The following is a 72089-nucleotide window of genomic DNA, read 5'->3' as shown; positions in this document are numbered from 1 at the left end:
TTCTCTAAAATGGATTGCTGAGGTGGCACATGGTTTTTTACTGTTTAGAAATTGTGGTGCCTAAAATACCCTTCTGCGAAGGTACTACTTTTTCTTCGAAGGTACTACTTTTTTGAACTGAAGGTACTACTTTTTGGTATCCAGGTACCATGTTTTTTAAACACCCGCGAAGGTACTACTTTTTCTTCGAAGGTACTACTTTTTTGTTAGGGAAGGGCATTTTAGGTACCACAATTTTCTAAACAGTAAAAAACCATGTGCCACCTCAGCAATCCATTTTAGAGAAATATGGAACTTTGACTCAGTCTCTAAGTAAATATGAAACTTTAACTCTATTTATATGTAATTTTCCCTATTTTTAAACTTACACAATTAAATGCAAACATATAGGACGATGTGGTGTTTTTTTAACCTCTCACATTTAGCCTCGAAGATAAAAAAAAATATATTGGATGCGATCCAAATCCACTTTAAATGTGCACACTGCTGGCCCAGTACAAAACAAATGACAAATGCTGTAGTTAGTGTAGATACAACTCGATAAATTTGATAATTTAGTGATGGTTTCAAATCTCTCCCTACAACCATTATCTTGTAATCGAATTTAGGAAATCCTCGTAAATTTGATTCAAATTCACAAAGTCTCGGATTTATATCTGAACTTTTAGGCAGAATTAAAGAACAAAAGGTTATAAAATAAACATAGCAGAATTAAAAGTTGACAATTGGAATCTACTTTTAAGCAGAATTGAGTTGGCCCAAGAAAGGTCTACTCAATTTGTTTTAAGCATAGCGAAATTGCCTTTAATCAGGAATTATTTAGCATCAAAGTGATTCAAAATTCAATGGTACAAAAGAACCAAAGAAGTAATGCATATGTGGCGCACACATCACACACAAAATATATATTAATTTACACACTTGAGATCCAATTTACACATTTAGACATGTCATTTTCAATACATAAAAACGGGACTACTGCAGCCACATATTGTGAAGTTTCAAGATGTGCACAAGCACATATCATGACTAGGCCATATATATTTGACTGGACTGAAGAAGACTCTCAATACTTTTCCTTATCTTATCTGGATTGGCACCCACTAACTTGTCAATTCGAGCACCATCCTTCATCAGCAAAAATGTTGGCATGGCCTTTACTTCAAATTTGGCTGCTACCTCCTAACAAAACCAAACAAGAAAAACATCAACTCAGGTATATATATACTTCATGTAAACTTCATATTTATATATGTGTCCATGTATGGCATGTCATCTAATCAGGTTTACTTTCTCAAAAATGAATCTCATCATAAAGAAACCTTCCTACATCATCTAGCAAAGACTCTTGGAGAACTCCACGTTAGCTAAAACAAATTCTTTAGTATCTTCGCTTCATGAGTTCAATGCAGAGATTATCCTAATTGGAACCTTGACAGGGAGGTCTCTTATCGTTGTAGAGATATATGTGTTCATATCCATCTTTGACGATGCATGTTTCTAAGTAATAAGCCAGAAAAAAATTTAAGCTAAGTTATCCAACATAAAAGTTTAACCATATAGATTGATTGTTAAATTTGGCTTACAGCTCAGACATGACGAATACATGCAACAATGGCAAAACTTTGCACTCTTGTTCAGAAAACTTGGCCTACAATTAGTTGACAACTCATACCTCAGAAATTTTACAATATATGAAAAACAAAAGGAAAATGTAATGGAACAATGGCGTACATGCATTGTATAAGATATCTATCACAATAACTTTGCACTCTTGTTCACTGCTGTTTTTTATCTATTCCTTTGTCCTGTTCCACTGTTTTTTTTTAATTTGAAATGACGTCCTGTTATAATTCCTTTGACCCATATTTAAATTCTTTAAAACATTTTAGACTTGTACTGAATTCCCATTCCTCTTCTTGTTTTTCATAAATTCAATTTTTTAAAACTTCAAGACAAACGTGAACCTCAGGACAACTACAATTTCTGCACAAACATGTGTCAATTTATTCTCATAAAAATAATAATAAATAAATAACATTGGAATGAGCTTAACATCAATCATTTCCCACCAGGGATAGCATCAGAAGTTTTGGAGCAGAACAAGATGGAACACACCAGAATGGTGATGACTAGCTGTTTCGAGAGACAAAGGTTTTGGAGCAGAACAAGAAAGAACTCACCAGAATGGAAACGCATAATTGTTATGATGCATGCGACAATGCTACACTCCATAATACAACAGGCTTTGTTTTTTTTCCCTAACCTAGTGCATGAGACTCCCACCATTGGTGGGGGGGGGGGGGGGGGGGGGGGGAGGAATCTGGGGAGCATCAAGTCAACGCATCCTTATTCTGCACAGAGGCTATTTTCCACTTCGAACCGTGACCACTAGGTCACAGTGCAGCAATGTTACCATTGTGCCAAGGCCCCCCTCTCTATAACACTGCAGACTACTTGTCAAACTACACTACTTTGTGGAAATAATATTCAACATTTTAGTAACCTGGGCTTTGCAACCTTGAAACATAACAGTAGATATTTAGATCTAATATAGGACAACAACCAAAGAAATCTTTATTACATTTACATTGAAGCATACCAAGCAATTCGATTAAACTCTCTTTCATTGTCTCTCTGTTATGAACTCTTCTTTAAGGCACTCTAGAATTCTATCCGCCTTCATACAAATACATCAAAACTTTCAAAAGAGTTGATAGAAGTATGAGTCAATTGTTGGCAATTTCCTACTAAAAACATGGATCGTAATGTGTGTCAATGTTGTGAGCCGTTTTCTAACACCTCAAGAGATGATAGAGATGGGGCTAAGTGACAAATCTCTCAACTCGATCAATAAATAGGTTAATGAAGTTGAGACCATAGTGAACAGTTATGACCTAGGTTTGATTTTTAGAAGACACTAAATATTGTTCAGTCCTATTTATCAAATCTGAGGTTTTTGATGAAATGATTTTCAAAAAACAGGGACTTTTACATAAAAGTAAACCTCAACCCAATGGTTGATCCATCAAGATTTTTGCAGAAATCTTTTTTTGAAATTCAGGATACCTTGACCGATTTGTCATTTGATCGAATCTTGCTTGGTAATGATCGATCGAAAGCTCGAATGATCAAACCTTGCAGACACACTAATATGAAAACACTTTCAAATCAGAATTCTAGAAGGATTTTGCTTACCATACCATATAAGTCTCCTAGATTGGCTATAAATATGGCGTATAGTAAGTCTAAGGTATCTGTCACAGGAAGCTTTTAACTCTTTATCTGAGAATTTATATTTTTAGAGAGAGAGAGGGAGTTTTGATAATCAGTCTACGTTTTTTCATAAATTACCCTACTATTTTTGATTGAAAGAATTAAAGCAATGAGCAAAATTGTTTTATCAATCAAAGCATCAACCGAGTGGTTAGCAAAGAACAAGTTGATTGGACGCCACCATTTGTGGAGATCAGAAGTCCATGGAGAAACAAATTGCAGCAGGAGAGAGTCTGTCAATGGATGAGCAGTTGGAGGACCTAGGAAGGTTTTGGGTAAGTCTGAGTCAATAGGGACTAGGTGATTCATGGGTTAGAGTCTATAACTTAGTTTATAACATTTTTATCGTATAGTGAACCTTGAGCTGCCTGAACTAGGTCCCATGGTTTTTCCTGTTTAAGGTTTTCCACATAAAAAGTCTTGTATCTCTACTTTATTCATTTATTACTTTACATATTTATATAATTGAGAGATGAAATCAAACTAATTGATCAAATTTTAAAGAAGAATTAACAATAACTCAAAAGTTAGATTGCTGCAAGTTAATATCCATAAGACCTATTCACCCCTAGGTCTAATTGAATGTGTCAGAGCCGTTCTAATAGTCTCTCATTTACGAATCCTATTACAATGATTACGACCACCAACGAAGAGAGGACACTTCTAAAAGGAGCCATATCCATGTCAGACATCTTTCTGACACTGACACTTCTTTGACATTTTTAGGCATGCAGGTCTGACACGTTTTAGACATGTCTATAATATTTAAAATTTTATAAGTGTAGGAGATGTTGGCGGGCACATTATAAACACTCACCACTATGAACCTTGTATACTGGATTAGACTTTCTTTTAACATGAAAAAATAAATAAATAAATAAATAAAAATAAAAAAAAACCCCAATAATAATGGTAAGAAAAAAATAATAATTATTATAATAATTATAATTGAAGGTATGAAATTAAATCCCAATTTTTTATCCCAAATAAACCCAATCCATTGATGCATGCGTAGCATACCAATCAACAAGAGAAATAATCTCATTATGCACATTCTTGCACCATATTGTACATAAAAGATTATATCATTCTTACACTGGAATGAGATGAATTACCTTGACATCATCCACATCAACTGTGAGAAACAGTACATCTTGGTAAGTTGAGGCCAATTCCTCCAAAAATGGGTTCATTGCCACTGATGGCATGCACCATGAAGCTGTAAAGTGTGCCACAATCTACAATTCCACCAACAACATTTTCAAAAGGTATGTATGTGGCAAACAATCCAAATAATCATATATATATATATATGAATATTACTACACCCTCAAAATTATTACCAGAATTAGATAATTGCTGTTTGTGATTAAATTACACTGGGCTTTATCTAAATAGCTGTATTTATAAGTTGACTTAATATATACACACATACAGAGATATAAACAAGGGGGAAGACTTCAAGGAGAATGGTAGTTACACAAATTAAGGAGAATGAGTAAAACTTAAAATTGAGCAAGGAATAATATTCAGTGAATCATTTTGAAGGAATTTTTCTGTTTGACGACAAGAATCCCAGGTTAAGATATCTGAAATTAGGATACAATTGAAAAGATTGAAAAATAGAATATGAAGATCTGAAGTGGAGGCGTGGAATATAACTTACAGGGCGACCTTGGTTGGTGGCTTGGGTTACATAGAAATCCCATGTCTCCTCAGAGTTCACCTTCAAAACCCTTGATTTGTTTTGCTGTTCATGGCCTTCCATTCCTTCTTTTTACTGCTTCTTTCTTCTTAGGGCGGAACAGGATAGAGATATACTCTTAACAGGATATATGGATTACTACGGATATATGTAGGAGTGTCGGACCAAGGATGTCGACTATAATTTTGTTTTTTATTAGTATACAGCAAAGTGGCCAATTATAAGTCAGACCCCACTTTTATTTATTTTGGGCTACATGTTGAATATGGTGTCGAAATTTTGTAGATTTGGATAACTAGCTACCCGTTTGATAATTACTTATATTTACAATTTATTATTTAGAGTTAATTTTATTGACAACTAAATATTATTTTTAAACATCTTTTGAAAATAAGTATTACTTAAATTCATTTCGAAAATATCCGCCAATACAGAATCAGACGAAAAGTTAACATAATTTTTCTATACTTATATTACATTCTTAAAGGAAATGACACTTCTAATCCTAATTGTATAAATAAATATTTTTTTTAGAATACCACAATTACCCTTTCAGTTACTATATATATATATATATATATATATATATATATATATATATATATATAGTAACTGAAAGGGTAATTGTGGTATTCTAAAAAAAATATTTAATATATATATATATATAACATAAGAAACAATAAAGATATATAATATGATTTGTAAATTTATAAAATATTTAGGGATATTTTAATCTTTTATCTAATTATTTAAGTTAAAGAGTTATTTTGACAAAATCAAAAGATATTTAAGTCCTTTTACATTGTGTCATAAAAAAATAAAAATAAAAATAAAAACCTATGCAAATAACGGTTGGATTGTAAGTGAAAAACGGAGCAAAAGTTTGTAATATGAGTAATAGTTATTTTCGAAAGATATTTGAATGTGATATTTGACCAAATTTAAGGGGTGTCAGTGAAATTAACCCTATTATTTATATAAATAGATTTTGAAGAAAAATATGTTTGTTAATATTGTTTATGTTTATCCATTATATAAATTATTTATATAATTAGTGTTCACATGGGACAACTTTATAAACGTCAAAACAACGTTTATGATTATGTGTTTATGTTTATAGCCTTTTCCTTCTTTTTTTCCTTTTTTTTTTTTTTTTTTTTTTTTTTTTTGTGTTAAATGAAGAAAGCAACAAGTTAAGAAGCAAAACAAACATCATTCTATGTGGCTTTAGATAACCAAGAGGGCCACAATCCACTTAAGATAAATAGTTTTTTTTATGAGTACCACATTTGCTAAGGTTGTGAGTAACTTTGTTAAATGATAATTGGACACTTCATAAATACTTTTATTATTTGTTTAAAACTAGTGTTAATTTAATAATAATAATAATAATAATAATAGAGTTTAAGATAACAAACATGTTTTTTTGTTTAATGTTTTTGAAATAAGACAAATATTTTTACATTATCAAATAATATATGATAAACAAAAGCTACACATAAACACTCCTTATGTTTAAACTTAAATGATAAACAATAAACAAAAACGGTTACCTAACAGGGCTTAAGTTTTATGATTAGAATTGAATAAATTATATTTTTTATATTTAATATAGATTTATATATTTCAAATTATAACTAGTCTTCTCTTTTAAGATTTTTATTTTTTTTAAATCTTAATTTATTGCGTATTAATATAATTAATTTAATTTCCTAAATAAAAAAAAATAAAATTAAAAAGTTGACTTGTGAAACCCACCCGACCCGTCCAAATATTTTTAGTTCGGATTATAGACATAATCTATTTTTGGGCAAACTTCGGACTAGCCAACCCAACCCAATTTCTGGTTGAGGTTGGGTTGGCCCTGCCCAACTTGCAACCATATTTGTACCTTTACTAAATTTAGTTTAATTTTTCTTAATTTTGTATGCTTAGGAGTAATTAATCGAAAACTAACTTGAGATTATGTCAATTTTAAAATAATAATAATAAATTTAGATTAATTTTTTTGAATTTTTTATACTTAAAGTAATTAATCTAAAACTAATTTGAGATTATGTCAATTTTTAAAAAATATACAATTGTCGACTCTATTTCGTCGAACGTGTGAGTGAAAATTAGTAATTGGGATAAGTATCTGAAAAAGAGGTCTTGTAATTTTTAATAGTAGACAAAAATTCTTATTAAACTCTATTTATTGTTGTAACTACAAAAACCAATCAAATTTTGTAGCATTATTCCAATTTTGAACTTGATTTTTCTAACTTACGCTTAATAGAATTTAAAAAAAAAAAAAAAAAAAAAAAAAGAGCTCAAATGAATTTAAGAATTTGAAGGTGGGTTGGGCGGTGCACAAGGGTTGTAGAATTTGGTTGAAGGGTTGGGCTGAATTGAAATTTCTCTAACCTGTGTTGGGCCTAAGTTGAACCCACAACCAACTGATCTCATACAAATTGAAAAATAAATAAACAGATTTGTATTTATCATTTTTTTTAAATGATTAATTTATTATTTATAGTATAGCTCATTATACTCTGTCTAAATTTTTAAATGATTAATTTATTATTTATAGTATAGCTCATTATACTCTGTCTAAATTTTTTATTTTAAAAAAAATACAATATTTTTCATATAATTTATGAAAAATTAATAAATTACTCAAATAAAAATACTTTCCTTTTCATTCAATATATTCATAAAAAATTAAAACGTATTTAAATTGTTTTAAATTTATCTACTTAAGATTTTTATTTAAATAATTAATTGTAAAAATTAAAGTTAAATTTATGCAAAAAGAAATGAAAAATATGTCATCAAATTACTATGAATTTTTTCATAATTTATTTCAATAAGAAAAAATTATGTATAATTCAATAAAAAAGGGCATTATGACATCTGTATCTGGATTTTTTTTTTCTGATAGGTTCTCTATATCTGGATTGTTATCTCATAGTTATATGCTAATTGATCTTTGCAACGTATATTAATTCTTTCGTCTCTAATGAGCTAATTGATGAGAGATTGAGAGAAGGTGATTAATTTCAATCTATTCATTGAGAATTTTTATTATCAACCTACCCAATTTATTATATCCAGTTAAATTTTCCTTTTCCGAGTTAATGCATCATTTACATACACTTTTGTTCTCGATGAATATTAATAATGGAGACAAGTGCAGAAAACAGTCATAGCACTTTTACCCTTGATTTTAAAAAGTGTGCAAAAAACACTACTAATCTTTTTATATTGTGCAAAAATACTCCTCAATCAGAAATTTGACATAAATTAGTGTTGAATATCCGTTTTGCCCTTTTATTCTTCCAAAAATGCCCAAAGGGTATCTATATTACTAATCTCATAATACATGGGTGTTATGTGCACATTACTTTATATATATATTTTTTGAAATTTTTTTCTCTATATATCTTTAAACTTCTTCTTCTTCTTTTTTTTTAACTTTGAAAATTTGTAGAACAAAGATTTAAATTTTTTGAGATTTTAGTTTACTGTTTTCTAATTTTTTTTTTCTTTATTTTATTTTATTTCGTGCCAACACTATTAAACGAAAAAAAGGGAAAAAAATTTCTCAATATTAGTGTGCACTAGTTTTCGAAATTTGGAGCAGATTTCCTTTAGTTTGCACTTTATTTTTGTTTTTAATTTTCTATTTTTATCTTTACTTTTCTTTTTCTTTTTATTTTCTATTTTTATCTTTACTTGTCCATTGTCAGCTTCCTCCAATAATGTCATTTTCAGTTATTTAATAAAATTATTTATTTTTATATATTTTATAAAATGGTTCAGTAAGGATAATTTAGTTAACTTATGATTTAAATTTGTTAGAGGAGCTTATTTGCACCAAATTGAAACTTTATAGGTGTTTTTTGCATGTGAAGAGTGTCCTTACTTTTCGGTTATTTTACAAAAATATTTATTTTATATGGGTAAAGTAAATAAAAAAACCCCTCAATTTGTATTCTTTTATAATAAACCCCTTATCTAAATTTTTAATCAAATAACCCTCTTAACTATTCAAAGAGAGTAAAAAGGTGAATACTTATATCAAAATATCCTTTTATTTACATTCTAATTTTTTGGAATTCAAAATTCATATATCACAAACCAACCGTATACTTAAAAATTGGAGATAAGGTTGGTGTAGGACTCCAAATTCTTGTGAAAAAAATTGACCGTGCAAAGTGAAAGAGTATCTGAGGTGAGAGTTGTGAGTGGAGGAGCTTCATGACGCCAATGGCTACAGTGAGTCAGATTTCGTTTCAGAATGGCTTGTTGGAAGAGCGACCTGTGAAGTGAACAGGGCAAAGAGGGTGACGGTCTGAGGTATGATCTGTGATCTGAATAGTTTGGTGCGACCAGTGGCGGAGATGAGAGGTCTTGAACACGCTATTGATGAGCTTTTGTGTTCTGAATATTCATTGTGTGATTGTGTGTGTGAGATTGTGAGTGAATAGAGACAGTAAGAAGACTAATTATATTCTATAAAGGTAAGAGTGAATGAGTGGAGGTAATTTATATCGGGATGTGATATCACATGGAGCATTTCTATCGGTTGCTAAGGGGCAGAGGAAAATACTTGATCCAGATATTACGGTATGCCCATTGTGTTAGCAGATTTATTCAATAGTCACCAAACTAATTCTTAGTAAGTTATAATTCATAATTATTATTAGTATTTTATTACTTACATGAGACATACTTTTTGATGATATTTGGCTCACTTTAATATTCCAATAAATAAGGTATGGTCTAGTCAGGAAAATAAAATAAATAACAAATTATGGTAATAGTAGAATAGAATAAAAAGAAGTGATTCAGATAATGTTTGCCGTATCAGTCGATACACGACCCTTTTTTAAATCCGATACATGATTCATATTGATCAATTTATACTAATGTGAATTATGGTTCACACTATGTTGTGTTAAAAATTCACATTTTAAATTCTTCTTTTATTTCAGTCTAAGTAATTATATCCCCAAGTAACAAGGAGTGATTATTTTCTTCTTCTTTACAGCTCAATGCAGTGCAGGGGTTACGATGAAAGTGAGATGATAAATGACAAGTCAACATTGAAGAAAGAACTTGGACTTTCACCCAGTGGGAACATATAAACCGAATGCAAACCGTAGGGGTTTTCCTTTTTTGAGAAAGTAATTTTGATTGACATAGGGTACACAGACACATGAGTAAATATAAAATTCACGTGATAGGTGATTTTTGGTCCTCTACAATCAGGGACGGAGCCAGGATGGAAGGTAAGGGGGGCAAAAATGAATTATGGTTCAGATGTGAGTATGGTGTGTTAAAAATTAACATTTTAAATTCTTATTTTATCCTAGTCTAAGTAATTATATCCCCAAGTAATAAGGAGTGATTATTTTCTTCTTCTTTACAGCTCAATGCAGTGCAGCGGCTATAATGAAAGTGAAATAATAAATGACAAGTCAACATTGAAGAGAAAGCTTGGACTTTCACCTAGTGGGTACATCTGAACCAAATGCAAATTGTAGGGGTTTTCCTTTTTTGAGAAAGTAATTTGATTGACATGGGGTACACAGACACATGAGTAAATATGAAATTCACATGATAGGTGATTTTTGGTCCTCTACAATCAGGGACGGAGCCAGGATGGAAGGTAAGGGAGACAAAAATGAATTATGGTTCAGATGTGAGTATGGTATGTTAAAAATTCACATTTTAAATTCTTCTTTTATCCTCGTCTAAGTAATTATATCCCCAAGTAACAAGGAGTGATTCTTTTCTTCTTTTTTAAAATTCAATGCAGTGCAGGGGTTATGATGAAAGTGAAATGATAAATGACAAGTCAATATTGAAGAGAGAACTTAGATTTTCACTTAGTGAAGACATCTGAACCTAATGCAAACTGTTGGGGTTTTCCTTTTTTGAGAAAGTAAATTTGATTGACATGGGGAACACAGACACATGAGTAGATATGAAATTCACGTGGTAGGTGATTTTTGGCCCTCTACAATCAAGGACGAAGCCAGGATGGAAGGTAAGGGAGCAAAAATGAATTATGGTTCAAATGTGAGTATGGTGTGTTAAAACTTCACATTTTAAATTCTTCTTTTATCCCAGTCTAAATAATTATATCCCTAAGTAACAAGGAGTGATTCTTTTATTCTTCTTTACAGCTCAATGCAGTGGTGAGGCTATGATGAAAGTGAAATGATAAATGACAACTCAACATTGAAGAGAGAGCTTGGAGTTTCACTTAGTGGGAACATCTGAACCAAATGTAAACTGTAGGGGTTTTTCATTTTTGAGAAAGTAAATTTGATTGACATGGGGTACATAGATACACGAGTAAATATGAAATTCACGTGGTAAGTGATTTTTGATCCTCTACAATCAGGGACAGAGCCAGAATGGAAGGTAAGGGGGGCAAAAATAAATTATGGTTCAGATGTGAGTATGGTGTGTTAGAAAATCACATTTTAAATTCTTCTTTTATCCCTGTCTAAGTAATTATAACCCCAAGTAACAAAGAGTGATTTTTTTCTTCTTTTTTACAGCTCAATGCAGTGCAGGGGCTATGATGAAAGTGAAATGATAAATGACAAGTCAACATTGAAGATAGAGTTTGAACTTTCACCTAGTGGGAATATCTGAACCAAATGCAAACTGTAAGGGTTTTCCTTTTTTGATAAAGTAAATTTGATTGACATTGGGTACACAGACACATGAGTAAATATGAAATTCATGTGGTAAGTGATTTTTGGACCTCTACAATCAGGTACGGAGCCAGGATGGAAGGTAAGGGAGGCAAAAATGAATTATGGTCCTGATGTGAGTATGGTGTGTTAAAATTTCATATTTTAAATTCTTCTTTTATCTCAGTCTAAGTAATTATATCCCAAGTAACAAGGAGTGATTCTTTTCTTCTTTACAGCTCAATGCAGTGCAGGGGCTACGATGAAAGTGAAATGATAAATGACAAGTCAACATTGAAGAGAGAACTTGGACTTTCACCTAATGAGAACATCTGAACCAAATGCAAACTATAAGGGTTTTTCTTTTTTGAGAAAATAAATTTGATTGACATGAGGTACACAAACACATGAGTAAATCTAAAATTTACGTGGTTGGTGATTTTTGGTCCTCTACAATTAGGGACGGAGCCAGGATGGAGGGTAAAGAGGGCAAAAATGAATTATGGTTCAGATGTAAGTATGATGTGTTAAAAATTCACATTTTAAATTCTTCATTTATCCCAGTCTAAGTAATTATATCCTAAAGAAACAAGGAATGATTCTTTTCTTCTTCTTTACAGCTTAATGTAGTGTAGGGGCTATGATGAAAGTAAAATGATAAATAACAAGTCAACATCGAAGAAAGAACTTGGACTTTCACCTAGTGGGAACATTTGAACCAAATGTAAATTATAGGGGTTTTCCTTTTTTGAGAAAGTAAATTTGATTGACATGGGGTACACAGACACATTAGTAAATATAAAATTTACGTGGTAGGTGATTTTTGGTCCTCTACAATTAGGGACAAAGCCAGGATGGAAGCTAAAGGGGGCAAAAATGAATTATGGTTCAGATGTGAGTATGATATGTTAAAAATTCACCTTTTTAATTCTTCTTTTATCCCAGTCTAAGTAATTATATCCCCAAGTAAGTAACAAGGAGTGATTATTTTCTTTTTCTTTATAGCAGTACTGGGGCTATGATGAAAATGAAATGATAAATGACAAGTTAACATTGAAGAGAAAGCTTGGACTTTCACCTAGTGGGAACATCTGAACCAAATGCAAACTATAGGGGTTTTCCTTTTTTGAGAAAGTAAATTTGATTAACATGGGGTACACAGACACATGAGTAAATATGAAATTCACGTGGTAAGTGATTTTTGGTCCTCTACAATCAGGGACAGAGCCAGGATGGAAGGTAAGGGGGGCAAAAATGAATTATGGTTCAAATGTGAGTATGGTGTGTTAAAAATTCACATTTTAAATTCTTCTTTTATTCCAGTCTAAGTAATTATATCCCCAAGTAACAAGGAGTGATTTTTTTCTTCTTCTTTACAGCTCAATGCAGTGTAGGGGCTATGATGAAAGATGATAAATGACAAGTCAACATTGAAGAGAAAGCTTGGACTTTCACCTAGTGGGAACATTTAAACCTAATGCAAACTGTAGGGGTTTTCCTTTTTTGAGAAAGTAAATTTGATTGACATGGGAGTACACAGACACATGAGTAAATATGAAATTCACGTGGTAGGTGATTTTTGGTCCTCTACAATCAGGTACGGAGCCAGGATGGAAGGTAAGAGGGGCAAAAATGAATTATGGTTCATATGTGAGTATGGTGGCTTAAAAATTCACATTTAAATTCTTCTTTTATCCCAATCTAAGTAATTCACATTTTATGGCATTTTAAATTCTTCTTTATAGCTCAATGTAGTGCAGGGGCTATGATGAAAGTGAAATGATAAATGATAAGTCAACATTGAAGAAAGAACTTGGACTTTCACCTAGTGGGAACATCTGAACCAAATGCAAACTGTAGGGGTTTTCCTTTTTTGAGAAAGTAAATTTGATTGACATTGGGTATACAGACACATTAGTAAATATGAAATTCACGTGGTAGGTGATTTTTGGTCCTCTACAATCAGGGACGGAGCCAGGATGGAAGTTAAGGGTGGCAAAAATGAAGAGTATGGTGTGCTAAAAATTTACATTTTAAATTCTTTTTTTATCCAGTCTAAGTAATGATATCCCTAAGTAACAAGGAGCGATTTTTTTGTTCTTCTTTATAGCTCAATGCAATACAGGGGCAATGATGAAAGTGAAATGATAAATGATAAGTCAACATTGAAGAGAGAGCTTGAACTTTCACCTAGTGGGAACATCTAAACCAAATGCAAACTGTAGGGGTTTTCCTTTATTGAGAAAGTAAATTTGATTGACATGGGATACACAGACACATGAGTAAATATGAAATTCACGTGGAAGGTGATTTTTTGTCCTCTACAATTAGGGATGGAGCCATGATGGACGGTAAGGGGGTAAAAATGAATTATGGTTCAGATGTGAGTATGGTGTGTTAAAAAATCACATTTTAAATTCTTCTTTTATTACAATCTAAGTAATTATATTCCCAAGTAACAAGGAGTGATTATTTTCTTCTTCTTTACAGCTCAATGCAGTGCAGGGGCTATGATGAATGTGAAATGATAAATGACAAGTCAACATTGAAGAGAGAGCTTGGACTTTCACCTAATGGGAACATCTGAACCAAATGCAAACTGTATGAGTTTTCCTTTTTTGAAAGAGTAAATTTGATTGACATGGGGTACATACGCACATGAGTAAATATGAAATTCACGTGGTAGGTGATTTTTGGTCCTCTACAATCAGGAACGGAGCCGGGATGGAAGGTAAGGGGGGCAAAAATGAATTATGGTTCAGATGTGAGTATGATGTGTTAAAATTCACATTTTAAATTCTTCTTTTATCCTAGTCTAAGTAATTATATCCTCAAGTAACAAGGAGTGATTCTTTTCTTCTTCTTTATAGTTCGATGCAGTGCAGGAGCTATGATAAAAGTGAAATGATAAATGACAAGTCAACATTAAAGAGAGGGCTTGGACTTTCACCTACTGGGAACATCTGAACCAAATACCAATTGTAGGGGTTTTATTTTTTTGTGAAAGTAAATTTGATTGGCATGAGGTACACAGACACATGAGTAAATATGAAATTTACGTGGTAGGTGATTTTTGGTCCTATACAATATGCGACTGCAGTAGTCCAGCTTTTAAGTACTATGATAGGGATAAGAGTATAAAATATCCTAAAGTATATTTTGCGTAGTTTTTTTATTTGAAAATGTATGTAAAAAATACCTATAATCTTTTGGACAATACTTAGATCCTCACTAGTGAGGATTTACACCATTCTGACCGGTGATGTGGACTAATAACACATGAGCACGTCCTCTTTTAATTACCAAATTAGATTTAGTAATTAACCACCATATCTGATTTGATAAGTGAATATATATCCCATTATTTTTTATTTACTAATTAAAGATGACGTGCTCAAATGTTAATAGTCCAAATCAATAGTGAGAATGGTATAAATCCTTACTAGTGAGGATCTAAGTATATCTCTAATATTTTTATATTATGCAAAAATACCCATCAATCAGACATTTGACATAAATTAATATTGTAATATCCATTTTACAATTTTTCAAAAATGTCAAAGGGATATATATTTTACTAATCTCATAGTTATTGGGGTGTTATGTATACATTATATATATATATATATATATATTGAAACTATTTTCTTTATATGTATCACTAATTTTTTTTTTTTTTGATACTTTAAGAATTTGTAAATACCAATAGGCCTGTGGCCCAGCTATACAAGGCTCCTACTTTTCGAAGGGAGGTCAGAGGTTTAAATCTCAATGGAGACAGTGTGTGTGATTCCCAACTAGGAAAAAAAAAAAAAAAACAAAAAAAAATTTGTAAATAAGATTTGAATTTTTTGAGATTTCAATTTACTTGTGTTCTACTAAATTTTTTTTCTTTATTTATTTTTTCATAGCACCACTTTTAAACAAAAAAGATAAAAAAATAAAAATTCCCAAATTGAAACTTTAGGGGTGTTTGTTGCACGTTGGATGTCCTCTAATGGTGTCATTTTCAATCATTTTACAAAATTATTTATTTTTATATATTTTATAAAATAGTTCAGGGAGGGTAATTTAGTTAATTTGGGATTTAAAGTTGTCAATGCGACCTATTTGCACCAAATTGAATGTGTTTTTTTTTTTTTTTTTTTTTTTTTTTTGCACGTGAAGAATATAATATGCACTGTACGCATACTTTAGGGTATTTTTTGCACTTGACCCTAGTATAATAATGACCTGGTAATGGCATGTCTAAATGTGTATGTTTGTGACTTTTGATCTCAAATTAAGCAAATTATTTTATTTGTTTGTGTAGAATCAGTTTACCCAGCGTTGTTTTTTTTGTTTTTTTAATCTGGTAATGACATCCACCATCGCCGTCGCCGCCACCACCCAATTCCATTCTTTCCGATGAAGCTCCAAGTATCGAAACCCAGTTCACGTCGGCGTGTTCCCAAGTGACGACAAAGCAATGGCGAGCTCCTAGTGTTGGCGACATCTGCCATCGCCGTTGCCGCCACCACCCACACAATCCCAATCCCAACCCAATACCCATAAGAGGATTGGTGCCTCAACTTGTCAAAGAAAGTGTATGTATATTATATATATATGTGGAGAGAGAGAGAGAGAGAGAGAGAGAGAGAGAGCAGGGTATGGATGGATTTATTTCGAAAGGATGAGAGGAAAAAGAAATTGGTATTTAGAGATTTCAGGGGATGGATGGGTTTAAAGGATGGCAGATTGTTTGGTCCAAATTGGGACTCACCATAATTGGTCATTGCTGGAGGAATTTGATGGAAAGCTCTTCATAGAACAGATTGTAAAATATATATATATATATATATATATATATATATATATATGTGGATTGAAAGAAAAAAATTCATTACGATAATTAGATAGATCGGAACAACTGATTTATATACATATAATGGGGTTCTTCTATTTTTTTACTAATTTATGTAAAGATTGAGATTTTACATGATTCAAAATTAAATGATTCAAACCCAGTTCAGCAGTGATGCAATTATTCAAGAACAGTTTGCAATTGCGAGTTTTAGGGCTAGAAACACACACACACACACATATAATACATATGTGATTCTCTCTGATTTTTGCTGCTTTGATTTCGAAATCCTACTTCAGTTCGATTCCATTTTTTATCTAATTTCAAGAAGTCAAACTATGGAAAGAATGGTGAAGTCCGCGAAGTTGCCGATGAAGATGAGGAAGTTGGCGAAGTGAATTAGTTTGAGAAGGAGGACAACGACGATGGGAAAAAGTCGGTCTAAATTTCAAACTGTCTCTCTCTCCTCTATTGGCACAACTCAACTAATGGGTTTCACAGATCTCTCTATGCAACTGCAATTCCCAATCTTCCTCTCAACATTCTCTCACTATATATATGCGTATGTATATGTTAGTGTGTGATACCACCGGGGAAATGATGACGGAGTCGAATTTGTAGTTTTGGGTTTATTAGTTGGGCATTTTTGGAAGAGTAAAGAGGTAAAATAGACATTATATTAATTGAGGGGTGTTTTCGCAGAAATTGAAAAGAATGGTAGTGTTTTTAGCACACCTTTTTGAATGGGGGCAAAACTGCTATGAAAAATATACTTCAGGAGTGTTTCATGCACCTACCCCTTTTTAATATATATATATAACAAATTTGTAAGTTTCATGAATTGTACCATATATTTAATGACTTGATTCACAAAATCCAGGTTGTGAATATGAAATAATCTTATGAGTTTTCAAATTCTCGAACAATAAATGTAGCTCAGCAAATGTGTGTGTTCTATTCTGCCTTTTGTTATTTAATAGCCACCAGCTCAATTTGTCCAACGCAAGACATAACTATTAAACTAAATCAATTTCTCCATTTTCAGATTAAATCATATAATCATAATCATAGTGAAACCCTTAACAACAAGGAGTCTATCTCAAACCTATAAATAAAAGCCCTAAAAACTTAAACTTGACATGGGATTATAAAGAGATGAATAATCAGAGAAAGACATTACAAGGAATTTATTAACACACGAAGCTAAAGCCACACACACACACACACACACACACACACACACACACAGAGAGAGCTTAACGAGGTCTTGGCTTAAGAGGGTGTGAGGGGGTCCTCTCATCTCTGTAACACCGTACCTTCTAGGCTTCTCAAGACGTTCTTCGTCCTCGTACATACTCTTCCATCCGTATGTGGACATCTTCTTCCTTCACACAGAAATTACAAAGAGACGGATAATATTGCTAAAGCAAAAATGAGAAGCAACTCATTACTGCCCTAGGGTCAATGAGAACTTGGAGAACACAGTAGGAATCTCCTTGATATGCAATCACTTTTAATTGAGAAGTCATTTTAAGAGTATAGTCTAACAATTTAGCAGCAATGACAAAGTTCCAAAATTTAGAACACAGCAGAATACTAAACAAAATGAAACAATTCAGATAACCAAAGAAAAGCATCCAATTTATATGAAGATTATATCAACTGACAAAATTTTGAAGAATGCCCCTTCGCTTTCTGATTAGAAAACAATATAAAAGCTTTGTACTTTGGGGCCTTAAAACTCGTTAGTATGTGCAATTGTTAGCACACACTGGATACCTTTACAAGAAGTGAAACAAGTTTGTGTAAAGATTCCTTCTTGTGGTAACCCAGACAACTATTGCAAAAAGAACAATTTCATTCGAGTTATATTAAGCTTCTTCATACATTTAAATTTTTACAATTTTTCCTATCTCAAGAGTCAGTCTAAAATCTATAGCAGATATCACAATGACCATTTTAAATGAACTCTACCAAATTCCTCCAAAGGATGATAAATGGTCCAATGAGAAACACAACTGCACTCTTATTGACCATCTATATTCCCAAATAACATATTTTTAGCTGCACTGTTCAGATGTTACACTTTTTATTGCTGGTTTCTTGTTTTACGTTCCACCACCTAGTTGTTTATAGCCTAATTTCTACATTTTCTGTTATCCAATTCTTAAATCTAGTAGCACTTTGATTATTTTCATTACCTATCTCACAAAAAATATGACAATATGTGGTCTGACTGAGATAATGAGCCTAGATAAAGCGGAATGGCGAAACAAGATTCATGCAGTTCACCCCAAATTCCTCAGAGTTGAATCCATATCAGCCGTAATATTTCACTGTTTGTCAGCAACAGCCATCAAAGAGACCTAAAATTCGACTTCACTGGCTAAATAGGTCAGTTCCTTGCAGCCTCTCTCTCTCTTGATCTCTCTCTCTATATATATATTCATAACAATAGTTTCTAATATGACAGGAGGAGAAGATTGTCCAAGGAAGTAAAAGATAAGGTAAGGGTAGGGGTGTTAAGGAGATAAATGGAAATCAAGAACTTGAAGTTGTACTTGGAGAACCAAAGCATCATTAAAGAGAACGAGAAGCTAAGAAAGAAAATGTTCTTCTTCACCAAGAGAACAGTCTTGCTATCTCAATTCGAAAAGCTATCTTTTCCTCATAACCACATGGCTCACAACAACAACAGACACTAACAGCAATATTGATTATTTAACTATGCAGAAGAAGAAGATATAGGCCTTAAATTCTTTGTTCTTCTTGACAGAAGTCTTAGCTTCTCTTTGTACCTTTTTTTACCTTTTGTTTGATCAATGTCGAAATACCTCAATTAAGGGGAAAAAAAAGACAAGAGGGTTTAATGCATTTTATGACTAATAATAGATTCTCGAAATAAATTTTAATGGTTATATATTGTGATATTGGGTCGTGTTTGTGTGCGCGTGAGAGAGAAAACACATGTTGGGGTCTTCATATATAGTAGAATTGGGTATTAGATTATAATAACCTGTTTCTAGCGTAACCTAAGTCGTATATCCCTTCCTTACAAATGCATGCAAGGTTTAGGTTCAAGTCCCCAATTAGATCATTACTGGACAATTATAGGCACTTATGTATGACTTATCTGCCATAATAACCAGCTTCTGAATTTCATGCTCTAGCAGAGGTAACTGGTAAATGCTAAGGACGTTCTACTCAACTACTTATATCATTAAAAGAGGTGATTCAATCTCGCACACAAAGCATTTTGCTTTGAAAGGACATCATGCATCATTAGAATGCCACATTAAACGAAATCTAAGAACATGAGAAACCGAATCCACCAGCAGAAATATCCCTTCCTATCATAGTTGGTCATTTTAGAACCAAGGTCACTGACTACACCAGTAAGGAGTATCTATACAATTCATTAAGATAAGATACAAGGACAACAACCAAGGAAAATATGAAATGGGCTACAGAGGTCACAAAATACCTGATTGGCTATGATCCAAATGAACATGGCTTACAAGAAGAATCAAAATTAAATTCATGCAGCTGACCCCAAGTACTACTACATGGTTTAATTATTGATTTTGTTGTTCTCACTGCTGTCACAGGCGCATGAGTGCCAGATGCAAATTATTTCATCCTCCAAAATGATAACAAAATGGAGACACAGCAGAACAAAGAAAGTTTTCCTTTTCCTACACCATAGAGTGAACTGGAGTATCTATATAACAAATTATTACCTAAAAAGAATGTTTGCCACACTTTGGAAAAATCCTTTGTGTAAAAGGTGTTAAGAAAGTCCAGTAGTGATTATTCAGTTAGGAAAATATATATATCTTTCTTTCTAGAGACACCTTTAGAGTTCAAAAAGAGATATGATTAGCACATACGATACTCAGCCCTACCATGTTGTATTCAACTCAATTGCTTCAAATAGTATGTAAAATCTATTCAATTACAAAGTACAACGTATTACTTTAGAAATAATCTTCAAAATTAGCAGATCAAAATGAATACCAGAAGATATCCCAATATTAGGCATTCTAATAGCTAAAGAAAAAATGCATCAAACACCAAATCTTGAAAATAAAACAGGGGCACAATAATATGATAGCATTTTTGAGAAAATGGTTGAGAAATCATATATATCCTTTGTGCACTACAAATTACATTTCTAGGTGAAACCAATCATCCCCACTGAACCAACCATTAGTGAAAATGGCAGGAAGCTCAAGAGTGGTGGTAAAATAACTGAATTGTAAAAGATCCTAACATACATCCATAGTTTCAGTTGTAAATACAGATCTCCAATTTTCTTCAATGATCAAAATATTTATGAACAATGTCACAGACAAATGCCACATGAAAACACAACTACAGAAACAATTAATTTAAAGCACCCACTATGAAAGAGTAAAGACGATGCAATTGAAATGCAAATTGAATACCCACAAGCTCATTTTGTTTCAAGTAAGACATAGTAATTACTAAACTAAATCAATTTCCCCAATTTCAAATTAAATCATAAATTGATAATCATCTGGCAACATCTTATGGTGGCAATCATTGCAAAACTGAGACCACCAACAACGAGGAATCCATCTCAAACCTATAAAGAAAATACCTAAAACTTAAAATTGACTAAAGAATTGAATAATCAAAGAAACGTATTTCAAGTATTTCAGCAACACGTGAAGAAGCTATACATACATAGAGAGAGACCTGAAGGAGGTTTTGGCTTAAGAGAGTGTAATGGGGCCTCTCATCTCGCTGACACCGAACCTTCTGGGATTTTCGGGGCGATCTTCGTCCTCGTAGAAGCTCTTCCATCTGTATGCCGACATCTTCTTTCTTCACACATAAATTAGCAAGAGACAGGCAATATTGCAAAGAAAGAACGATAAGGTTCTCATTCTAGTCATCCTTGTTAATATATATACATACACAGATACATATATAATGGCAGTGTATACGCAGCTCTGATAAATTAATCATGATCGTCTTCGATCATCTTTAGGACACTTCATTTGATGCAGCTGATTCCAAATTCGATTATTGTCTGCCTGTTTTTGGGTCTCTGGGCCTAAGTTTTTGTTTGTTGAACTTTTTTTTTTTTTTTTTTTCTTCCCTATTTGGTACTCACACACACTTGTCTCTTCTGAGACTTGAACCCCTGACCTTTCTTTGAGAAGTAAGAGGTTGATACTACTAGACTACTGGCCCGTTGGTGTTTGTTAAACTTTGTATAGTCCGTATGTTTACATTGGGCTGTGATACATTGGTTGTACAGTGAGATTTTCTGAACTGATGTCGATGATTTAGCTTCTGTAATGAAAAAAGAAAGGCTACTATACAATTTCTTAATTTTTTTTATTTTAATTAATAAAATTTATTTTTAACAAAGTAAATAGAAATTTTATAGACAACCAGCAAAATATACATGAATAACTGCATAAAAAGAATAAGATCACTTTGCTTACAATTGAAAGCCCATTTACCAAGTTCATAGGCAACACAGTTACAGAACCTAGGAGCCCATGAAAAGAAAACTTTATCTACTCCACGAAGCCCATGTCATTTTCAAACTGGACTTTTTAGTATTGTTCAACCAAAAGCAAGTTTGTCCTAAAAAGACTGCAATACCAGCCCAATTTATCCTAACAATCCTGCAATACGTGAAACTTTTTTTCAAGTTAGAAAAGCAAGAAAATGATTTTTTTTTTTTTTAATTTTAAATTTCAAGTGTTTGAATAGTAAGAAAAGGAAACTAAGAGGTGACATCCAAACACTTGAAATGTTTAAAACATTTGGCCCGCGTAAAGGAGATTTGAATTAATCATTGTATTCACCTGGTAGATAGAGGAGATCTAAATTCCACCAATAATTCTATGTTTTGGAGCACTAATTTTTCTTTCTTCAATTTCAAGTCCAACGCAACAAGGGCCTCGTGGTCCAATGGTATCTCCTCTACCTCTCAAAGTGGATGGTGAGAGTTCGAGTCTCCAAAGGAGCAAAGTGGGTGTGTGAGTGGTGTGTGAGTTTCTTGCCAATGACACATAAAAATAAAAATAATAAAAATTCAATTCCAAGGCACCAATTAGTACTCCCAAACTCAGAGAGTAATTAGCTTTGGAATTTTTCTAGAAATTTCAATTTGATCATATATCATCATTTGTAGTGACAGTTTTCATTTTCTGACTTAAATTCTTCAAGTATTTATTGCCTTAACTGAATATAGTCCTCCTAGAACTAGTGAAAAACATAAAATAACATTCTCAAAACCCTGATCCTGGAATATTGAAATGCATGTTTATCCCCGTCCCACATGCACCAGACAATTACCGGGCCTCTTATGTCGTAATTTTTTTTTTTTTGAAACCCACTCCAACTCAATCTATTACTTTTATGGGTTTGGTAAGGCCTAGACCATGTTTAATAATTATATGAGTTTTGGGTTAAGATCGATCATTCACTGGTTGAATCCAAAAACAGATTCAGTCTGTTTATGGTTAGACTGATGTTAAGTGTGAGGTTCTTGTCCCAAATCCGGAGAAAGTTAACGAATATATATGCAGCACTACATAATGGCTTAAAATTATATGGTATATAAGTTTTTCCCATGACAAAAGATATTAATAGACTTCAAGAAAAAAAAAAAAAAAAAGAATTATAAATATAAAATAAATAAAAAGAATGGAACCTTGCATTGGCAAACATGAATAGAATTGTTAACAGTTTTTCAAAAACGACAAATATATATATTATCTCCAGAAATTTTCTAACCTATCTGCTAATCTAATATGAATAACTTGAACAAGGTCATTAGAAAATACATCCAATAGTAAAGAAGGCCAAATATACACTACATATCAGTGGTTTTCTTACTCATAGTCCATTTAATAACCACATAAGGCACTCTATGACAGTCTCTAGCGGCCCATGTCAAACAGAAATGTGAAAAACGAGATATAAAATCACCATGGACAAGAGGAACATTGAAATGTTAAAGACAGGAGGACTAATTATCATCCCAATATCTTTGTGTAAATTGATCAAGGTTTACACCCTGCCAACTTTAAATGCATTGTAAATATTTAGGATAAAAAAAATGCCATGACACGGATCACTTGGAGTTCTTAAACACGGAGGACTAATTATCTCTTAGAGTTTCCGGGACAAGGACCTTCTACGTCCCATTATACACGTGTTTTGTCTAATGCAAGGCGCTGTAGAAGCTCAATAAGCAACAATTTATCAACCACTCTACAGTATTGAAAATTGCAATGTTAAAATGTACTGAATATGGTAATCACAAAAGTTAATCCCATCTTGACACACACAATTTTCATCTGTGAGATGCTAACTCTAAATGCAGCCACTGTTTGAGCTAGTACACATGGCATTTCAGAAACATGTTCTCTAAGTACCTAAATCACCTTTTTTACTCCACCTATGATTATAAAAACATTTTCAGCATACTTCTACTAACAATGTATACAAAATACGACAAGATCATCTGAACACATGTACCTAATCCATGACCTAAAATAAGGATTAGGCAGCATCTCAGCATGTTATCAATCCAGTCACAAATTTTTTTGTTTCATACTTCCCCACACTCTGGAAATTAAATTTTATCTGGAAACAAATAAAAAAATATATAAAAATCTAATGAAATGTTTGACTTCATGTCTTAGCAACAGAAAATCGAAGACTTTGAATACAATAATTAAGAGAAATTGGTTTCATACCAGAAGATCGAGGTGTTGGGACCACATAAGAAACAAATGCTTGGTCACCATTGGCGGGGATATCAGACCTGTTGAACTTCACTGTAAAATTGGGGCTTGGCTTTCAGGCCACCACTCTTAATGAACCGCACAAATCTCAAGAGAGTTTCTTCAGGAACTCCAAGTGACCCCACATTAATCTCAACTGTATCAAATCCCAGTTGCTTACATTCCTCGAACAATGACATTAAAAAGGAAAAACACAACACACACACAATTCAGTGCCAAGGGATTCGGCAAGTAGTCACTAAGAAAAAGATTAGAACTTATATTGTCACACCTCTATGTATTCTTTGAATGCAGATGGACCTTTGCAAAGTAAATGTTCAGCCCACCAGTCACCTGTACTGACATATACATTGTGTTTGTGGGCCATGTTTGTCACATCTTTAATGAAATCATTCCGCGTCAAACTATGAGAGCCTCCGGGTAAACTTCAACCAATCAACAAACTGTCCCATAGATTCAAAAATATCCCGTAATACATAACTAGCATAGTTAGGAGAACCAATCAACTATGTAACCTTTCTCAACTGTATAAGAATGTAACATACATTTTTCTCTCATGATCCAACCTTTAAAAATCGATATCTTAAGCCCAATAACAATATGCTTTGCTCGTCAAGCAAACCATGACAATGTTATACCATATGAAAAACAGTGTTGCATTTAGTAAGTGACTATTAGCTAACTGCATAAATAACTAAAGAAAAATGGAAACAAAGATTATATTAACCATAATGATCAACATTAGCTAGATAAATAATCTAAGATGCATGTACTTTATATTCACTTATTGAACATATACAAATGAAATTAAGGCCTTTGTAATCTGAACAACGAATGACTTCATACACAGATTTCACAGCAAATTAAAGGAACTTATAACCAAGACCCTCCGAATATGATGAAGTACATTACTGCCCAAGGGTCAATGAGAACTTCGAGAACACAGGAGGAAATTCCTTGATATGAATCTCTTTCAATTGAGCAGTCATTTAAATAGTATAGACTAAAAATTTAGCAGACAATGGCAAAGTTCCAAAATTTAGAACACAGAAGAATACTAAAAAAAAAAAAATTGAAACAATTCAGATAACCAAAGAAAACCATCCAATTGATATGAAGATTATATCAACTGATAATTTTTGAAGAATGCCCCTTCCTTTTCTCATAAGAAAAGAACATAAAAGCTTTGTAGTTTCGGCACTTAAAACTCGTTAGTATGTGCAATTAGTAGTACACACTGAATACCTTTTCAGGAAGCAAAGCAAGTTTATGTAAAGATTCCTTCTTTTAGTAACCCAGAGAACTATTGGAAAAAGAACAATTTCTTTCATGTTATATTAAGCTTCATACATTTAAATATTTCCTATTTTTCCTATCTCAAGATTCTTTCTAAAATCTATAGCAGATATCACAATGACCATTTTAAATGAACAACTCTACCAAATTCCTCCAAAGGATGATAAATGCTCCAATGAGAAACACAACTGTGCTCTAAATGACCATCTATATTACCAAAAAAAAAAAAAAAAAAAAAAAACTTATGTTATGTTTCGGGGCACCAAATCAGTGCCTTGGATTTGGGATTGGAGGAAGTTTAGTTCAAATTTTGTACTAAATTTTCTCCAATCCCAAATCCAAAGCGCCGATTCAGTGCCACCAAACATGGCATTATTTTAGATCACTGTTCAGATGTTACACTTTTCATTGCTGGTTTCTTCTTTTAGGTTCCACCACCTAGTTGCCAAGAACCTAATTACGTCATTTCCTCATATCCCATTCTTACATCTAATAGCACTTTGATCATTTTAGGTATTTATCTCATAAAAATACAATATGTGGTTTGGCTGAGATTATGAGCCTAGATAAAGGGGAATGGCGAAACAAGATTCATGCAGTTCACCCCAAATCCCTGAGAGTTGAATCCATATCAGCCGTTATATTTCACTATTCGCTGGCAACAGCCATCAATAAGACCTAAAATTTGAGTTCACTTGCTAAATAGGTCAGATCCTTGCAATCAATCAATCTATCTATCTAGGGGAGTTGAGGAAAGAGATGGAAATCAAGAACTTGAAGTTGTACTTGGAGCACTAAAGCATCATTAAAGAGAACAATAAGCTGAGAAAGAAAGCTGTTCTTCTTCACCAAGGGAGCTATCTTTTCCTCATAACCACATGCCTCACAACAACAACAAACACTAAAATAAATACTATGCAGAAGAAGAAGAAGACATAGGCCTTATATTCTTTGGTCTTCTTGACATTACCATTGTACCTTTTGTTTGATCTTTGATCCATGTTGAAGTACTTCAATCAACAGGAAAAACAAGGACAGGAGGGTTTTATGCTTTTTATTACTAAAAAAATATTTTTGATATTGATAAATAAATTTTTATGGTTATATATTGGGATATTGGGCCGTGTTTGTGTGGGCGTGAGAGAGAGAGAGAGCACATGTTGGGGCCTTCAGATATAATAATATTATGTATTAAATTATATTAATCTGTTTCTAGCTTAACCCAAGTCATAAATCCCTTCCTTACAAATGCATATAAGGTTCAAGGTTCCAGTCCCCAATGAGAAAATTATTAGGCAATTATAGGCACTTATGTATGACTTATCTACCAAAATAATAATAATAATAATAATAATCTGCTTCTGAATTTCATGCTGTAGCAGAGATAACTGGTGAATGCCAAGGACATTATACTTATCATTAAAAGAGGTGATTCAATCTGGCACACAAAGCATTTTCCTTTCAAAGATCATCATGCTTCATTAGAATGCCAGTGAAGCACAGAAATGGATACAAGACACGGTTACGACACAACACAGACACAGCGACACGGCAAATCCTAAAAAATTAGGATACAGGAATATATTATAATGTATATGATATTGTACTTTACGAAAACTATGAGTAACATTATTTTTTATCAACCTAATAATGAAAAACAAATTAAGTTTTGCTGCGAAAAAGAAAAAATGATAAAAACAGGTTTAAGAAAGATTGAAAAAAAAAAAAAAAACAAAGAAACACAGGGGATTAGGATTTTGTTAGGAAAAAAAAAATTAGGGTTTAGTTAAAAATAAAGGTAAGAATTCATGTAAACAAGAGGAAAAAAGCGGAAAAAAGCACAAGAGATATAAAAAGAATTTTGTTGCGAAAGGAAAAAAAGAAGTATCTAGGGTTTGTGAAGAAGAAAAAAAAGAGGACGAAAAAGAAGATAGAAAAGAAGAGAAAGAGGGCGGAGAGAGAGAGACAATTCACCGGCAACGAAGCTTGGTCGGTGGGAGAACAAGCTAGAGTCAAAGATGATTGTGCAAGAGTTTGAACCTTTGAACTAAAATATAAGCATAAATATCTGATTGTTTTAATATAAAATTGTTTTATAAAACAACTTTTAACTAATTATGTAATGATTATTAAACAAATTCTCATAGTGACACTTCAACCTAGCTTCCTTTCTAAAACTTTCTTAAAAATCCCCAAGAATGCCTTATAAAAAAATTTAAAATAAAAATAAAAAAATCTCCAAGAATGGGATACGCTTGTCCACGGCGTGTCCGAATATTCAAAATAATAGATAAACAAATTCACACATTTTTTTGGCGTGTCCAAAATGTGTTGGGGCGTGTCCGGTGCATGTCGGTGCCCGACACTTATTCTTTGCCCTTTTAGGCGTGTCCATGCTTCCTAAAATGCCACATTTAATGAAATCTAAAAAGATGAGAAACCGAATCCACCAGTAGAAATATCCCCTTCTATCATAGTTGGTCATTTTGGAACCAAGGTCACTGACTAGTGACTATACCTGTAAGGAGGATCTATATAATTTACTAAGATAAGATACAAGGACGGCAACCAGGGAATATATGAAACGGGCTACAGAGGGCACAGAAAACCTCTGAGTTTATGATCCAAACGAACATGGCCTTCAAGCTGAATCAAAAATTAATTCATGAGCTGACCCCAAGTACTACTACATGGTTTAATTATTTATTCCGTTTTTCTTGCTGCTGTCATTAACCTTTCTCAGTACCCACGGTAACGGTGTAGATGATGATTTTTGGACACGCGCGAGTGCCAGGCGCAGATACAAATTTAGGCTCAAATTATTTCAACCTCCAAAATGTTAACAAATGAGGCCATGGCGACAATCAAAGTTTTTTTCTCCTAGAGTGATCTGGAGTGTCTATATAACATATTATTACCTAGAAAGAATGTATGCCCACTTAAGGAAATTCTCTTGTGTAGAAAGTTGTTAGAAAGTTCAGGTGTGAGTATTCAGTTAGCAAAATATGAATTTCTTTCTTTTATCATACTCAGCCTACAATGTATCCAACTCAAGTACTTCAGATATTATGTAAAATCCATTCAATTACAAAATACAATGCATTACTTTAGGAATAATCTTCAAAATAAAGAAACCAAATTGACTAGCAAAAGATATCCTGATATTCAGCATTCCAATAACTAAAGAAAAAATGCATTAAGACTAAAATTTGAATATAAAACAGGGGCGCAACAATAGGATAGCATTTTGGTTAGGTTGCTTGAGCAAACACTGGCAAACAACAATGCCAATTTTGAACATTACAGAGAAGTTGAAATATACCCTTCGTACATTAGATATTGCATTTCTATATGAAACCAATAGTTCCCACCGGACCAACCATTAGTGAAAGTGGCAGGAAGCCGAAGAGTGGAAACAAAAGAATTGAATTGTACAAGATCCTAGCATTTATCTAGGTAAATATAAATCTCCAATTTTCTCCAATGCTCGGAATATTTATGAACAATGTCACCAAATTCAACATGAACACACCAACTACAGAGCAATTTAAGACGTGAACACCCAACATGAAAGAGTAAAGATGATGCAGTTGAATGCAGCAATTTGGATCACCACAAGCTCAATTTGCTTCATGTAAGCCATAATTATTAAACTAAATGAATTTCTCAGTTTTCGAATTAAGTCCTACAATCAAATAATCATCAGGCAACAACTTATGCTGGAATTATTGCAAAAATTGAGACCACTAACAATGAGGAATCCATCTCAAACCTATAAATAAAAACCCTAAAACCTAAACAGACAAAAGCTAAATTTATATAGTTCACATTATATAGAGAGAGACCTGAAAGAGGTTTTGGCTTAACAGGTGTAATGGGGCCTCTCATCTCGGTAACACCGAACCTTCTAGGCTTCTCAGGCCGATCTTCGTCCTCGGAAAACCTCTTCCATCTGATTGCCTACATCTTCTTTCTTCACACAGGTATTGCGAAGACACAGATAATATTGCAAAGTGTAAACGATAAGGAACTCGCTTTAGCCACCATTAATATACATAGATACTACATAGAACGGCAGTGTATGATCTCTGGCATGGGCATTCCATTTTCAAGAAATGTTGAAAATTTGTTTCGTCATCGTCTTACTATTATTCTACTCAGATATAGGGCACACGAGTAAAAATCACCAGTCAGCAATTTTGTTAAGAAGCTTAGTGGAATGATAATAATAAGACTATTATTAGAAATCTATATATATATATATAATAAGACTAAAATATGCTGAAGATAAGTTTTTAAAACAAAATAATAAATATAAAAAATAATTTCTCTATGGATAATATTTTTATTTATGACATTACAACTGTTCAAGAGAAGTAGATAATTTTTTATTTATTTAGGGTTTTTCTTTGCATAATAAAAGAAAAAAATTAGTTGGAAGAGAGCTGTTTAGTATAGAAAGTAAATGTCGGATAGATACATAACATGTAGAATTCTATATAAATGTTGGAGAGATACATAACATGTAGAATTCTATTACAAAATGATTTATTCTTAGAAAAATATGATTAAGATGCATAGAGAAGCTTAATCATATAAAATGAAAATCATTAGATGGCCCTCCCATCCATCTTCAGTAAGTGCAATCAACAAACCAATCGGCCTTCTTTTTGACTTTCCAGTATTGGGGATATCGATATTTGCAGCAAGCTTAAGCCCGTGTCTACAAGCCCATAACTCTGCTGAAACCAAGCCCAATTTACTTGATTATTTGTTTATTTTTTTAATGACGGTATGTAAATAGGAATATATATATATAATTGGGCAAAACAGTGTGGCAATTTTGTCCCAGCAACATGGTAAAATGAGAGCTGGCATTCCCATGGAGCAAGAACTTGAGGTGAAGTGAAATTTATCATGTATGGAACTGTTTGTGTTTTGTAACATGAACATAGAAATTTCAAGTATTTATTGCCTTAACTGAATATAGGACAAGTCCTATAACTAGTGAAAAAGACCTTTCCTTTTTAACTGTAAATCAACATAAGATACATGAAAACATATAAGTTCCTCAAAAACCTGGTTTGGAATCTTTAAATGCATGTTTGGGAGAATATTTCAAACTTTGAGCTGTCCATGCATCCTAGCCAGTAGCCATCCCAACAGATTCGTCGCTTGCCGGTGATGCCCTGCTTTCCTTCTCCCCCATGAAAGGAATCCAAATCTAAAAGCAAAAAAAGCAGAATAAAGAAATTTTTTGAAGACAAAAGAAGCCTTTCCCTCCATTATTACAGCTAATCTTGTTAAGATATGATATTAGTCTGCATCCACTCTTCTACTTTATTCAGATTCTCTCCTCATGAAGGACAAGTAATCAAAGGGCCATGCTAATAAAGAGAGATATTCCTTATATAAAAACTTCTCCCATCTTTTCTTTCTCAAACATCTCTTTCAGAGCTTTCAGTCTGCTAAAATGGCAAAACAAATAGGCCTTCTCATTTGTCTCTTGATCATCATATTGGACGTTGCAGCAGGTATTCTCGGCATTGAAGCTGAAGTAGCTCAGAACAAGGTATGCGTCAAAAAATCTTTTGCATAACAGAATGGAAAACTATAATTGTGTTGCTGCAACTAATTTTTGTTGTTTTGGCACAGGTGAAACATCTTAGGCTGTGGATATTCGAGTGTAGAGATCCGAGCTTCCAGGCTTTCAAGCTCGGGTTGGCTGCTGCAGTGCTTCTTGCCCTCGCGCACGCCATTGCCAACTTGTTTGGTGGCTGCACTTGCATTTGGTCCAAGGATGAACTGAATAAAGCACCTCCCAACAAGCAACTAGCTGTGGCCTCCCTCGTTTTCTCATGGTAATTTACTGTTTCATATTCTATATTTTGTATTCATTTGTGAGTTTTATGGTAACATTGTCTTAATTGCTTCAAATTTTGAGCATGTCATAAGATTTCATCTGAACTCGTTCGATTCATTAGGATTATACTAGCCGTTGGATTCTCGATGCTGATGATAGGGACTTTAGAGAACTCGAAATCAAGAAAATCATGTGGGCTATCACACCATCGTGTTCTATCTATAGGAGGGATTTTGTGCTTCCTTCATGGACTGTTTGCAGTTGCTTATTGTGTTTCAGCCACTGCCATTGGAGATGAAGAGAGGAGGATTCCACAGGGAACCCGTGTTTGATGTTTTTTATTTATTTCCTAGTTTTGTTTCTCTGTTAATCTCTCTAACTCCACACTCCACAGCTTCAAAATACAAGCAATCTTTATCATGTCACATACCCCTCTCCATATATCGCCAATGTCGATTTCTTTTTCTTGCCGCATTGTGATCCTGTAACGATTTGTTTGAGACATCGTCACAATGTTGAGATCCTGTAAATCGATTTGTTTGAGACAACATTGTAACAAGATCATAGGCCCATTTAATTTTTTTTATTTTGTTTTTTGAGTTTTTGTCTTGGCAAGAAACTCCCACAAAGGGGACTCAAATCCTAAAAGAAAAAAATTAATTTTAAACAGGAAATCATAAAACCCCTCTTTTTCTTGGGAAGTAAAATCTTATTGACAGCAATGACAGCAACTAACACAGCATTTCCAATAGCTCCATTCTCTTCTGTTGGTGACATGAAAACGCAAACACGTGACTAAGTAAGCATCTGTTCCAAGATTGCAAATAAGGCATTCATTGGGTAACTAGTTCAGAAGAAAATAATGATAATGATGCTACCAAACCATTGGCAAGATACCAAAAGGAAATAACAACAACAACAACAATGATACAATTACTTGACTAATCAAGCCTCTGTTATAAGTTGCAAACAAGGCATTCATCTGTTAACTAGCTGAAAAGAAAACAGCAACAACAACAACAATAATGATGAAATGATACGATGCCATTGACAAGATACCTGTAGAAAATAATAATTCGAGTAAATGCTACAAAACCCGATCAGTTTTTGTAGACTATAATAAATAGAGTCCAACAGGGACTATAGAACTCTCTTCTGTCTTCATGTCGATCACTAATTGCCACATCAGGTTGGTTGTATAATCTGCTGAAACAAATCATCAATTGTATCACTTTCCTAATAACAATGATGATACAACAAGGCAACATAGTATAGGCTCTCCTCTCCAAATGAGAAAAGTGAGCGATTTGAACCCTACATTGGACAGTGTGGTGTGAGCATGTAAACAAAACAATTTAAAATCTTGGTTACAAGCCAGATTTGTCTCATCACGTCTTCCAGGTCTCGAGGCCCTTTTAGCTTTTTAGATTTTTCATGTTTCATGGTTGTTTATCTTAAGCCGGTAAGAGAGTGTATGGATGCCAAATTATAAACAAACCAGAAAGCATTAACAAATTATCCATGAATTTATATCATGTGAACTCAAGGGTCAGTCAATGCTTCATATGGTTGCTGAGGATACATGGAAACAAGAAAAGCTGGGGTTTGGTGGAGAGGCAGGTGAGTGTTAGAACCACAATTGCTCCAAGTCACCAACCCAACCACATCAAAGTAGTATTAAACTTGTATCATTCCTCTTATCCCTCTTATTGATCAAGCTGAACATTATGTTTAATATAACAACCAAAAATCAAATTTCAAATTCACCACCAATTTCAAATTCAAACTCTTTCTTCATTCCATTATATATTTTATAGGAGCAAAATGAATAATTAAAGTGAAACTTAAGCAGGTGGAGACAAGGACTTTCAAGATGCTTTACAGTTTCACAATGTGATTTTACCCCTAACATGTCTTGCCAAATTAAAAAAAAATGGCTCATCACAAAATATTTTGAAAATACAAAGGACCACAAATAGAAAAGAGGAGAGGAGGGAGGAGAGAGATCAAAACAATATTTTATACCAGGTCACAAAGAAATTCATGGAATCCTCTCCAACCTATTTCTTTACTACCACTGACAAGGATTCAGAATGCCAAAAAGAAAAATCTCATTAAAACACTAATAAGGCTAGTTAATAAATTTTAATAGATTGTTCTAAATAAAAAATAAATAAATCACCACAAACAAAAAATGTACCATCTACAGGCACTCGACGATTCCAAAAGTTCCAACGTAAGAAATAAACCAACAATAACCTAAGATCCACAAAATTAACCATAACAGTTGCAACTGCACCAGTTTAATCATAGCCTGTGTGTGTTTCATGAGTGGTGGTCGTGGTAGTGTTAGGGGAGGGGGCTTGAATTTGGAATTGGAACAAATTTAGTTCCAAATCCAAGGCGCCGATTCAATGCTTCCTAATGCAACATGAGCAAATTACTTACTGATACCACAAGAATCTCCAACAGAGTAAGGAAAATACATGTCCTGATAAGATAAAATCACAATATATCACATTATCACAATTGCTAACTAATTAACTGGGATAATAGCTCCATGCATATGATGTGCTCTATGCAAGAACTGCATATTGCTAACCAAATATTTATGATGTCGCCTGGGGGTCAGGTATGTAAACCTCTTATTATTATTAGGCTCTATCTGGCGTCTTTTTATTTACGCATGAGAAAACCATATGCCATAGTTCCTCTCCTTTTTCTTTTGCCAACATTCCATTTAAACCCAGCTCCTTTTCTTTTATTGCCTTCAACTTGAACTAAATCACCTCTCTCTACTAGTTCAGTTAATAATTCCCTCAAGTGGAAAATAATTTAACCTTCCATCACAGGGCAACCCTGTTTCAGACAACTTTTGTATTTTACCTTACTCTTAATCAATGCTACAAGAGCTCTCAAATTAATCAATCACTAATCCAATATTTTATGCATTGCCAAATGCTCTCATTCCACCTAAAGACGTCCCTTCCTGAATATGCCCAACAAACTCATCTACACCTCCCGTGGACCAACAATCGAGAAAGATGCATTTCCCTATCCCAAACCCAACATGGCTATTGACCAGATTTGTCGATCAAGCTGACCAACTTGGGTAACCTATGCAAAAGATTAGGACATAATCTTGATACTTAAGCTAACCATATCAAGAATCAAAACAGAGGCAGACGGATGAAACCCCAAAGTTTATCCGCTATGCTATATAGTTGAGGGATTATTTCAAATTAAAGGAAAATATGGTTTGACATCCAAAAACCCATGAAAAAAAAAATTCTTGTCCTGAACAAAAATTTCCAGATCAAGCAAATTGATAACACCAATATGTCAAGCCAATTGTAATATGAAATATTTCCTATGATACTGAGTAAACAGCAGTCAAACAAATATTCCAATTATGGTAGCCAAGATCAGGATTATCAAGCCACAACAACAAATCTAAAGCCATTAAAACAAGAACTAAAAATTAAAAGATATTCCAAAGGCAAGATTTCAGAGTTGGATAAGAAAGATCGAACTACAAACTCATAATTACATAAGTTATTAAACTACTACAAACACAAATGCAACAATTAACCTAGCAGTCTGTCTCCAGGATCATCAACTAAAAACCACCATAAATTACCTGATCAGATTCTAATGCTCTGGTGATTTAAGCACTGCCAGCACATGTTTGGTCTGCTCACGAACCAACTCCACCCTTTTCAAGTAAAGCTCAACCTCTTCCACCCGCAACTGCTTCCACTTCTCCTCCAACTCTAGCCTCTTGCTACCTCCAATCAACTCTAACCCATCCCTTATAATCTCATCTTCCAAACTTGAATCAATGCTTTTACTGAACTGGAACAGCCGGGCCGGCTTTGCTTTTTGCTCACCATCCACCTTAGCTTCTCCATTCTGTACCTCAGGATCAGAATTCGCATCCAATATCGGTGAAGGGGCGGCTCTACTACTTTTAAGGTTCTGATTCTTCTTTTCTTTCTCATTAACCTTTGGGCTAACAACACCTATACTATTAGCTTCACCACCCCATATCCTCTTGGACAATTCGTATGCCTTCTGCTCATGGGGCTTAGTTATATTCCGCTCACCGCCCTTTTTCCCTTTGCTCGCATTGTTCTCATACTTCTTCTTCAATCGCCTAACTTTTTCAGACAATTGGGCCTTGCTTACATCAATATGAAGTTTATTCTTGATAAAATTATGAAATGCATTCATATCAGCAAGTGGGTCGGCCCGTTTCTTGGCCGTGTACTCGATCATACCATTCAACACAGCAATCTCATCCTCTTCGCTCCACAACCTCTGAAACAACTGCTTCTTCGTGTCATCACCAGTCTTCTTCGCCGCATCCTCTTCAATAACCCCATCCCCTACACCCCTCTTCTTCTTTGCCTTTTTCGACTTCTGATTGCTTTTCTCTTCCAACGGCCGTTTCACGGTGACGCTGGGCTTCGATCTGGGTTTCTTAGTAGCTTTCGGAGTCTCTTCCATGGGCTTCGAAGAGATGGGCTTGATGTTAGGGTCGGCTCGGCGAGAGAGCGAGATTTGCTTGTCGGTGCCGGAGTCGGATTCAGATCCGGATTCATCAGACGACGAAGATTGGAGTGTTTGCGCCGAGATTTCGGTGGCTTCTGGCTTCTTCAAAGCAGAGGCCTTTTTGTCCTTAGGAGGCGTAGGTGGTGACCTCTTGTCTTCTTCTTCTTCTTCAGATTCTGAGTCTTCTCGCGCTACATTTTCACGTGATTCTTCCTCCTCCTCCTCAGAAGACGAGCTGTGTTGTGCATCGTGCTCCAGCCGACGAGTAGGTGCCATTGCAGAGAGAAAGAGATTGAATAAATTTAGAGAGAGACGAAATTTCTTAACTAGGGTTTGCAGCCCCAAAGTGGATAGAGAGAGAGCTCTCGACTCTTGAGCTGGTATGAACGATTGAGTAACACGAAGTGAATAGGAATCGAGTTGTCCAATTATCAAAGGAGAGGGGCGTTATTGAGATTTCGAAATGCTGAGTTAGGACCGTGGAGAAAAGATTAAATGAGAGTGGCCACAAAAAGAATGATGTAGAAGCAGTATATCTGACCGTTAGATTACCAAGAGGAAATCTGGTGACTGCAAATAGTCAATATAATAATTAGTGAAATCGGACAGCTGAACTGCCGCCACCGATACAAACGGGAAGATTCCCATGCAATGCTCTTTTTAGTAATTGAAGTAAAACCCCAGAGTTTCCAATTATTTCAAAAAAAATCTTGGCCAAAGTCTCAACCGAAGAACTTGCATATATATCCCCCAATTCCAAACACAATATTCATGCACTTAAAAGGAATAAAATTGTTAATATCATTTGTGAAAAAATGTCAAGTTGCTAATAGACATATTTCCATTAAAAATTAATAATAATATTTCTATATATGAATCAAAACACATAAATGAAAAATATTATTTGATAACTTCCAGGTGAACAGTTTTATTTTGAAAAATTGCGCTTAGATGTGTTTGGTACACTTTTAATGATTATCAAATTTAAATCTTTGAATGGAACTAGAATTTGAAGCTTTTAAAACTTTGTTTTGAGTAGATGTTGAATATTTTAAGTAACTTTTTTATTTATATAATTTTGTCCTTTTTATTTTTTTATAAACACAACCACACTTAGTCATATAATTCGCTCAAACCACTAGGCTCCGTTGCTCTGTGCGTGAATTGGCATTTTGAGAGCAAATTCGTCAAAAATTCATGCTCTTACGTTTTTGAATTCGCTGGTTTTTTAAGTTCAATTCGACGAATTGTGTAAGGTAAAATCGCATATTTTGTTCAATAAGTTGACGACATTTTGACAATAAATTCACGAATTTAATGCGAATCTTGAGAAATTTCGATTTTACTCCAAACTTAAATAGACCAAATAAGATTAATTATGTCAAAAAGTAATCAATTTAATTTAATTAAGTAAACCTTTATAGGTAAAAATCAAATAATATAACAATATACTTAATATTTAATAATACTTATTTATTAATAAAGAAATAAATGAATGAATAACTTTTCATATTCTGATTGTGATTTCTCAATTTTCTCTTGGCTATTAAGTGTTGAGTTCATGATTCTTGAACTTCTTTCACTAGTAATTGACTCTTGATTCACCCTTATAGTCTTATTCTCTTTTCATCATTTCATATTCTCTCTGATATTTCATATACTTTTCATATGCTTTTGAACATTGATATTTCAAAAACAATGATTGTCATCTTGACAGTTTAAAGCAGATTAAATGTATAAAAGACAATGTTTTTGAACATTGCTTTTTCTATTATGCCCTATTCATGGTTATGTTTTAATTTTTATAAAGCAACTTATTTTATTGTCATGTTTGTTAATTTATACATTTATATAAAGCAGTTTATATTAGTTGTTATGGACTCATATTTGATTCACTATTTGGTCTTTTTATTTGCATGAAATTTATTTAAAACATATATTTACTATTATAAATTAATATTTTATATATTTATAATGCAGCGCTCCCACTCTAAGATTTTTTGAGATATGCCGCTTTCGCGCTCCCGCTCTATGTGACTTATATACCCCTTCCTTAATAAAGTTGCTATTATCAAATATGTTAAAATCACACTAAAGGATATAATTGTAAATTGGCAAAAGAAGTGTTTAAAAAGAAATTGTTACCAAATAAATTGAAAAATAATTTAATTGTGAAAAATATTTATTATAATATGTCACCAAATACCTAATATATTTTTTATTAACCATAATTTTTTTCACAATACTGTTGATAAAAGTGTTTTTTATTTTATTTTAACAGTAATCCCAAACAGATTTTCAACTCTTTACTAGACCAAGTGAGTGTGTAAAATTGTTTCAAAGTTAGTAGTGATAATTTAGCCATGTGAAGAGACAGGCTCTCACTGGCGGAGCCAACATGGGCCAATCTAATTGGTCAAATGTGTTTTTGTTAGTAAATTGATGAAAGAGAGAAGCAAATCACCAAAACACATTAATTTACACTATTACTTCTCAATTTGTAGTCTTATTGCTGGTCGGAAAAAAACAAGAGAGAAGACAAAAAAAAAAAAAAAATTCATGCTTACGAATCAAAATTGTGGCTCCGCCCCTGGAGGCTATGGACCTATCGTTCTTGTATGACTGTACAGTCGGGTTTAGATCGACCATGCAATTTTTCAAGGGAGTTGCACGTATTATGGACCCCCAAACTAAATTTTGTTTATTACATTAAATACTAATAATTTTTCTCTTTTCTAATTATATACCTATAAAATGTTAATGGTGCCCCCTATAAATTACAAAATAAATTCACTTTTGCCCCCCTGCATATCATGAAGAGCATAAAAGATTTAATGCTGTATTTTAGAGTAGTGAATTGTCGTTTTGGATTTGAAATTGAAAAAAATCCAATTCAAACTCTAGTCTAAATTTTTTCTAATTTCAAATTTAAGTGACACCTAATGAGAATGTCAATGCACAATTCTATTGATCCTTAATCAATAATATTCTTTTGTTCTTCCGTCTGGTTGTGACCATAAATAGGTCTGTCTGTATTTGATGATAAAGATAGTACTGGAAATTGTTACTGTTGGGAACATGCACTGACCTTAGATCACTCAAAATCCAAAAGTTGACTAATCTTAACGAAGAGAAAAAATAGTTTTTCTCTTTGTATGTGGAGAATCAGCTGTTGTTTGCATCTCTATCACCAAGCATGGATCGAATTATATCCGAAATTCGACTTTGCCACAAGGTTCGCTCTCATCTTTTACAAAGGTTTGGGCTTTAGATTGGGTCCACCATTTTGCTCAAGTCATGGAAGACAGGGTCAATTTATTAGTGATAGGAGACATTGAATGAAGTCTGAACGACAAGCAAAGCCCAAATATATGACAACTACGATATAAAAGAAGGGGTAATTACTTCTTCTCCTTTCTTTTCTTTTCTTTTCCTTTTTGTTGGATTTTTTCACTAAAGAACCACTAGAGTTTCTTATAAGTTATAATTTGTGTGTGTGTGTGTGTAAAATTGGGTTGGAATATTATGAACAGTTAGGATTTGTGAAATTTTTATAGTGGTGAGCTTAGGGCGAATAATATTTTAGGGATGCATTATTGTTATAGTTCAGCATAGATTCTTGAAGAATTCCTTTAGATTTTATATCTTTATAATTGTAAAGTTACTACTCATTATATCATCAAAGAATTTGCATAAAAGAACAAAAAAAATATTGGAAAACACTACTTTGTTTTCTTTAAAGCAGTCTCCAAAAACAACTATTTGGAGGATAAGCTAGTTTTGTTTTGTTTTTGTTTTTTTATTTTTTTATATCAGGTTTCATAGCTGGGAACACAATTGTAGATTGAATTCTCTAGGACCATTTTAAGTAACTACTGTAAAAAAAAACCCAGGATATTTTATCTATGTTAGTCATAGAGCCTAAAATCAAATATAAATCAGGACAATGCTTGATCATTTTGCTTTAGCATGTCATGTGCAAGTGAATTCTTTCAGTTCTGGGAAAAGAAAAAAAAAATTTATTATTAAAATTACTCATTGCGACCATACGAAATATAATCATGAAACTGAAAATAAAGAGTTTAGACAAGCGAACATAAATAAATTCCTTTCAACCAAGCTTAGCAAGAACATCATTCAGGCTAGATACAGTCGCTGCATAATACTTCTGTGCTTCTGCTGGGCTCTTAATCTTTGCTGCATGGTCCAGCTGACATTTTCAATAACATTTAAACAAAATAACATTAGCATTTATATATGTTCGATTTTTTAAAAGCAATTCTCAAGAATTCAGAAAATATAAAACTATTTTCAAACAATTATAAAAAGTTTGTAACAGAAACTATCTATCAAAAATCTCATAAAACAGGAAACTGTTGTGAAAACTGAACCGAACCAAGCATGTCATTATACTCACGTCGCTGATGTCCTTGAAGAGCTTTCCAGTGAGGTCTTTGAGGGGTTTCTTTTCCTCTTTAGGCTTGGCGGAGATGATGGTGTTGAGATCAAAGCGGAGGTATGAAGCCCTAAGACGAAGGTCATTCTGGACATAGGGCCAAGCTTTCTTATCTATAAGCGATTTGACACCAACAATCTCCATCGCAGACTCCTTTGCCCTCTGCGCTGCCTTTGCTGGAGGCAGTGCTTGCAGGTAAAACCTCTCCTTGAGTGGCAGGTCATAGTCCCTTGGCTCATCAGAGTTCAGTGTTCCAGCTGCATGCCCAATTTCCAATATTTGCCACCATGTTTGCAGAGATGTCGTGCAAAAATTATTTATACATTTTAATACAAAAAAATATATATATGCGAGTGAGGCTTGTGGGTTCCACAGCACGAAGTTACAGTGAGGCCCACCTTCCTCTCACATCCCATTTTCTACTTTTAAAATTTAACTTTGTCCAAGTGTGTGATTTTTTGAACTTTTTGTGAAAAGTAAATAAATAAAATTTCAAATTTTGAGTGAAGTGTTTTTATATATATTGTTTGGTCAATTCCTTAAAAGTTTACTTAAAAAATATATATATATATATTAAAAATTGGTAGTCTAACAAATTTATACACACATACAATTAACATGGTACCAGAGTTGGATGTTATCTTTTCAAACACATTTACTGTGTTAATTCCATCTCAGCCTAAAAATTGAGACAATTGGTAACCTGACACATATGCAATTGTAAGTATTATATAACATAAAATATAGTTTGTAACATAGTGGAAGTGACAAGACTGGAAACTTACGCAGTCCACCGGAGGGCGGAGGAGGCGGTCCCACCTTGATGGATTTGGCTTCGGCGAGCACGGCTTGAACAAAAGACCCGGTGGCCAGCCCGGTGGCGACGAGACCCAGTACTGCTCGGCGACTGGTTTCGGTCTCGGTTGATCCGGTCTGCTGAGCTCTGACGGTAAAACCTGGCCGGGACACGGCGAAGCGGGTGCTGCCGGCTCCGCTCAGGCGGGTTGAGCCGCTGAGCTGGAGGCTGCCTTCCAAGACAGCCTGAGAGGAGCCGCGCAAACCAGTCATTGAAGCCATAGCTTGAGCCATTTTGCTCAGTGTGTTTTTTTTTTTTTTGTGATGAACCAAAGTTTTGAAGAAATAGATGAAGAATATGTGGAATATAACTTAATGTGGTGGGATGATATTATTTCCAGTTTGTTGTTTTGCTTCTGTGATGTAGAGTGATGCCTTATCTATGATTTGCCTCCTTGGATAAGTTGGATGTAGTTTTAGCCAATTCTTGTTTGACACGTATGCATATTTGTTGAAAAAGTTGGATTAGGTTTTATTTTGGGGTCTTATATTCTGCCACGTGGACTCATTGAATTTTGTTTTGATTAGAAACCCACACTTCTAATCTCTAAAACCATTCAACAATTCCCATTTATTGACAGGTTTATGGACACTCCTGAGTTGAATTTTAGAAAAACATTTTAGGATTCACCCGCTTCACTTGGGAATTTTAAAATACTTTTTTAAATAAATAAATAAATAAATATATATATCATCTGGACATTTTTAAATACTTCAAAACACACACTTAATGTATTCAATTTGAATATTAAAATATAATTTTTCAACAATAGCATTGCAGCATAATTAACGCATTTTGTCGAAAAGATGTGGTTTATAAATTGTTATGCAAATCACGCTGCTCGATTTTCAGTGACTTTGGAATCATGAGATTTCAAAAGGAATTCTACTTACTTTGAAATCATGAGATTTTAAAAGAAAATGAGATTCGAAAGAATTTCAAAGCAAATATCATAAAGTAAAAAAATCCAGAGAAAATAGAAAGCATTTGATAACAATTACTTAACTTACCAAAATTAGTGTTTTACAAACTGTTTTAACATCTCTTGTTTTTACAAATCACCTCTCCTTCGTATCTTTAATATCTCTTATTCGAAATGGTACAATTTTTTATTTTTTCAAGATCCTTTTTACAAATTCCAATTTATTCTTAATGTGCATATAGAATTTTAGTTTAACTACAATCCATTTACAGTTGCTTCTGCTCTCTCTTCGGTTTCAATCTCCCTATAGTATAGTAGTATTCTCCTTTTTTTGTTTTTTTTTTTTTTAAGTGATTTGAAGAGTTGTCAACTCTAGAATTTCATTACCTCTACAAATTATATACATTTTCCTTCGCGCTGGCACTGCCTCCTTTGTCACCAAGGCATACGGTTTGGATTTTTTTAATCGATTCATGTTCGGTCGAAAAATTAAATGGCCTTTTCTTTTTTTTTTTTCTTTTTTTTCTGTCTGTCCTTGAATCATGTTCTTGTTACTTAATTTTATTGAAAATTAGGTTCTTTGATACATTGATGGAGCTACATGCAAGTCGGGGCAATTTCTTCCCTAAATTTATAGTTAGAAGGTTATATGCTCATTATGCTTCAACCTTTTTTATAAAGAAATAATACATATAACATAGCAATCATTATTTTAATTTTACCTACGGATGCAAGAATTTAACGTTGGCTAACCCTCCTCCTGTTCAACCTGCCAAAGTCCCATCCTTAATTAATCCATATGCATGCTACATAAAAATGTACAAAATCAAGCCCCAGAGGGCCAGTTCCATGGTCAGATACAATCATTCAACAAAGACAAGCCCTGGTCCTAACTAGAGTAGCCCAACCCAGCAATCAAAAACGAGCACGATGAGACATTGCCACCAAATCAGAAACAGAGCATCGGGATATAGGATTGGGATTATGTAGTTTGGCTAGTACCATGGTAGAATGCATGGTAGGTATGCAAGGCCTGCAAGAGGTGAGATGGGACCAATTCACTTGAAGAAGATGGGGGTAGGGTTAATTGAGGAAGGGACCAAATCAAAGAATCTGAGAGCTGAGGATCAAGATCAAAGCTAGGCAGTATCTGATGGTTGCTGAGCTCAGGAATTAATCTGACAACTTCCCCAGGTACGTTCCAAGACCCATTACATTAGCAATCACATCTTTTAACTGTTGCTGCCACAAGCTCCAATTGAAGAACTTGAAAGAAATTTGACCCAGATCAGTCTTAAAATGTAAATGGGCCCCAATAGGACTCCAATTATCAAACCAGAGTTTCGTGGAAGAACCATCACAAATCTTTGTGCTTAATAAGAGAGTTGACAATAGGGTTTATATTCAGCAGGTATCTCCAATTCCAATATCAATTTTGAGGGATCTTTATGGTCCAAATGGGCCTATCCTTGATTAGATTTGTTCATCCCAGGAAGTTTAGGCAACACAATCCACCAGAGAGCTTGGGATAACATATGTTGGACCTCTGAGTCTGTGTGAATGGCCATGAGATTTGAAAGAAGTTGAGAAGGAACTGATTGAATAATGAAATAGAGGGATGTATGAATTACCTGGGAATTGGTGGGGGTCCTTGCCTTAAACATTTTGGAAGTATTGGAGAATCTCACCTTCCACTAAATCTCCATTATCAAGCTTCCTGGCTATATTTGCCACCCCATACTCTTATTATTCCATGTATAGAAGAGGCCACTGTATCTCAAATCTTCAATACCTGCATCATGCAAGCATTTACTGAACTGAGTTATAGCAGCAGATATTCTATTAGAACCCCCATGAGTTTCACTAGGCCCCTTGATTGCATTGAAATCGCCAAAAATTATCCAGGGGATTGTAAAACAGATTGAAGAATGCTGGATTAGGTTACTCCAGAGAGATTTTCTCTTCACTGCTGAAAAGGAGACAAAATACCATTGGCATTTTTTTTTTTTCCCCAAAAATTTGGTGACTAACTTTAGTGATTACTCGTGTCAGGGGTACCCTTGACTCTGAGTTGGATGATGACGAAATTTTTTCTAGAAGCTGCTCAACATTTCTTGAAAATGGAATGCCCATACCAGAGCTTATACACCATTACACTGCCATTATATGTATCTATGTATCTATATATATATGAAGAATGGCTAAAGCAAGTTCCTTCCCGTTCTTGCTATGCAATCTTGTATCTTTTTAATTTATGTGTTAAGAAATAAGATGTTGGCATACTGATGGAAGAGCTTTTATGAGGACGGAGATCGTCTACGGTGTCACCGAGATGAGAGGTCCCCGTTACACCTTCTTAAGCCAAAACCTCCTTCAGGTCTCTCTCTCTCTCTATATATATAAACATACGCACACTATATATATATATATGGTAAACAATTTAGCTTTTGCTTCATGTGTTGCTGAATTCCTTGAAATGGTCATTGTGATATCTGCTATAAAATTTAGAAAGAATCTTGATATGGGGAAAAAAAAAAAAATTAAATGTATGAAGCTTAATATGACATGAATGGAATTGTTCTCTTTCCGGTAGTTGCCTGGAACGCAAACTTGGTTTGCTTCCTGAAAAAGTATTTGGTGTGTACTAATACTTGCACACATTGATAAGTTTTAAGGGCCCAAACGACAAAGCTTTTATATTCTTTTCTTATGAGAAAATGAAGGGGTATTCTTCAAAATTTTATCAGTTGGTATAATCCAACATCAATTGGATGTTTTTCTTTGGTTATCTGAATTGTTTCATTTTTTTTTCTTTTAATATTCTGCTGCATTCTAAATCTTGGAACCTTGTCATAGTCTGCTAAATGGTTAACCTATCGTCTTAAAATGACTGCTCAATTAAAAGAGATTGCATCCATACTTGGAGCTTCTTGTTAATAAGTTCCTTTAATTTTCTGTGAAATCTTTGTATGAGTTTTCTGTATGAAGTCATTCTCTGTTCAGATTAGAAAGACCTTGTTGCATTTTTGCATGTTCAATAAGTAAATATAAAACTTATCATTTCTTACAAAGTCCATGCATATCAAAATATTTATCTACCTAACATGATTTTATGGTTAATATTATCTTTATTCCAACTTTCTTTAGTTATTCTTGCAGTAATAGCTAATGTATAACTTGCAAAATTTAACACTGTTTCGTATCTGTCCCAATTCAGTAGAGAAGCAAACGAGTTCCAAACTGTATTGTCAAAAGTGCAAGTGAGAAAAAGATAATCAGAATCTCCCCAGCAATTGTGACAGATTGAGACTATTCTGAAATGCTAGAGCCTAGTTCACAAGCACAACCTTCACTCAACCTTAACCCTTAGGGCCAAGTTACCACTCACTTCCACCTTCACGGTTAAATTCAACCTTCACAGTAGCTTCGCATTTTCTGGCTTGACTGGGTATGTGGTGGTGGAATGAGCGAGAATATAAGAGAGAAAATGAGAGAATTAGGCTTTGTTTGGGACCAAAGGTTTTATACACTTGAATTTTCCTCCCAAATACCATGAGAAGAACAAATTTTAAATAAAAAAAAAAAAAAAAAGTTTAACTTAGAACAAATTTAAATAAAAAAAAAACAGTTTAACTTGGAGCCTTGCAACTCCTTACCTTAAGAAATCTTTATAGACTATAGTTTCCCTTAAAATGTACCAAACTAAACCTTAAAGGTGCCATATTTCATTCAGGATGCACTCTAGAACTGAGCATACGCCGCATCCCCATATCAAGTACCAATAGTTGTTGGAAAGATTTGAGACTTTTGGGCGGATGTACGCTCTGAATACTGGATAAGGAAGATGACTCGATGACTATAGATTGTCAAGAGAGATATGAGAAGAGAGTCAAGTCCATGTACTCGATGGGCTGTTACTTTTTGCCCTCAGAAATAGTAGAGGATGTAGATCTTTTGATCAGAAGGGCTGAGAGATGCTTGCTAGCCGACATGATAATGATTGATGCCGATGATGCCTGCAAGGATGATTATTCTGTATGGTAAACATTATTGCAAAGATTGTCGGGCGTCTTGGTCTTGAGAAGACAATGTTTGAAGCATCAAATTCCAAACCCTCTGTTTGGTTTATTAGACAATATGGTCCCAGGGTATTTTGCTCTTTTCATTCAACCTTTTCTTGCATCGGGGCGTTTGGTTGTTTCCTTTCTGATGTTTGTAACAATTTTTTATTATTGGCTTGGATTTCAGGTGAACCTTCTTGTGGATCACTCTCAAGTGATGGATCTGGAATGTGTTCGAGGTTGCAACCTTGGTAAAAATCACACATCTGTTCTTGGTTTGTCCGCAGTGGAACTGGTTATGCTAAACTGGCGCCAAATATATATAGTCCGCAGTGGAACTGTTTATGCTTTGTAATTGTCCTGTGTTATTTTGTATGTGTTTGCCTTTGTTCATATATAATTTTTACTTCTGTATTAGTACTCTTATTTGCTCTTAGTAACATCTTCATGTTATTGCAAACCATGTAGATTTAATCTGTAACATAACCTTTTGTTTCCATAGTTGATTTTGATGCTTCTTACAAAAAAATAATAATGAATGGTTGGTGCTAAGCATGTTTTGATCCCTCAGTAGCACCTCGATCAGGCGGTGGTGGTTTTTTTTGTTTTTTTTTGTTTTTTTTTTTTTTTTCTGACCTGCAGTTAATATAATACAACTTCGGCGTAGCTATAACTTAGATCTTGTACAAATGGTCTAAATATTTTTTTCTATACATTTCTAGTTATCAAAAGCATCAAACTGAGTTCACTTGGTCGATTTAAAAGAGGAAATCTTACTCCTGAAATCCTATACCTTGTGACTTGGTCGATGTCTAGACCTTGTGAGTTGTGAGGTTATATGTTTTGCTCGAAACGGAGTAATACAAAACATAAATTTTATACGAAATTTTAAGTAGGTTCGTTAAGAAATTCTTGTGGATCTATAGACGAAGGCGTTCCTCTTCGCAAGGAGATTAACATGGTATATTTACTTTCTCAAATTCGTTTTCTGGTTAATAAGATTTTAGCTTCGAAATAAGGTGTTTGATAAGCTTAAATGAGTATGTAAAATGTGGGAAGTAATTGTCTCACATTGAATAAAAAGTGAAACTAATAAGAATATATATAACCCAAGTTTGGAATTTGAGTTTGGGTTCAAGGGTACCCAAATTTTTACTATGCGGGTCCAAATCATTTATCACACATGCTGTTAATTTTTTTATTAAACTGAATTTTTTAACTGGGCCTTGATGTTTGGGCTTAATTTAATTTTTGTGCTGGATTTATTATGACGGGTTTCACAAATTGGTATGTCTGGTCCAAATCAGTGCTTTCAAAGGGTTGCACCTAGTCCGAACCAGTGTTACTCTTTGAACTAAACCATCGCATCTAGTGCAGGTGATGGTTCAGGTTACCCGAAAAGGCACCATGCTGCCTATAAAGACCCCCTTGGGGTCATTTGCAATTCGTACTAGAAACTTAGAAATCCTCTATTATTATGAGTTCTTACATATAATATAGTTCTGTAGTTGCTTGAGTTCAGTAAGAGAGAGTATTACACCAAACCGGTTCGTCCATTTCTTTGGTTTGCAGTGTTGCTATCGAAAAAAGAAAGATCGTTGTATTCTAAGAGACAGACGTTACAGAGTCCGTTAGCACCTTAGCGGAGCGAATCTGTCTTCAAGATATAGAATTAAATTCTAACCTCAACCTATTATCAGATTCCTTTATTATATAGGAGTAGTTTATTATATTAATTTATAATTTTATATAATATATAATATTGTTTTCATAGTATTATATATATATATATATATTATTATTATTGTTTTATAACATTAATTATATATATTATACCTAGTCTATTATCAGGTTCCCTTTATTATATAGTTTATTATATTGATTTATAATTTTATCTAATATATAGTACTATTTTCATAATATTATATATACATATATATATTATTATTTTATAACATTAATTATATATAATATAATTTATTATAATATTTAAATAGTGATACTATAATACATAGTTACATACACATATTTCATACACACATTTTGACAACGTCTTGCTCTTAGGGTGCCAATGATTACCATGAAAGCATTCTCATTATAGAATCATTCAAAAATCGAAGGGATTTTTTTTCCCTCGAAAAGTAAAATCAAAAGGATTTTGGTCCTATTATAATTAATTTATAAGTATTTACTGTAATAAAGTTTTTTTTCTTTTTAATTGGTACTTAAACAACTTCTCAAAGAAATTATTTATACTTAAAAGAGAAGTAGAACGAACTTAATAAAGTTGAGTAAATCCTTTGCACTAATAAAGTTCCTTTGGCATTAATAAAGTTTCTCCAACAGTTTGTAAAGTGACGGATGGCATCATTCATCATCCTCTCTCTCTCTCTCTACATGAATATATATATATATATATAATATATCCTATTATTCATTAAATATTATATTCCAGTTCCACAAAGCTCTAGTCAATTGTTTTCTTCTTTTTACCCACTTTTCTTTCCACTCACACTGAAGGGCAGACAAAGAGGTAGGCAAAAAAATATATATATATTTACTATACTAATATATTAGCCCAGCCCAAAAAGTAAAAAAAAAATTAATAGTATTAATCCACCCCAAAAATCTAATGAAGCCCAAATCAACTGTATAAAGGTCCAAACCAAATAACCCCATGAATGGGCACCAGAAAATAAATAAATAAAAATTTAGGGCAAATCATTTCAGGCTTTTCAGCCTCCCGTCCAGCTCCTTCATATTTTAGGGCAAATCATTTCAGATTTTCAGGCTTTTCTTTTCAACCTCCCACGTTCACACTCAACAAATTGGAATAGCTTTCATGATTCATCACTTCAGACTCTTAAGTATAAAGCACAAGTGCACGGTCAATTGATATTCAAGATAAGTCATAATTCATTTCTTCAACTATTCAATATATATATATATATATATATATATATATATATATATATTTTTGCTTAAAAAAATTACTTAACGTGGGGTTTGGTTAATTGGTTGATATATTTTGATTTAGGTAAATTACTTAAAAATTTAAAATTACTTGTTTTGCAAACTTAATATAGGTCAACAAATTGAATTGAATCACACAATTTCTAATTAGATCTCCCTTTGCAGAAATTGCTGAAGGCCAACAGATTGGAATTGCTTTCATCACTTTAAACTCAGTATAACGCACAAGTACACAACAAACTGGATCAATTGATATTCAAAGGTAAGTCATTTCTTCAATTATTCAATATATATATATATATATATATATATATATATATATATATATATTATTCCAGATTTTTTCTTAACAAAATTACTTAATATAGGGTTTGGTTAATTGGTTGATATATTTTGATTTGGTAAATTACTTAAAAATTTAAAATTACTTGTTTTGCAAACTAAAAAGTCTAAAATAGAATTAAACAACAGTGCTTATGTTAATTTGGAAAAAATAGACAAGTAGTGATACTGTGATAGAATGTTAAAAAGTAGAAACTACACAAGCAATGATAGAATGTTAAAAACTAGAAACTACGATTTACAGCTAGTCTTATCATGGTATTGGTTGATATATTTTGATTTAGGTATTTTTTATCTAACTCATTCTTTAATTTTATTAAGTTAAATAATAATGGCTCAACATCAACCTCCAAATAAGAAAGTGAAAAAGGATATATCTAGTGGTAGTGCATCTAACGTTGACGATGATTAATCGAAAAATGATATACCTAATGATCTTATTTGAAAAATTGACTTGGAGTCTATTATTGACGAATTTGAGTCTTTCGTCGAGCACAACTTAGATAGATATTTTATAATCTTTGAATTTAAATATTTAAATATTTTTCTATATTATGTTATAATTTTTTTTTTTTTTTGCTTAAGAAATTTTGTTATTAAATTTATGTTTAATATTAGCCCACCCCAACGAGAAATCCTAGATCCGCCCTTACTCACACTCACATGTATGACACGCATAAAAAACACACACCCACGCACGCACGCTCCACCTTATTTATATAAATGTGCAAAATAAACACCCTTGCAGCTTAAGAATGTGCATGTAAACTCTCGACATTTGAAAATGTATAAAGTGACAGCTAATTATGATCAATTTTTTAAATAAAATTCCAAAATATCTTTAATAGTCTCTTTCTCCACTCTCTCATTTTTTTTTTTTAAAGACGTTTTTGATATTTCACTCTTCAAATTGAAAAAATATTCTTATTTACTCAATTTAAAAAATATAAGATTTTTTTTTTTTTTTTACTTTACCATTCTTTTTAGAGCAGTGATAGGAAACCGAAAGGTATCTCCCAAATTAATCACCGAATTTGACGTAACTTGGCCACGTTAGATTTTCACTCCTCTTGCGTGAGGGAACACAGTTCATCACGTGCAGGTAAAAAAAATAATTAAAAAAAGAAAAGAAAAGGTGGGAACGTAATTGTATATCGTGAAAAGGAATACCGAAAAATTCAGAAGTCTCCGAAATTAGAGAGAACTAATCTTTATCTTTTTTTAAGGAATCAACTTATCTTTATTTTGTTACATCAAATAAAATCACTACACTGGTTGAATTGCTCCTGGAGAAGAAAATTGATTCAAAGAGTGATGTTGTGAATACTCCCTAATTTTTTTTGCGTGATTCGAATACAAGATGATCATATAATTCTTAAAATTAGATCATTGAGTAATACCTAAATCTATTAAGAAATTTGTATAAAAAAATCTTTAAATATTTATGATTTATTACCAACATATATGTAATTATGTGTGTGTGTGTGTGTGTGTGTGTATATATATGTATATATTTGTATATACCCATCTTCTTTCGGTCATTTTCACAGTGTCCATGACTCCATTACCTTCCTTGTATTTTTCTCAAACAATTTTTTTATTTTTATTTTATTTATTTTTGGGGGTGATCTAAGCACGTGATGACTCTTTTACTCTTCACAATATTTTAGAGAATTTGACGTGACTTGACCGCGTTAAATTCAGTTGTTTTTTTCGGGGGTTACCTTCGCCCCCTTATCATTTTCCTTCTTTTTATTATTCATTTATGGGTTAAAAATCATAAAACCTCACTCTACTTTTAAAATCATGCATAAAATCACAGTAGAATTAAAAAATATCTAACAAAAGTTATTAAGTTACCTTGAACCCGTGTCTGACCCGTTCAACGTGTTGTAAAATGTCAAATTTGACATTACTATTTAATATTAAATTAAAAGCTATAATTATTATATTAAATTTTAAAAATATCTCTTTATAATAATATTATTTAATGTTAGATGAGTTATTATCTTACTAACAATTAAGACACATTTTCCATCCCCAATATTATTTTATAATTTTAAAATAATAATTATAACTTTTAATTTAATATTAAATAATAAGGTCAAATTTGACATTTCACAACTCATTTAATGGGCCAATTACGCATTTGTGAGTAACTTAATAAATTTTGTTAGTTCATAAATTTTTTTAATTCTACGTAGAATTTTATGCATGATTTTAAATTGAGGGTTTTTTATTTTTATTTTTATTTTTATGATTTTAACCCTTCATCCATTTTCACTGTTACTTGCACATACATCCACAGTTCCATCCTTCAATGCATACACTAGACACACACGTACACACTCCCACACGGTCACACCAATATGCATACACATACCCGCCCTTCTTTTATTCTTTATTTTATTTTTTTGATTTGTATCTTCCCTTTTACAGTATATTTAGAAAATGATCTCCATACTGGTTAATAAAAAAAATTATTCACATCAAGCATAACAATTATAATCAACTATTATTATGTTTATTATGGAAAAATTTCGTATAAGGTATTATTTCTGACAATATTTTATATACATATATATATATATTTATATATTTATGAAACTAAAACCAAATTGTTTCATGGAACAACTAAATCATTTCATTCACTCCAGTTCAATTTACTGGTTTTAACAAATTTTTGTGCTTTGATTAATACAACATATTGTTGTTTTATTTCCTTTACTTTTTGTTATTCATTCATTTACACTCTTACCTTAAAATATAGTAATTTATACTACTTCTTATCCATATTACTTGTTTTATAGGGACTTGTTCTTTAGTGACTTGCAGGGACAAACAATTGCTTGTCCCCCATAAGATTACTAAATTATCCTTTTAAAATTAGATAGGTATGTTATTATGAATTTATGATAGGAAGTCTTTTAAAATTTAAAGGGTAATTTCGAAATTTTAGTTTACTTTATCTTTTTAAATTGGACATAAAAGCATGGACAACAAAAATGAGATGAAAAATATTTTATAAGTAAATTTTATAACAACTTAAAACAAATTATCACAATCAAATAAGAGCATTTTCATGATTAGTTCTGATTATGACAAAACAATAATTTTGTGCAAATACATCACGTGTATGTATGTGATTCAATGGACTTCTGAAATTTTTTGCTAATGAAATGAAGAGATCAGGTGAAGTTAAGAAAATGTTTAGCATTAAGTAACCCAAATAGAAAATTAACCTATGTGTGTGTGTATATATATATACATACATACATATATTATGTACTCGTCGTAACTTATTCAAATACAGAGTCACAGAAGACAGTAGACAATAATTTGCTTTGTTTCCTAATTGGTCCACGTGTCCCAATGAGAGTCTAAAGGTTAAAAAAGTAATATAAAAGCGGAAGGCATTCAAAATTTGTCTATGAGAGAGAGAAAGAGCAGTGCAAGAGCAAATTGGAGGAGATTTGGTTAGGCAATTGTGGCCGTTTTCCTACAGGGTGCAGACTGCATTCGTTCATACACAAAAGTGGAGGAAAGCGTGAGTGCAATTGTAATAAGATGGGTACCGTCTATAAATCCCCCCTTGATTCCCCATTATCATCTCTTTATCTCTCTAACACTCCTTCAAACCATTTCTTCACAATTTCTCTCTCTATCTCTCTTTCTTCAACCCTCAAAACCCTTCTCTTCTCATCTCATATCATCTTTCTTTTGTTCCATCTTCTTCACAATGTTTAGATTTCTCATTCACTTTCGGCTAAGGCTGCAAACGAGCTGAGCCGTTCACGAATTACTCGGGCTCGGCTCGTTAATTACTCGGCCCGAGCTTGATTCATTTATAAATGAAGTGAGCTTGAGCTGAATTTTGAGGCTCGATTCATAAACGAGCCGAGCCTCATCAGGGGAACGGCTCTAGTCCTCGACCAGTGTTGCAGAAGAAACGAAAGTCACGGGGCTGGCACCCAAGTAAGAACAGTCTGGTCTGGGCTCGAACCCATCCCACACTTATATATATATATATATACACACACATACATATCCAACTATAATATATAATTTTATGTTATGAAGGCTTAGTCCACAGCCCATTAAATTTTTTAGTTATGTATTAGACCCAATTTTATTATTTATTCATTTTAAAACAAAAACCAAACCCATCTGTACAATCAAACACAAGCCCATTAAATTTTTTAGTTATGTTTTAGACCCAATTTTATCATTTATTCATTTTAAAACAGAAACAAAGCCCATATGTACAATCAAACACAACCCTATCTGTACAATCAAACCCAAGCCCATGTTTTATGTCTAGCTCTAATCATTTTTCCTTTTTCTAAAATTATTAGTAGCCCAAGCAGCAGCGGCAACAAACTCAACAATTTGCTTTCTGTCATGGAATCTTACTTCTCTCTCTTTCTCTTTTTATATTTGATTTTTATGTATTGATTGTCTTTCATCCAAACTGAATTTTAGTATAGATTTTGGAGTTTATTATTGATCTGTGCATCTCTCAACTTCTTCCATCAAAATCAACTCTGATAAGTTTAATTTTCGATAAAATTTATCACTTTCTTTCTCTTTTTCTCTCAAACTACTCTCTTTTTATTGCTGCCAATCTATTTCTCTCATTTTTTTTTTAGATCGGTTAGATACCAAATACAAAAAAAAAAAATTAGATAGCTCGAGCTTGGCTCGAGGCTCGTTTAACAGAGCCGAGCCGAGCCAAGCTTGAACCAAAATTTCTCGGCTTGGCTCGAGCTCGAGCCGAGCTTGAGCATTCTTCCACTTAAGCCGAGCTGAGCTCGAGCACACCATGGCTCAGCTCGATTGCAGCACTACCTCCGGCCAATATCCAGTCTTCGAACAACCTCAATGTATAAATGAGTAAGTATACAACACTAATTTAAGCTTTTGAATAAATGGGCAAACGCCCACCCGTTACAGTTAGGTCAAAAGTATTTTCAAATTTACAGGTTGAACATGGGGATACGATTCAAATACTTATCAGAATATATTGGACACGATTAAAAGTATTTTAAAATTTATGGGTCGACATGTAACGACCCGAACCCGTGGGTCTGGACCATTAATCAGGTCCTTACCCAGACCTGAGGTCAACTAAGGGCAATCTCGTCCTTTTTTATATTATCAGGGAATACACAAATCGTTCACAGGGCCATTGTATTTATAAAGAACAATTTATAAAAGGGAAAAGTCAAGGTGTAGGTCAATGAGAATAGTCAACCAGGTCAATGGGAAGGTCATCCGGGTCAATGAGAAAATCAGCCGGGTCAATAATAAAGTCAGTTGGTTGATGTTCCTTCATCAGCTGGCTGAAAGTGCAAGATCAGCCGGCTGGCTGAAACGATCCTTCAAATTACTAGCTCTCGGGACTTTGGAAAAGAAGGCTGTTAGCCGGTTGATGAATGGGGTTAGGCCGACTGATGGTGGAGTGTCGGTCGACCGATGGTAAGGTTCAGTTGGCCGAAACAAGCTACTCCACAACTCAACTCACTGGAATGCTACGAAATAGTTTGTCAGCTGGCTGATGAGCCCTGGAATGTTGCTATGTGCAGCCTGAAAGTCCGGAGATTTGGGCTCTTTACGAGTCAAACCTGATAGTCATTCGACTCCGAATTCACGACAACATAATTAGCATTCCATGGATATATATATATATATATATATATATATATATATATATATATATATATTGAACAGCTCACCAAATCACACATCATTTTCCATACAAAACATCATATTATACACAGTCCCGAATACATAAAGTACCAATAAAATTTTAGTTACAAAATATGACCATGCTTTACACAAAACAGTTACATTCTTCCAAGTGTTGTTTTACAAAAAGAAATGGGGTCCTTCATACAAAAGATGGTGAATTTATTTCTAGTCCGCTAAGCTTGTGGTGGATTTTCTTCCGCCATTTCTTTTACCAAACCTGAAAATGTTAAAATAAGGGGTGAGCATAAAGCTCAGTAGAAGTCACTTAAGGCGTAGTTTTGGACTCCCTTAAGTCACATAACATATAAGAGAAACGAGATAAGAGGTCATGTTTTGGGGTATGTAGAACACTACAATAAACCAAGATTATTTCTAACATAAAACATAACTTCTACTAGTGACGTACATGTTAACGTAAATGCACCCCGTTTCCAACTCGGTCTGAATCGGCCTAACCCACAACTTTGGAAAAACTCACTAGCTGACTTTATCGAGGCGAGATTGATGACTATCCCCGGTTCCAATTTTGGCAATGCCTGGCAACCGTTAAATGGTATAGTATCAACTATTTCACGCCCAAGGCCTGGCCGCGCTCCCTCTAGGCCAAGCTAGCCCCGGACTCGCGAAATCCGGTTCATTTTAAAGAAAACTTCTCTTCCATTATCAAAACTTCATTTCCAACATAATTTATTTATTTTGATTTTGATTTTTTCAATTCCTCTCCAAAGCCCTTCCTTATGCCATGTATAAAACTTCAATCTCAAGTCATGAATCCGTCATTATAACAAGAACAACATCACCATTGCATATCATAATAATCAAAGAAATATCATGGCACGATTTAGAAATCTCATAGTACAAGAGTATTATCACCCAAGGTAAAACATGTGTAATTCATCTATAAGCATACTTTTCACATAATCACTTACACAATAACAATTTATCATATAAAAAACAAGAATGTTCCTTAATTTCATACCAAGGTTCAATAATTCTAAGGACATAGTAAAGAAAGGAGAAAATTACTCAATTAGAACCAAAACTTAGGCATTAGGAAGACCCCTATCTTAATTAGAGTGCAATTCCTCAAAAGCCACAAATTCACTTCAAACACTAGAATTTGGAAATCCCAAAATGATAGCCAAACCAAGATTGGCTCTAATCAAACCATAGATCTCTTTGTGCTTTTCAATTTGCCGCAAATGACACCAAAAATCTCTTAAAAATGAAAGAGAAATCAAGATTGAAAGCCTTAAGGAAAAAGGAAAAAGGAAAAAGAAAAAGAAAGAGAGGGAGACAGAGTGGCGTGGAGAGAGAAGAAGAATTGAGGAGTGAGGCCAAAATTTGGCCTCTAAGCCTTTTTCTAAAAAAAAAAATGTGGGTCCCACTTTTTTAATGAAATTTTCTTTTCTTTTTTCTTTTTAATTCTAACCACAATTACATATATATATATAAAATAAATCACAACCACATTTTACACATTAAAGAAAATGTATATGATGCAAATGAACCCAACCATAAGCCCTCTACACGACAATTCCGAAAGCGGGTCCCACACGGGACCGTTTCGCTCGAAAAATGAAAAAATTCTAGAAAAATAAAAAATAACGAAATTCAGAAATATTACACGACACATGTGGATACAATTCAAATACTTATCGGACACAATTAAAAGTATCCTGAAATTTAAGTGTTTTTTATTTTTAATTAATTTAATTTTTTTTGACACGGTTGAAACACATAATGATACTAAAATGACTCGTATTGAACACTTTTAATGAGTGATTTTATAATTAATTTTTAAAAAAAGAAAATAGGGTTAAATGTTCAAAATACATGATGATTAGAAAAATAATATAAAAATTTAAAAATAATACTAATAAACATCTAACCATAAAATCTAAATTAATAATTTTATTCGTGATTGCGTGGACAAACTCATTTGGATCGAGAGTAGATGCAATATATCTTGCATTGCCTTTGCGGTACTAGTAAATCTCAAGATTTGATTTTACGTCAGACTAAAATTCTTTAATGTAATTTCCCTATTTTTTTTATAATGGTTATTTTTAGAGAGACTAACATCTATCTTAAATTTGAATGTCAGATACTCTGAAAAAGACTGTCACGAGTAATGCGAAGGTACACAGACCATTTAAATCTACACCAACATGCATTTACCCCCTTTTAATTTCTCTTCACTAACCAAGACCAACTATTACTTATTTATTTCTTAAACTACCCCTCCTTAGTTCAAAAAAAATAAAACCCCAAAATGGTTCAAAACTCCCAAAAACTCTTATTACCGTATTTTTTTTTATTTTTTTATTCATTATTCTAACCCTAGCTCCCAAACAACTCATTACTCTTATATATCTCATTAGTCATTACAGCCGCCCCTCTCTTGCCTCGTCTCTCCACCCTCTTCTCTCTTCACACCCTCTTCTCTAGACTCTAGTTATCCTCGTCTCTGTGACAGTCTTCACTCTTCACCTCTGTTTTTGTTCACTCTTCGCCTCTCAATCCATCACCTCTCAATCCATTGTTGACCAGATTCGAAGCAACGGCGACCTCTTCGTGTGTATCTACCTCTTTTCCGGTGAGTTCACAATTTTTTTGCATGGATCTTCTTATTCTCCTCTTCTCTGAATATTTTTTGTTTAAATAAATCAATATTTTCTGTTAATCACCATAACACAGTGATGGATCTTCTTATTCTGGAAGACGACGCCGCCGACGGCCATCCCGTGGCTGAACTGTAACTGTGTGGCTTCGGGCTCCACTGTGTACGCCATCACGGAGGGTTCTCGTATCTGTTCGGTGAACGCCGCCGATCTCTTAGGTTGCTGGAGTGCGATTCAGGCCAGTGCTAGTAAACCTTCAGTTTATTTTCCTTCAAGATAGGGAATCCATTGCCCTAACCCTTCCCAAGATGTAAAGTTAAAGTTTTTCATTGGAAAATAGACCCAAATGAAACTCTATCTCGGATTGAGGAGGTGTTTTGCTTTTTCTGAAATTTTGATTCTTTGTGTTTTTTTTCATTTAAGGTTTCCTTGCTGCCATGGACTCTTCTTTTTCCCTGTAAATATCATTGATTTTGTATTCATATATATATATATATTTTAAAATGAACAAGATTGACAAGCCCAATCCGCAGAAACCGAACCGATCCGATGCGTTACTTCACGGATCGGTTTGGTTCGGATTGAAGGCTCCACGGATCGGTTAGGTTTCAATTTTTGCCAATCCGTGGGGACCGGTTCGGCTTGATCTTTATCCCCAAACCGAACCGATCCGAACCGTGCCTTCTCCTCCATCTATATAATAATATACCTCTCACTTTCCAAAAAAAAAAAATATACCTAGTCGTCTCTGTGTTGCTTAATTTTCTCCTTCGTCTCTGTTTTTGTTGTTTATCTCTGTTGCAGGTGTCAGTCCTCCCTCTAGTCTCTACCCTGCCCAAGGATAATGCCTCCTCAGTCATCTGGTAAGTAACATGACCACTTATACTACTACTTTGTTTGGGTTTTTAGAGTTATTTTATCTGCGGATTTTATATGCCCAAAAAATTAACACAAGTTATTGAGTTCAAAGTATTACTTGTTGAGCTTCCAAAATGTATAGAACTTCATTAACAAATTTAAGTTTTCTCATCTTTAATCCTGTGATTATAGGTATACTTGTGGGGAAGAAAGCTCAACGTGAAGTGAGTGGTATCGGAAAAATATTGGTATATTCCTTAACATACTGTTAGTGGAATTTTCATTACCTGAGAATATTGATATAGTCCTTCAGTTACCTGGCAATTCAGTTGTCATGTCATCACTCACGTTAGCATAGGTAACACGTGAGCTACATCAGGATGAAAGGATTGTCTTCAAACCGCTTCATATAAATATATTATTACTATGTATAGGTTTAGCATATAGGGTTTAAGATTACTTCTCTCCGCGCACATCATCATCCCCTATATAAACTCCCATGTAATCTTATATTATACAACATCAATACAATATACATTTGTTTTGTCTCTCTTATTCGTAACACATCTCTTCATTTGTTCTATGATTCTATATCTCATCATTTGCCATAATTTTTTTTTACTAGATCAAAGAATTATATTTTATTAGATGCCCCTTTTTTGTGCTGAGTTCAATGTATCTTAGTGTTAGTGCTAAATTGATATTGTATTAAAATGTTCAGATTTCTCACTCACCTCCGGCCAATAAAATTGACTCTTCTATATTATAAGTCCTATTTCTGCTCCTGTTGAATTTGGTTTGGTAGTAATTTAATGCTATTGTTGTTTTTGTAACATAATGAGAGAAATTTTCCATTTATCTCTTGTTGATTTAGAGCAAGGATGTATATGAAGCAGTTTATGATAAGAATCTTGCAAAAATGCTACTATATGGAAGGAGTAAAAAAAAATTCCAAGGTGTGTATTTTGTTCATAACATGCCTCCTTTGTTATCAGATTCTTTTTCAATTCTATGTATGTGATCACAAAATGTGGGATCTTGGTGTTCTGGGTTGCTGCTAACTTCTAATGCACTATAAAACTCATAAGGTTGGTTTCACCTTAAATGACAACTTATTCTCCGGAGACCTGGTGTTTTCCACATTACTTGAGAGTAACTAGACTCCATTGGAATGTGAAATTAATAATTGTGCAATTTGACTTATAAAAGTTAAATAATAATTGGTATTTAGTGGACATGTTTCTGAAATGCCATGTTATATGCCATGTGATGATTCTGTATGATCTTCTAGTTTTCCTCTTATCTACATATTTATTACGTAGACAGCTGTGCTAACAGCTACAGCCCAATATCCCTTTGATAGACCTTTTTTCCAGCAACATGTTCTATTTAAAAGTCCTATTTCTGCTCCTGTTAAATTTGGTTTGCAGTATTATTTGTTTTTGTAGTATAATGAATTTTTTTTTTGTTCTTTTATCTCTTGTTGATTTAGAGCAAGGATGTACTTGAAGCCTTCTATAAGAAGGTTCCTGCAAAAAGGATACTATTTGGAAGAAGTGAAGGAATGTTAAAGATGTGTATTTTGTTGTTTTGTATCTTTTGTGTGGGATTCTGATCACAAAATGTGGAATCTTGGTGTTCTGTGTTTCTGCTAATGCACTATAAAACTCATAAGGTTGGTTTCACCTTAGATTACAACTTATTCTCCAGATAACTGACTGCCTTCAATACCCCATACACATTAGATAGGAATTAAATACAGTGTATGATTGAGAAGAACAAAAGTAGAACTCTGTAAAAGTCAGCCTGAAGAGGTCTCCTTGAGAGTCAGTGGCATAGAATAGAATAGATCAGTAAGCTTCACTCCTGATGAAAAATATCTTTAGGTTGAGTGTAGCAGAGAAAAATGATTCTGTTCTTCAACATATCCTTTTTTATCAGCAATCCACTTTGGTCATTTTGATGAATTTCTATATCACGTCTTTGTTAAGTAATCTAGTTCTTAAATTATTTCATCCATGCTCTTTTTGTGTATTGTGTTTTACTGATTTTAATTTTTTTGAGATGCTCAAGATGGGGAACTTGTCAGCATGGATACTCCAGATATGGAGTATCTGGTGATCCAGAACCAAATTACCCACCCCCGCCCTGTCTCTAGATGCATTGGCATTAGGTGTTGGAATAATCCTCCTAAAAAGGAATCAAAAAAAATACAAGAGAAAGGATTTTGACAGCACTGACGATGTCAAAAATCACTATGACAATGTTGTTGACCGCGACCCTTGCTGCAATTGCCTAGAGCACCACGCTGATTTTCCTTGTGAATACTGCGGAAATGCGTTCACTTTAGAATATGAACAAATATTGTTATTATGGTTATTATTATTATTATTATTTATGTGTTTTTTATTATTTATTTGCAGGATGTGGGATGCTTGGAACAATTGGAAGGACGAACATGGATACTGAAATATATATATATATATATATATAAATATATATATATATTTTTTATGGTATATTCCAGCTTTTGCTCCATATCATCTCACTATTTGTCACTTAATTTTGCGCTCCTGTTTTATGTAAATTAGAGTATGCCCCCTTGACAATTGTTATCTTTGGCCTTTTAGCTTATTATGGAAACCTTACTTATCAAAAAGAAAAACTAAATTAGAGTATGCCCCATTGACATTGTTATCTTTGGCCTTTTAGCTTATTATGGAAACCTTATTTACCAAAAAGAAAAACTAAATTATTGTCTGCCCCTTGACAATTGTTGTTAGTCTGTAAATAGTAAGTAAAACTAAATTTGAATCTGGGAGCAATACCAAAAAAAAGTGATTAGTCATTCTTAGATTCAGAATAAGCAAGTACTATTATCAGTGAACCATTGCATTTACTACTGCATGTCATGTTGGGCACGTGATGTATGTGCTCTACTTTAAATATGATCATAACTCCAAATCCAAATCCTATCAAAAGACCCACACGGTGTTCGTTGGTGCGATTTGTTGTTTGAATTTTCTGTTCTGTGTTCTTGTTCTTGCCAACACGATGTTCCACGAGTTTCTATTTATTCACAGCTCTGCATTATTGTTATTGTTCAAACCCTACCACTTTCATGCAAATATTTGTAGAGATTTGCAAGTTTGTATTTTCAAATGATTGAGAAAGTGTGCTCAAATTGCACCCTGATTCAAGTATTCCAACCAGTATGGATTATTTGCAAACTCCCAAAAGGATAGAGCCAACCAGCAACCAAAGACTCATGTTTCTTCTCATGTTATGTCGTAATCTATGTTACGTAACAGCGGAGTGGGAGCGCGAAACGACAAAATATAAGTTACAAAGAGTAAGAATCAAAGTGAAAGAGCGTGGGCGAAGCATGAGAGTAATACACACCTTCATCACAGGTTTTAATAATTTATCATTTTTGTTCAAAATTGTCACTTAGCACAACATACATTAGTTAGCCTGTAATTCTCTCTTTTTTTCTTCCATTCTAGCTTTAGTTGATCCTTTGTAATTGTAAGAGGGGTTGGTGGATGGTGTTGTCTTACTTTGGATCCAAATAAGAAATAAAATGAGCATATATGAGTAGGTATGCGTCACAATCTAATAATTTAAACTTTTCTAATAATTTAAACTTTTTTCTAATAATTTAAACTTTTGAATTAGAAAAGTGTCTGTCCTTTGTATGAATTATCAAATTTTTTATTTTATTTTATAATTTAATCCATATCCAATAATCATCATCAAATCCTTACTTTTCTCTCATATGAAATGAATTGGGCTGCATAGTCTTCAATTTCACCTCCCATGAAAAGATCACATTTGAGTCGATGCAAATGAGTTGTCCAAAAGCTGTTTGTAACTCTCCACATAATTGCTATTACATGCTTTATTCCCAATTCTTTTGAGAATGGATCTGTCCAAGGAAATTTGTCTCCGAGCATGTACAAGTGTTTAATCTTGCGAGCATGTACAAGTGTTTAATCTTGCGATTGTTAAGGCGCCACATCATATATTTAATTAACTAATGAATATAATATCGTTTTACTAAAAATGCACCTTACGGTTCTTTCTCATCCAACTCTGAAATTCAAGGAGCAGTTAATTATCTTGCTAAAATTGATTTTCTTTTACTCAAAACCAGTCAATTCTTCTCTTTGAAAATGCGGTTCTTTCGTCTCTATTGGAAAAGATCAGTGGCCAGTAGATCAGTGGCCAATTGAAATACTGGCCAATTGAAAGTGCAATTTCAGACACATGCCTACCATACTTGTAAGCAATTTCAGAAATTTATTATTTTCAGTTTTAGTCAAATTTACAAAAGCAAGATCCGTGGTTCGTTTCTAGTGGTATGTCCACAAAAATATATGTGCGCAATTTTGTTTTTCATTTTGTTTTAATTTTATGTTGTTTTATTTTCTGTAGTTCTTGAAAATATAGTTCATTATCTCTAACTTCGTTTTTTCTGCAGAACACAATCTTATCTTAGTTCTTCCGTGTGTCTTTTGATTAATTCCGTTCTCTTTATCGAGTATTCTTCTGATTTACTTTCCTATCAATGATTGGAGCATACATGTAAGACATAACATTTCTTGACAACGGAATAAATTATGCAATTTGTTTGTGAATCGCTTATGATATATTTAAAATCATTTTTGAGGAAATCCACGAGAAGTGATGGTGGTATTGTATGCACCAATTTACATTTAGGCAACAGAAGCGGAATTTCCTGATTCTCTGTTTTTTTTTTTTTTTTTTTTTTTTTTTTAATTTTTATTTATTTAAATTACCTGTGATATGCGTAGTAATGGCTGAATTCCAATCTGGCCAAGATATGCTTCGAACTTTTGCCGAGGAGAGGGGACATAAAGGAAGTCTCTTTTCTGCGAGGATAAGCTGAAGGTTTTAATTATAAGATAAAGCTTCTAAAGGCTTGGTAGCTCGTAATAAAGATGTTGACGAACAAGTAGCTCGACTCCTTTGCTGACAAGGCTGATAACAATGTTACTCTTTCTCAATCTAAAAAGGACTTGGCCCAAATTCAGAATGAGATATTTAAGTTGCTTGGAGATATCTCTGATCTTCATAAGAAGTATCCTAATTTGTTCAGAAGAGAGTAATTGTGCCAGGATCAAATTGGGCGAGCAACCAAGCTTGGGCTGAGCTATCGGCGAAATGGTCCAGCTTATAGATGTGAAGGTGAATTAAAGATATCTCTGATATTTTTTTTTGCTTTACAGTAGCCGGAGGAAGGGCTTGCTGGGTATAGGCTTTAGGTCTCTGTTAATGTTGGCCTCTTTCTGTACCAAGATATTTTATTGAAATTGGCCCTCCTTGAACTGAAGAGAGATTGACCTTGCTATTTCGGTGTAGGACTGTATCATGGGTTAGAATCCCATTTCGTGCGGCAAGGAAATGGAACGAGCGGTTGGAATTACGTGATAGAAAGAACCACCCCATTGAAGAGCTTAAGAAAACCACTATGGTTTTAACTTGTTACTCCCCTGTTTTGCTGTTTTAAATGTGCACTCTAAATGGAGTTCTCCATGTCTAGATCCACCCAAAATAATTTTATTAATATCATTGTATATCGCAGTTATAGACATGTTTTAATGAAACCCAAGTAATGTATTTAGAGTTTTCGGTTGGTACAATTGCCAAATTTTTGGGTTAAACTTTTAGTTAGAAAACAATTTGGGTTGAAATATATATATATATATATAAACACAAAAAGTTGTGAAATATTAATGGAAAGAAGGAATATTGTCATTGGTTGTATAGAGTGAAAATTGGGGGAAAACCCGATTTATATTCGGGGAAGGTCCAATTTAAGGGGGCAAGTAAACAATATGCCTTGCTGGAGGACAGCAGATCTTGGATTCTGTTCTCATACCAGGGGGATATGTAGACTTCAAGTTGAAGAGTGGGGTCCTTGGCGTCTTAAGCAAACTTGACATTGAGAATGCTTATGATCATGTGAATTGGAAGTTCCTCCTTTATTTGCTTCAAAGGATGGGGTTCCAAGATAGGTGGAATAAATGGATCGAAACATGTATTTCGTCCGTTATGTTCTCTGTTCTTGTGAATGGATCTCCTGCTAGTTTCTTTATGAGCTCTCGAGGTTTGAGACAAGAAGACCCCTTGTCGTATTTTCTATTCCTTACAGTCATGAAGGGTTTAAGCAGACTAATGGAGAGCAAAAAATTTGGGTTATATCAGGGGGTTCTGAGTTGGCAGAGATGTAGCTCATCAGATTGAGATCTCCCATTTGCTGTTTGCGGATGATACCTTGGTTTTTGGTGATACTGATGTCTCCTAACCTAGAATCTAGATATTTGAGGTGCATTCTTGTTTGTTTCCAGGCGGTTTCTGGGCTAAAGATCAATGTTGGAAGGAGTGTGCTTGTCTCAGTAGGGGATGTTCTAGATATTTCCTCCTTAGATGCAGTTCTTGGGTGTGGGGTGGGTGCTTTCCCTCTTCCTTATTTGGGATTGCCTTTGGGGGTTTCCTTTAGGAGGGTGGGGAGCTGGGTATGAGAAGAGGTTGGCAAGATGGAAGAAACAATATCTGTCGAAAGGGGGGGAGATCACTTTTATTAAAAGTACTCTTTCGTCCCTTCCTATTTCAAATCCCATGCACTGAAAGGATTGAAAAAATTCAAAGAGACTTTCTATGGGGTGGAAAAAGGGGAGGAGTTCGAGTATCATTTTGTTAACTGGGAGCAAGTTTGCAAACCCTTGAAGTTAGGCGGTTTAGGCATTCGAAAGTTAGTTCATTTTAATAGAGCTTTATTGGGAAAGTAGTTATGGAGATTTGGTAGGGAACGACATCGTCAGTGGAGAAGGATTGTCTCGTGTCGTTTTAGGGAGGAGCGTGGTGGCTGTTCCTCCCGTCCAGTCACTATTGCGGGAGGCATCGGCATGTGGAAATTTATTCGGAAGGGTTGTGATGTCTTTTCCTCACACATCAGATTCAAGGTTCGTGATGGTAAGGTGTGTTTGTTTTTGGGAGGATTTATAGTGTAGGGATTAGCTGTTGTCTTATTCCTTTCCTAGACTTTACAGTATTGCCGAAAATAGGCACGCATGCGTAGCGGATTGTTATAGGCTTGATAGTAGTGGGGTTACGTGAGATGTGCATTTTAGGCGTTCTTTTCAGGATTGGGAGGTAGAAGAGGTATGTGTTTTTTTGGATTTATTGTAGCAGAAGGATGTTGGCAGGGGTAGTGATGACATTTTGTGGGTCCCTTCCACTCATGGTAGATTTGGTGTTTGGTCCATGTTATTTTGTTTGTCCAATTTCGATAGTCATGATTTCCCATAGAAGATTATATGGCGTTCTAAGGCTCTACTTAGAGTTGCATTCTTTGTTTGGACTGCCGTATGGGGCAAGATTTTGACGTTGGACAATCTGAGAAAGAGAGGTAACACTATTGTTAATTGGTATTGTCTATGTAAAACAGACGGTGAGTCTGTGGATCAGATTCTTATGCACTGTCCTGTGGCGTATGATTGGTGGAACCTCAACTTCGGCATTTTTGACGTACATTGGGTAATGCCTCAGTCTTCCATAGGACTGATTAACGCATAGAGAAGATGCCTAGTGAAAAGTCACGCTCGCGACTATTGGAAGATAGTTCCACACTGTGTTTGGTGGTGCATATGAAGAGAGGAATAACAAAAATTTTGAAGGAAAGGAATCGTGTTTGGCGACCTTGAAAATTCATATTCTTCGTTCTATTTTTTGTTACGTGAAAGGAAACGCTTGCTCCTCGATTGATGACTTAGTTGATCTTTTGAACTCTATTGGTCCTTAGGTTCAACTTTCGTTTTTTATATTAGGGACGCGTTCCCCTTTTGAACGTTCTTGTAATCGATTTTTACTTATCAAAAAAAAAAAAAAAAAAAAAGTAAACAATATGCCTTGGGGGTCTTGTTGATTGCGTTGAGTGGGAGAGACACAGATTTGAGCAAGTGAAGAAGATTATATATATATATATATAACACGTGAATGAATAGAAGAAACAAAGAAAATTAAAGATCCAGCGGTCAATGAAGAAAAAACAGGAAAGGGGAAAAGAGAGAGAGAGTGTGTGTTCCCCTTAATGTGCTCTACACGACTGCGGTTCAAAAATCATTTTTGAAGTTTCAAAATTTGGGTGAATTAGGTCTAGCTCTAGCAATAGATGGGTGTACTAACCTTTAAATTTGTGATTTGTTGTCCTTTTGAGTTTTATATGAATTAGCTTGTTTAGAATGTTCAATTTGTGATATGCATATATATATATATATATATATATAAATGTATTGTTTACCCACTAGTATAGTCTAATATGTTACATGGCCTCGGATACGTGTGTCGAACACGGGTATGTATCCATGCGTTAGATGTGTCAATTCTCCAAATAAAAGGACACACGGACACGGCTAAATATTCATTTTATTAATTATTTTATTTTATTTTTTAGAGTTAAGTAATGTTTTTATCTAATATAATGTTCAATATAAGCATTTAACTCATTTTAAAGTAATAATATAATGTAATTGAATGATTGGATATACTTTTTAAGTACGTGTCTAATCAAAAGTGTCGGACACATATCCCATATTCATGTCCGAGGGATATGTGTCCGATACGAGTACTTCACTACTTTTAAAGAGTTCATGTAACAGAGGTCTAGTGATCTAATGTATGAGAATTTGTGTTGAAGAAAGCATGCTTGAAAATGAATATTTATATGATGTTTGACAAATTGTTAAAATGACATTTCATATTGAAATTGGTTGAGAAAGTACGAATGGACTGTTGTTCAAATTGATGAGATAGGTATATTGGTGGTGTGTCACGTGACGTGTGAAGCTAACAGAATTACTAGGTTTATGTGAATGGTGTTGTGGCTTATGCTTTGGAGTTAATGAGTGAGATTTGTTTTGTTTTGAGGTGATTAGTGATGGAAATGTGTTAATTAATATTTTATAGAATTACGTACTCTGCTCATGAACGTGCTATGTTATCATTGCTATTGCTTAGCTGCATTAATCACATCTTTATATGCTTGTGACATCTCATGAATTAACAGCTAACATTGTTAATCCATTTTCTACTAGGCATTAGCTCACCCCCAACATTTTGCAGATGAGGGAGATGACACTGGAGCTAATTAGTCTCGGATGAAGTCTTTTTTTTGCTTATATTTTGCCTAACTTCTAAATTCTGTACTCTTTTGAAATTTATGGGTTAGGATGAACTTCTACTTGAGCAGCTTGATTAACAATGTGTATTAGCTCGTTTTATTTTGGTTATAACATGTAATAGTTGTATTTGTGTTTGTTTATAAAAACAAGTGTTGTACATAATCAATTTTTTTTTATTTTTTATTTTTTTCGTACTAACACATGAAAACTCTCCTGACTATGGTCCATGGATATAAATTCTCTCTTATTTTTTACTTGGATTTATTGAGAAATCGGATGTTTGACATTAGTGTAAATTGCACATAGGTATACTACATGTGTTGGATTAGAAAAGAGTCCAAGAGTCTCAGGTATTATGAGTAATGCTGGACTTTTTTGACATGCCATTGGATATTATTTCCCTTCTAACATCATTTTGCAACTCACAAACTTCAATGTCATTGATCCTAAGCAATCATTTTACTATTAACATTGTGAGCATATAAATAATAACAGATCCAACTAATGATGCTCAATAACCTGCTGAAATAGGGCATGATTCGTGTCAAACTTTTCCAAACAATGAAAAAAAAAATTATTTGAAAAGAGAAATATATTTTGAAAAAGATATTTTACGTCAAAGCAAATGGAGTCACCAATTCTGGGGTGAGGTGTATGCACATCTCATTTCTTTTAACAGTGTTATATTCTGTTCTTTTTATCATAGAGTTAAAAATCTTTTATATATATATATATATATATATATATATATATATATATATATTTGAGAAGAGGTCCAAAATCCAAATAGTCACCAATGACATGATTATTGTCAGGAAAATAATGTGGATTATAATTTGCATTCTGTAAAAGATATAGTTGAATTATTGTTTAAGTTCAAATAAGTTGCATTTAAAAAGTTTTTTTTTTTTTTTTTTTTTTTTTTTTTTTTTTTTTTTTTTCCTTCTTGGTACTTGTTAGAGTTGCACTACACAATCAACCGAATTTGATTCTAGTTGTTGTGGCGGAAACGCAAAATAACAGCGCACGTTGTTTGAGGAATGATCAAGCAATCATAAAAAAAAAAAAAAAAAAAAAAAAAAAAAAAAAAAAAAAATCACACACAAGAACACAAGATATATATAGTTCATCCAAATCTTAGGGCTACGTCCATGGAGCACACCGAACAAATTCACTATGAAAAAGATGAAAAATTACAAGGAGAATTCTCTCTCAATCTCTCTCAATTGCTCTATCTTGTATTGGTACACATTTATCTCTAATTTTCACCCCTATTTATAGAGTCTCAAACTTGTCCTACAAGAACTTGCTTTTTGTAGAATCAAAAACCAATAAGGAAATTAAATCAGATCAGGAAACTGAATTTTCCTTAAACCAATAAGGAAGTCAAATCAGATTAAGAAACTGAATTTTCACTAACATATTAGGAAACTGAATTTTCACTAAAATTCAGTACTCTTGAAGTTTCCATATAATTAAATCTTTCTAAAAATATTCCACTTAATCAGACTCCACAAAACCACAACAATCTCCCACTTGGAGTCTGGAGCACTTGTAAACCCATTCCATCTTCTTCTCATGCATGTCCTATACATGTCGGTGCGCTTCTTTTTGTCTTCAAGCTAGAAGACCAACTGAAGTTGCGCACAACTTCAGTTTCTCCATGGTCACTATCTTGGTCAACATGTCAACCAGATTCTTGGTGCTAAGTATTTTCTCAAGTGTCAACACCCCATCTTCTAACAAAGATCTGATAAAGTGATACCGAAGTCTTATATGCTTGGTCCTTGAATGAAATGCTGAATTCTTTGCTAGATGTATCGCACTCTGACTATGACTGTGCAAAACATTCTTCACCTGTTCGAATCCCAATTCTGTTAACAAACCTTGTAACCAAATCATCTCCTTACTGGCATCTGTCATCGCCACATACTCTTTCTCTGTAGTAGATAACGCTATAATCCTCCGTATTTGCGAAACCCAACTAACTGCAGTTGTACCCACCATGAACACATACTGGTAGTACTTCTTTTGCGGTCCACCTCACCAGCAAAGTCTGAATCTACATAACCATGTAGCTTCACTTCACCCCTTCTGAAACATAAACATCTGTCTGTGGTACCCCGTAGATATCTCAATATCCACTTTACTGCTTCCCAGTGTAGTTTGCCCGAATCCTTTATGAACCTGCTTACTACTCCCAATGCATACGCAATGTCTGGTCTTGTGCACCCCATGGCATACATCAAACTTCCAATGGCTGAGGCATATGGAATTTTAGCCATGAAGTTTTTCTCATCTTTTGTCTTCGGACACTGATCTTGAGATAAGCGGAAGTGATTAGCTAAGAGAGTACTCACCGTCTTAGCATTATTCATGTTGAACCTCTTCAGAACCTGTTCAATGTACTCAGCCTGAGACAACTGCAAAATACCTTTATGTTTGTCTCTGTTAATCCTCATCCCAAAAATCTGCTTCGCTGCGCCAAGATCCTTCATCTTGAATTCACTAGATAACTGCTTCTTCAATTTGCTAATTTCTTCAAAATCAGAACCTGCCACTAACAAGTCATCAACATAAAGTAGAAGGATAATGAAACTTGACTTAAATCTCTTGAAGTAGCAGTAATGGTCAGCATTGCACTCGTTGTAGCCATGTCGCTTCATAAAACCATCAAACTTCTTGTACCGCTAACTCGGGGCTTGCTTCAAACCATATAAACTTTTCTTCAACTTACACACTAGTTTCTCTTTTCCTTTGATTGAGAAACCCTTCGGTTGTTGCATGTAAATCTCCTCCTCAAGGTCACCATGGAGAAAAACAGTTTTGACATCTAACTGCTCGAGGTGCAACCTTTTTGCTGCAACAATGTTAAGAACTGAGCGAATGGTACTCAGTTTCACAACCGGGGAAAAAATGTCTGTGTAGTCAATGCCTTGCTTTTGCTGAAAGCCTTTGACCACCATTCTCGCCTTGTATCTCTTGAAACCATCATGTTCCTCTTTCACTCTATACACCCATTTGTTGTGAAGAGCTTTCTTCCCTATGGGCAACTTGGATAGTTCCATGTTTTGTTAGAGATAAGGGACTTCATCTCATCTTCCATTGTAAGCTCCCACTTGCTGGCATCTTCAACTTGACATGCTTCAGCATAACATTCAGGCTCACCATTATCTGTGAGCAACATATAATCCAAATATTTTCTATTCGGTACATGAGGTCGCGTAGACCTTTTGGGTGCAGGCATAGGAGTTGGAATTTACGGTGAACTATGCTTTGTGAGTTCTGGCCAAGAACCCTCATATGTCTGCTCCGCATCAATGCTCTCTAGATCATCATCCAACTCAATAAACTCAGGCTTACTCTGTACATGACTAGTTAACTGTGCTGCATCTCTATCCTTGTACATCACTTTCTCGTTGAAAACACATCTCTACTTCTGATGATTTTCTTGTTCTGATTATCCAAAAGTCGATAACCAAACTCATCACCGCCATACCCAACGAAGATGCATTTTAGTGACTTGGGGTTGAGCTTTCCCTTAGCATGGTCACTAATATGCGCATATGCAATACAACAAAAAACTTTCAACCATGAAAGATTTACCTCTTTGCCACTCCATACCTCTTCTGGTATTCGATGCTCTAAAGGCACCGATGGTTCACGATTTATTAGGTAGGATGCTGTATTGACCATTTCTGCCCAAAACTGTTTGGGTAGACCCGAATGTATGCGCATGCTTCTGGCTCTTTCTGTCAATGTTTGATTCATCTGTTCAGCCACCCCATTTTGCTGTGGGGTTCTTTTCACAGTCCTCTCTAATCTGATCATATTATCAAAACAGAACTTCTTGAACCCAGTGTCTTCATACTCACCATCATTGTTTGATCTCAACCTCTTAATCTTCAAACCTGTCTCATTCTCCACCACGACCTTCCACTTCTTGAACACATCAAATACCTCAGATTTGTGCTTCAAAAAATAAACCATACCTTCCTCGTGTGATCAT

General features: G+C 33.8%; 5 protein-coding genes and 3 long non-coding RNA genes across 10 annotated transcripts; 4 read left to right on the top strand and 4 right to left on the bottom strand.

The window, feature by feature from the left end:
- Positions 1-868: 868 nt before the first annotated feature.
- On the bottom strand, positions 869-5131 carry LOC132307529 (thioredoxin-like protein CXXS1). The gene is made up of 3 exons (XM_059805329.1): positions 4943-5131; positions 4392-4514; positions 869-1182 (listed from the first exon to the last, which is right to left on the bottom strand). The coding sequence occupies exons 1-3, from the start codon at positions 5042-5044 to the stop codon at positions 1030-1032; spliced, it is 378 nt and encodes a 125-aa protein (XP_059661312.1). The 5' UTR covers positions 5045-5131; the 3' UTR covers positions 869-1029.
- Positions 5132-17535: 12404 nt separating this feature from the next.
- LOC132307518 (uncharacterized) lies at positions 17536-29834 on the bottom strand. Of its 3 annotated transcripts, XR_009482254.1 has the most exons (5): positions 29460-29834; positions 24590-24761; positions 24271-24454; positions 21230-24157; positions 17536-17904 (listed from the first exon to the last, which is right to left on the bottom strand). It is a non-coding gene; the product is annotated as an uncharacterized LOC132307518 (long non-coding RNA). The 3 variants fall into 3 exon arrangements; XR_009482252.1 differs by having other exon boundaries at positions 24271-24761; XR_009482253.1 differs by having other exon boundaries at positions 21230-21370; positions 24271-24761.
- Positions 29835-30937: 1103 nt separating this feature from the next.
- Positions 30938-31990, top strand: LOC132307509 (protein DESIGUAL 2-like). Its single transcript, XM_059805302.1, has 3 exons — positions 30938-31186; positions 31270-31475; positions 31599-31990. The coding sequence occupies exons 1-3, from the start codon at positions 31088-31090 to the stop codon at positions 31807-31809; spliced, it is 516 nt and encodes a 171-aa protein (XP_059661285.1). The 5' UTR covers positions 30938-31087; the 3' UTR covers positions 31810-31990.
- A 394-nt stretch (positions 31991-32384) lies between these two features.
- LOC132307500 (probable transcription factor At1g11510) lies at positions 32385-36455 on the bottom strand. Its single transcript, XM_059805291.1, has 2 exons — positions 35118-36455; positions 32385-32680 (listed from the first exon to the last, which is right to left on the bottom strand). The coding sequence occupies exon 1, from the start codon at positions 36305-36307 to the stop codon at positions 35129-35131; it is 1179 nt and encodes a 392-aa protein (XP_059661274.1). The 5' UTR covers positions 36308-36455; the 3' UTR covers positions 32385-32680; positions 35118-35128.
- A 3572-nt stretch (positions 36456-40027) lies between these two features.
- Positions 40028-41671, bottom strand: LOC132307491 (oxygen-evolving enhancer protein 3, chloroplastic-like). The gene is made up of 3 exons (XM_059805279.1): positions 41273-41671; positions 40449-40744; positions 40028-40241 (listed from the first exon to the last, which is right to left on the bottom strand). The coding sequence occupies exons 1-3, from the start codon at positions 41574-41576 to the stop codon at positions 40143-40145; spliced, it is 699 nt and encodes a 232-aa protein (XP_059661262.1). The 5' UTR covers positions 41577-41671; the 3' UTR covers positions 40028-40142.
- Positions 41672-42452: 781 nt separating this feature from the next.
- On the top strand, positions 42453-46832 carry LOC132307485 (uncharacterized). The gene is made up of 3 exons (XR_009482247.1): positions 42453-44642; positions 45483-46413; positions 46514-46832. It is a non-coding gene; the product is annotated as an uncharacterized LOC132307485 (long non-coding RNA).
- A 10926-nt stretch (positions 46833-57758) lies between these two features.
- On the top strand, positions 57759-61552 carry LOC132307479 (uncharacterized). The gene is made up of 6 exons (XR_009482246.1): positions 57759-57991; positions 58093-58388; positions 58821-58879; positions 59067-59122; positions 59749-59830; positions 61298-61552. It is a non-coding gene; the product is annotated as an uncharacterized LOC132307479 (long non-coding RNA).
- A 3346-nt stretch (positions 61553-64898) lies between these two features.
- LOC132278119 (uncharacterized) lies at positions 64899-68050 on the top strand. The gene is made up of 3 exons (XM_059779941.1): positions 64899-65108; positions 65249-65416; positions 67994-68050. Exons 1-3 carry the CDS (start codon positions 64899-64901, stop codon positions 68048-68050), a joined length of 435 nt encoding a protein of 144 aa, XP_059635924.1.
- Positions 68051-72089: the final 4039 nt, after the last annotated feature.

The sequence above is a fragment of the Cornus florida genome, unplaced genomic scaffold (assembly GCF_030987335.1).
Source record: "Cornus florida cultivar Cherokee Brave unplaced genomic scaffold, ASM3098733v1 CherokeeBrave_3.0.0_Hap2_Chr01, whole genome shotgun sequence".
NCBI lineage: Eukaryota > Viridiplantae > Streptophyta > Magnoliopsida > Cornales > Cornaceae > Cornus > Cornus florida.
This window is presented reverse-complemented; position numbering and strand designations above follow the sequence as displayed.

Coding starts and splice junctions, on each gene's coding strand:
- LOC132307509 (XM_059805302.1), top strand. CDS start 31,088: ATGGCAAAACAAATAGGCCTTCTCATTTGTCTCTTGATCATCATATTG. Junction 31,187..31,269: donor CTGAAGTAGCTCAGAACAAG/GTATGCGTCAAA, acceptor GTTTTGGCACAG/GTGAAACATCTTAGGCTGTG. Junction 31,476..31,598: donor GCCTCCCTCGTTTTCTCATG/GTAATTTACTGT, acceptor TCGATTCATTAG/GATTATACTAGCCGTTGGAT.
- LOC132307491 (XM_059805279.1), bottom strand. CDS start 41,576: ATGGCTCAAGCTATGGCTTCAATGACTGGTTTGCGCGGCTCCTCTCAG. Junction 40,745..41,272: donor TCCGCCCTCCGGTGGACTGC/GTAAGTTTCCAG, acceptor TTGGGCATGCAG/CTGGAACACTGAACTCTGAT. Junction 40,242..40,448: donor TCTTCAAGGACATCAGCGAC/GTGAGTATAATG, acceptor TGAAAATGTCAG/CTGGACCATGCAGCAAAGAT.
- LOC132278119 (XM_059779941.1), top strand. CDS start 64,899: ATGGGGTTCCAAGATAGGTGGAATAAATGGATCGAAACATGTATTTCG. Junction 65,109..65,248: donor AATTTGGGTTATATCAGGGG/GTTCTGAGTTGG, acceptor GTTTGTTTCCAG/GCGGTTTCTGGGCTAAAGAT. Junction 65,417..67,993: donor TTAGGAGGGTGGGGAGCTGG/GTATGAGAAGAG, acceptor ATTTTCTACTAG/GCATTAGCTCACCCCCAACA.
- LOC132307500 (XM_059805291.1), bottom strand. CDS start 36,307: ATGGCACCTACTCGTCGGCTGGAGCACGATGCACAACACAGCTCGTCT.
- LOC132307529 (XM_059805329.1), bottom strand. CDS start 5,044: ATGGAAGGCCATGAACAGCAAAACAAATCAAGGGTTTTGAAGGTGAAC. Junction 4,515..4,942: donor CCACCAACCAAGGTCGCCCT/GTAAGTTATATT, acceptor GTGGAATTGTAG/ATTGTGGCACACTTTACAGC. Junction 1,183..4,391: donor TTGATGTGGATGATGTCAAG/GTAATTCATCTC, acceptor TGGTTTTGTTAG/GAGGTAGCAGCCAAATTTGA.